Below are 60,948 nucleotides of genomic sequence, written 5' to 3'. Positions count from 1 at the left end.
CGATGGCTTTCCTTGGTACTGTTTGCTCTGCCTGGTTGCGGCAACGCTGCCCTTGCATCCTCTGCCAGCTATCCGCAGCAGGAAACACGTACACGGGAGCACAAACAAAGCCAGGGGCAGGCCCCCTGCACCCTGTGGTGGGGCGAGGTGGGGTGCCCCCGAGGTGGCCAGGAGCAAACGGGCACACCCTGCCGTTTTCAGCAGCTAGCTTTGAGAGCAGGCACACTGGTTTTTTGCTGCCCTCACAAGCTGCAGAGGGGATGAGCTGAGTCCTTTTTTTGGTGGCTTATAAGCACTAAGTGGTTGCTGTTGATGGAGAGAAGTGGTTTTCTGTGGCCACTGAGTGGTTTTGCCATGCTTGCATGTGCGCAACAGGCAGGGCTGAAGGCACACGTTGGCTGAATAGTTTCCAGCCCTGCTGGTAATCTACATACAGAGCCTTGCCAAAAATCAGGAGGAGAAGAGAAAAAGAGCAGGTGGGGAGCTGCAAAGAGCCTGATGGTTGTGGGTAACTGGAAGCCAGAGGTTGCATCCTAGCAGGATACTCCAGTCTCCTTGCATGGGCTGAGTGGTGCTGTTTCAGCACAGGTCAGGGTTTCAGGAAGCATCATAGATCCACAGAATGGATTGGGTTGGAAGGAACCTTAAAGCTCATCCAGTTCCAACCTCCTGTCACAGGCAGGGACTCCTTCCACTAGACAAGGTTCTCCAATACCTATCCAACCTGGCCTTGAACACTGCCAGGACAGATGCACTGGGGAGATGTCTCCGGCACTACAGCTCCACCTCTCTCTTACAAATTCTGCTGTCCCAGCACAGGATGGCCACTGAAATTCATACCCCTTATACTCCAGGGCCAGGAAAGCTTTGGGGTATCCAACCAATTTGAAGTGGATCATCCCAGTTCTAAGGACACCTGATGATGTTCCTGCACCCCTCAAGGCATCCTCCTGGGTACAGGCTGTGGGGACAAGCAGAAGCTCTGACGGATCAGCAAACCTCCCTGCCTGCCTGATCTCTAATGGGAAGCTGGTCAGGCAGCCAGTTCAGGATATGTCATGTTATTTGGAATGTATAAGAGACCCTGTCATTGCCTTTGGAAGTATTCAGAACATCAATGCCATTCAAACAAAGCTCTTTTTTGCTATAGGGCAAAGAGCAGTAAAGTAGCCTCCATAAGCATGGTTTCCATACAAAGAGAGAAGACTTAATACACTGCAAACCACCCTGAAAAGATGCAAAGGGAACCCACTTTGCTCAGTCCCACCCATCTCTCATGAGTGGTGGGGCTCACGTTTTGCTGCCCAAAGCACCTTGCACTGCCTGTTCCTCTGTTCCTTGCACCTTCGAAAGCACAACCCTAGCTCCTTGCTCAGCCTTATCTCAGTACACCAAGAATGCAAACACCAGAGCTGGTGGAGAACAAGCCATGAGGCTGCTCCAAGCCCCAGCAGGGCAGAAGATTGTGGAGAGGTAGTGCAGAAGATTGTGGAGAGGCAGTGCAGCTCCTCTGGCACAGGCAAAGGGCTTACCAGCGGCTGTGGACACCTTCCAGTGTGGTTCAGCTTGGCTTTACTTCCCAATATACTACACACTGCCAGCTTTTTGCAGCCAAGAGGTGAGTTTTGCTTTATCTCTAAGCATGTCAGGTTGTAGAATCAGAAAACAGGTGAGAAGCTGTGCAGTAAGAAGCCGCTTCATTTGCATGAGTTGCTGGAGGTTGGAACGGCTGTTTAATTACAGTCTGCAATGAATGCGATATATTCTTCGACAGGTTTTCCATTTGAAAGAGGTTTCCAAATGTGCCTGGTGTTAAATCTGTAAGGAAGTTGGCTTTGAAGTGCACAGACGTGCGCTAACTCGATTCTAGCTGTAATTTACTCAAGTAGATTCTATAGAGACATGGAAATAAGCCCAGGTAGATTCAAGGGATGCTGTGTGTGTTACAAACATGGACTGCCTTGGAGTTATTCCCTTCCAGAAGAAAGAAGGACAATCACCCAGCTGGATGGGTGCAGACCCAAACACAAAACCCGCTGGTTCTCAAAGGAAAGATGCAGTGTTTGGAATAAACAGGAGGATGAGAGTCTCTCTTTTGAATCTTGAGGGATGCTCAAGCTGCTGCTTCAGGGACCCCAGCGTTTGTAGGGTCAGGCTGTGATATGGACGGGGTGTGCAGGGCTGCCAGCACCCTGGCACATTGATTTACTCCCTTTGGTGGCATTTACTGAAAAACATCCAGTCCTATCTTCCTGCTGCACTTGTCTCATGAACACCTCAGACAAATCATCACATGGCAGTAACAGTACTATAGTGCACTGGCATTCGTAGTAATCTCTCTTGTAGTCTCCCACCCGTTTTCATCCTGCACTTGAAATACTGAAATTGCCCTGAGAAAAGAAATATCTTTACAAGATGGGCCATCAAGCCAGCATGCCGTCTGCTGCATCCAGAAAAGCAACCCACTCAGCAGGGTAATCTATTCAATGGCTGGGATTTATTTTTAACATTTGGTTCTGCAGTCCTTTTAACTTGAGCGGGGAAGTGAACATTTTGATAACAGCAGCCTCCAGGTCAAATGTGATGAGAATTCATAACCCGCCACATAGGGGTTTTGGAAAACCAACCAAGCAAAACAATTTCCCAGAATGAGACGATGAAGATTCGTGTTTCTCTTCACAATGTCATACACAGAGCTGGGATGTGTTGGAGTGTCAACTCATTCTCTCCCCACAATTTGCAAATAAAATGCCTCCTGGACTATTTTAAATTTGAATGACTATTGCTAGCACAGCTTTGCTAGGGTGCTCATAAAGACATCGGGTCTTTAGGCCATCAAAGGAGAAGTATTAATCCAGTAATAGGAATGTCCTGATGGTCTTATTTCTAATCAAAGCAAAGTCTGGGTTTTCTGCTTCAAGCAAACATTGCCAAGAGAGTGGCATCAAGATATTTAAAATTGCAAGGAAAAGAAGGAGGGAGCACCAGTCCCTGGAATACAATGGAGCAACAGCACAGAACAGCAGCAGGTTTAGGTCAGAGCTGAAAACAAGCAAGCTTGAAAATTGGCAAAGCTGAGATTGGCAAGAGAGCTATGAGGGGGCAACTTTTTCTTTCTGTTTTATCTTCAAATAGCTGGAGTAAGTGAGAAACATGTGTCTGGGAAAGAGGCAGGATGGGACTGTAGAAGGAAATGTTGTTCTAGCAATGTAGTTGTTTTTAATCTCACTCCTGCTGGATTCAGCAGCAACTATTCACACTGCACCTGAGCATCACTGGGGCTGGTTTATCTTCAGGCTTAGGAACAAGTCGTTCCCCAGCTGCTTGTATTTGCTCTCCATTCCCTGCCTTCCGTTAAAATTTGATATCTACAAAGAGGCCCTGGGCACAAGGTGCTGCCTCTCACAGCAGGGGCTCCTCTGCAGAGTGCTGGGGCTGACAGAAAGTGGGAAAACCATGTGAAAAGTAATAATAATTAAAAAGCAGCATTCCCTTCTCTGCATGCTGCTTTGACCGGCATGACGTACCCAAAGCCACATTGGTACCTGTGGCTACAGCACTATCACCCACTTCACCCAGGGTGTAATGAGAAACTTTGTGCAGTGGCAATGGAAAATAACAGAATCTGCTGTGCGGCATGGAAAGCTGTACTGATGGGAATAGTCATTGCTTTAATATTTAATTTGATGAGATCTAGCACTGAGAAATGGATCAGGAGCTGCCACAGCTTCAAGTGCATGCTTAGCGCTTGCAGGGGAATTTCCACAGGGTTTGCAGTGCTGTGGACTTATCTGTATTCTGCCTGGGTGACATGATAATGTATCTCATTAATTACCCGAGCACACAGAACTGTTTCCTTCCATTCCCTTTCATTAAGTAGGTTTTAAAGACTTCCAGGTGTTGCTTGGACATTGGGTTGTCATTCCAAGTATCTAGTCTCTGCTGGAGCCCAGCATATGATCTCTGCAAAACCAATGAGGGCTACTCAGATGCAAGCGGGTGGCATTTCAGAAGGGAATTTCCTTGCTTCATAAACCTGTCAGACAGTGCAATGCTTAAGTTCCAGCCTCTCACCAGCAGGAACTCCTCAGTGTTGTACAGGCTCACCAGGCATTCCTGGCAAGACGAGGAACGAAGAGCTAGGCCAGGCTGATGTAGGTATGAGACAGGTCTCACCTAAAACCTCTCCCTTCTTTGTCCTTTCAGGTGGGTCCCATTGGTACCAAACTGTGTCTGGGACTGAGACTTAGCTTGCAGCATAGCCAGTTTTCCCCTGTGCATCAGTCTTCTGCCTTCAGAAATCCATTTGCATGTTCAAGACAGTTTGGGTGTCTTCACCAAGGAGCTGGGCTTTAAGGCAGCCTGATTGCCAGTGTGCTGGCAAAGAAACAAGTTGGAAATGTGGATTTGTCAGAACCATAATCCAGGTAGGTCCTAGTTCCTCGCTTGTACAAAACCATCCACTTTCCATCCTGTCGTGGTTTAAACCCAGTCAGGTAACTCGTTCACTCACTCCCCCACTTCTTTCCCTCCCCCTACTACCAGAGGGACAAAGAGGAGAATCGAAAAGAATGCAACTCCCACGGGTTGAGATAAGAACAGTTTAGTAACTAAGGTATAACACAAATCACTACTGCTACCACCGATGATAATAATGATAAAGGAAATAACAAGGGAAGAGAATACAACACCTTACCACCAGCCAACCAATAACTCACCCCCCAAGCCCGACCAAGCACTGACCCATACCTCCTCCAACCCTGCAGTCCCCCAGCCCTTCCGGCTCACTCCCAGTTACATCCTGGGCATGACATGCTGTGGTATGGAATACCTCTTTGGCTAGTTTGGGTCAGGTGTCCTGTCTCTGCTTCCTCCCAGCTTCCCCTCCTCCCTGGCAGAGCATGAGCCTCACAAAGTCCTTGGCCAAACCAAAACATCATTGTTATCAGCTCTGTTCTCAGGCCGAAAGTCAAAACACTGCACTGCACCAGCTACCAGGAAGGAGAAACATGACTGCTACTGCTGAACCCAGGACACATCCTTATACCTACCTGTCTCTGGTCCTTCTCCATCACCCACCCCAGCAGGGCCCAAGTCCCTAGTGGCCTTTTGGGTTCAATTGTGAGCAGAAGGGCCAGACTAGGAAGGAGACTTGGTGCCTACATGCCAGTGTTTTAGCTTTGGCTGACAGATCCCGAACTGTAATCATGACTTTACCCTCACTGGCACTCACAGCCCCCTTGGCCACTTTATTCCACTGGCACATTTTGTTCCTCAGATACCCTGGACTTCTCCTGCTTGTGGACAAGCGCGGGCTGGCATGATGATGAAGTGCTTGGGAACAGTTTGCTATATCAGCCAGCCCCAGGGATGGGCCCAGGGATCCTTGCTTGGCATTGGGCAAGGTGATCCTTCTCACCTTGTTCTCCCTGCTCTCTCCCTTTGTTCTTCCCTCTCTGCCAATCTAACGAAAGCATATATGTGCCATGAGACATAGCTGCAAGTCCCTTCCCCAAGAGTTCCCCTGATTCCTTCTGTCTGGCTGGGGGTGAGGAGGTGGGACCCCAGCACTTTGCCCCAAGGGAAGAGCCCTCTCCACCATGAGACATCTCACCAGGCTTGTCCTGGGGAAAAGGCATGACTTTCACCGAACTGCCTTTGTGATATGCTGTCCAAAGACATGTCTTATATTTCCCAGCCCTGTTAGCTAATAACACTGGCATATATTTTTGCTGTTCCTTGTCTCTCCTTAGCATTCACATCCAATGCATGACCCTAAAGGCCCAGGGAAAGCAAGAATGTTGAAGAAAATACAGATATGCCTCTGCTTCTTCTTTGTCTCGGGCATTTTGTACGAGATCTCCCTGCTGTCCAGCTGCTTTTTCTCCTACATGCCTGTGCCCAAGCACTTCTTCACACCTGAGCAGGTCTTGAACCTTGGCAAAAGCATCATTTTCCTGGAGACGACAGAGCGCCTGGAGCCCCCCCCACTGGTGTCCTGCTCAGTGGAGTCTGCTGCCAGGACTTACCGGGACCGGCCCGTCATCCTCTTCATGAAGGGACTTACAAATGACACAGCATTGGACTTGAACTCCAGCTACGCAGCCTTCTCGCTTTTGTCTTCTATGAAGAATGTCTTCATTTTTCCTCTCCAGATGGAAACTGTCTTCCGGGAGACCCCTCTGCTCCAGTGGTACAATCAGGTGAGCTCTATAATGAAGGGGAAATAGAAAACATTTACAAATGGGGGAGAGGAAGGGGGAAGGTCTGAAGTAGGCTTCAAATGAATGATAAAAACCAGAACTGGCTTTGTGAAATTAGTCACTTTTATGTTTTGCTTTGGAATAGATACACTCTGGCTGTGTTTTGCAGTGTATTCATTGATTTGTTTATTGAACACATTATCATCATTTCCCCTCCGCCCTATCTGGAGAATCAGATATTTTGGCAAACGAAACACTGGTAAAAATAGACTGCATACGTGTTTTGATAAAACAGCGCTTAATAATCTGCTTCAACTGAAGCTGGTTAAACAAAATGAGCTGCCTGAGCACTTGTTAATGCTGCCAACACACTGACAGAGCCCACAGTAGGTAAGACAAGGAAGAGATTTCAGGTTTTGTACTCGCAATATGCAAAACCAAGGTAAGATCTTGCACCCTGGAAAGAAGTTCCTGGGAAACTGCTTGCAAGTAGCTTTTGTCAAGTTAGTTTGGCTCAATCTATGTGCAGGGCAGGCACATTTCCTCCAAACTCTTCCTTCTCCTGAAAAAAAAATAACTCCAAATACCAACAGTGCAAATGAAAACCCTCCAGCCTGTTTCAAAGAGCTGGGAGTGATGAGGGAGTGTGTTAAGTGGGTTGTGTCCCACTGAAATAGCAGGCAATGAATAATGGTATCATTGATTTAACCTTGTAGGTCCCACAAAACCCATGTGAAAAGTTCCTGCATTCATTTATATTAACAAAACATTGTTCTGCACTGCCCCCTTACCTTATACCAATACAATTCAATAGCTGGAGGAAGAGAAGGCAGCGAGTGACATTTGCAGGAGTGCAGGTGCAGTTTTATGGTGACATTTGCAGCCCAGTGGATGGATGTGGTCTGTTCTCGCCAGTGCCAACATTGTCTTACCTTTCTAACTCTGCAGGTAGTCCCAGAGCTGGAGAAGAACTGGGTCCATGTCAGCTCTGATGCCAGCCGGCTGGCACTCATTTGGAAGTATGGAGGCATCTACATGGACACAGATGTCATCTCTATCAGGCCCATCCCTGAGGAAAGCTTCCTAGCGGCACAGAAGTCACAGTTCTCCAGCAATGGGATCTTTGGCTTCCCTGCCCACCACAAATTTATTTGGGACTGCATGGAGAACTTTGTTCTCAAGTACAACGGGAACATCTGGGGTAACCAGGGGCCCTTTTTAATGACACGGATGCTCAAGGCCATTTGCAATCTCACGGATTTCAAAGGCACTGAGGACCACAGCTGCCAGAACATCTCCTTCCTCAATCCCCAGCGTTTCTACCCGATACCATACCCAGCTTGGGGCCGGTACTATGAGGTGTGGGACAAAAGCCCCAATTTCAGCCACTCCTACGCTCTGCACTTGTGGAACTTCATGAACCACAACCGGAAAGCTGTGATTGCAGGCAGCAACACTTTGGCTGAGAAACTGTATAAAGCCTATTGCCCCACCACATACGAGGACCTGATACAAAATGCAGAGCTGGAAAATTTCACATTCTATGAGGACACTGACATGGTGTAAGGAGGAAGGGGGACGATCCTTCAAAGTGCTCCCCACCCTGGTGCCAAAACACAGTCACCACTGGTGTCAGCAGCTGGCTTTGTAGGAGAAAGACATTTTCCTAACCACCATCAGTACTCCCTTGGGATACTAAGATGCATGGGCAGAATGGTGGTGGATATCCATCAGGCATAGCCTCCAGTGACACTAGTGACAATTTTGCCTCAATTCTTTCTCCTTACAGGTGCTCATGAACCAAACCTTCCTGAATCAAATGGATTTACAGGACTTAGTAGTGAGCTTTTCTAAGGGAAAAGTTCCTAAAGAGATGCACAGCCTCCTGGGAAGAATTCCATCTCTGCACCTCCCACCGATATTGGCTACCTTCCTATGTCAGAAAAGCTGCAAAGACAACAGGCTTTGGACTGGGCTGAAGCCTCTGAGGCAAGTGTAATGCAAATGTAATAGCAGAGGATGGATGACAGCAATTGCTAATGAAGAGAAGCCCAAATCCCTGTCTTTTCATTAACCTGTGTTTTTTCTCACACACTTTTCACCCTACGTTTTTGAGAGGGACCGTACTAGTGCAAGTGAAAATAAAATGCTTAATAGACCACCACTTCTCTGGGTTTACTTTCCCCTGCATGCCCCTGGAAAATGACTCCAATTCTAGCAATGTCTGTGCTCCTGCAGTTTTATTTGGGTTCCTTACAGTCGGGGGCTGCACTGCCCCATCCTCTGACATCAGTTCAAGCTGTAAAGAGTCACATGTCTCCCTGGAAGGGAGGTGCTGAGGCACCAAGGAAGGATAGGGATGGCTGTTCAGGGCTCCCAAACCCCTCTGAAATAAATGGAGTTCAACTACCCTGGAAATGAGGTGCAGCAGCTCTTGGACTCTTGTTCAGCTGTGCAACCCCCCCCCCCCCCCCCCCTTAACCCAACAGGCCACCTCCTGCTGGAGGGTAATGCATCCCGCTGCATTTACTTTTTTTCCCAGGGTAATTCCAGATCCACCCAGTCCCCTATAAAGAAGGCCAGCTTGCAAATCTCTCCTGAGCTTGCCTGAACAGCTGTTTTTAGCTCGGAAACAGAAAGGCGGAGGTGGATCGGTCGCCCGTCATGGAATGTTTGCCATCTGCACAATGCTATCTTCTGTAAACACTGCAGCTAATGAGCATGCTGCAATCAGCAGCCTATATTCTGCATCTAGAAATGGCAGCAGGATTAATTGGGAGAAGAAAGCCCTCTGCACACAAGGGCATATGCACTTTGCTGTTCCCTTTCCTAGGGTGAAGCTCTCACGGCTCAGCATGGGGACATCAATTTCACACCCTGGTGCCGTCCACACTGGTTTAGCGTGTCGCCCGCCCCCGCCTCATCCCATTAGAGGGGTGTTTGCCTGCTTGTGGCATCAGGAGCTGCTTTTCCTCTGACTTCCCTGGGCTGAGGGGATTCAGGGGAGGGGTTTAAGTTTTCAGCCCATAAAGTCATATAATAATAGAATTGTTTAGCTTGGGAAAGACCTGTAAGATCATTTGATACCAACCATTAACCCAGCACTGCCAGGTCCACCATAAAACCACGTCCTTAACTGCCACATCTACACGTTTCAGTGACTTCACGAAGTTCTTCCTGTTTCGGCTTCAGCCAGCCCCCAGCTGCTCCCAGCCCTTCTCACGGCACACAGCCATAGCTCCGGTCCGGTCCTCACCCCCCTTCTTCAGTTTAGCAGCAAGTGAGTATTGGCCTTTTTCTGCCCCGTGGCTCGACTCTCCATGCACCCCACTCTGGGCACTGGCTGTGTCAGTTGAAGGGAGGGACAGGGCTGGGGACTGGACAAAGACCTGACCCACTGGAGCTCCCTTTGCAGATGAGCTCAGGCGAGAAATATTTCAGAGGCTGCTGCGTTACATAGCGGCTCCTCTCAGATGAGGTCCGAGCCCTTCCCACTTCTCCCTCCTTCCTGCGTGCACAGCCAGGAATTCTAACAAAGCACAGCTTATGGCAGCAAGCACAGCCAACCTCCCCAAAGGTCTTGCATGGGAGGGTTTCTCCTGCACCCACCCTGTATGAGCCCCAGGAGCTTACCTTTTAGCAAGAAGAGAAGCTGAAAAAGAGAGAGGTGATGGCAGGTTTTGGGAAGGGTCTGGAGGAGGTGGGGAAGCTGCTGAAGCAGCTTGTGAGTCTCAGTCCCCTGAGAACTCTCTCCTTTGTGGTAAGGTGCCTCCCAAAGTCTTGCAGGCTCCCAGGTCAGCAGAGAGATGCCGGCACCTGGGGCCTTTAGACTTTGCAGATTAAAAAAGAAGCCCTTAAAGAGCTCAGGAAGGTGAGGAAAGCCCCAGGGTGGGAGTGGGGAAGGGCAGAAGAGAAGGGAATGAGAAGAAATTTCTTTGACAAAGGCTGAGGTTTGCAGAGAAGAGGACCGCCCAGCAGCTGTGAGCTGAGACAGAAAACTCACCATCTTCCAGCCTGGAATGAAATGAAAGCCCTCATGTTTTCTGAGACCCAGCTCTTCCAGCACTATGGCACAGCTGGCTTTTGCACATTGGAGTGGAAACAGTGCAGGTGACCACCTTCAGCTCTAAGCTCTGGTGGGTGGTACAAGCTGTTCCCTCTGTAATGGACCTGCACCCCTCAAGGCTGGTATCTTTATCACCCAGTGAGCAAAATCTCAGTCCTAGTGAAGGAACACTTTGAACATTTCCCTTGTGGGTGATTAAGACAGCTTTTGCCAGCCTCTCCATTGCACCAACGGACATTGCATTACATTACAGCATGGAAGTCAAAATACCTTTTACTACTTTACACCAGCAGAGTACTGTCCCAGGCAAAGATTGAAGAGGAAAAACAAAGTCTCCAGAGCTGGCTTCCCAGATTCCCTAATGCAGTGGCTTTACCCTCCAATCAACCTCCTGCTGAAGCCATAGCTATGCTGTCTGAGACCTCATATAGCATTTTGTAGGAAAAGGCACCTGAAGGAGGAGTTGGGGCAATCACAACAATACTATGATTGAAGGCATTGAGTAATTGTGATTGCTGTGATTGATTGGCATTGAGGGCTGGGTGAAACACAGCTGGCTTTGGTGCCTGGAGATCTAGTTAATATTAACAAAGTTGGTCAACACAGCCCTGGGGGATGCAGTATATCCTTAGGGGAGTTTTAATTAATGGTGCCTGCAAAACCCTCCTTTATAGGAGTAGTTAATTCATGTAACAAAACCTTCCGTGCAGGGAACATGCACCACGACCCAACAGGTCTATGTAACATGCAGCTATGAGTCAGGGCTGAATTTAAACCTGGATATACACACGCATATACCCATATATGAATGCATGTATATATAAGTACACTTCACTTTGCTGATACAATGGGTTGGGTTGCTTGACACTGTAGTGCTGCTACAGTACATATACATACATATATATATATATCACATCAGGGACAACGATGGTGTTTGCTGGCCATACAAACCTGGAAGAGAAGGGGCTTGCTAAGCTGGTGGTTTTGGGTAGGCACCAGAAAAGAAAAATAGCTGAGCAATCCCTAGAGGGAAACTGTGGTTAACTACAATGTCACACTGATCCACAACTGTTCCCAGAGGCTTTCATGCTCTGTCTGCACTGGTATGTGACCTCTTCCCGAGTTAGCTGCAGCCTCTAAGGCTTTCCTGTCTCCTACTATATTTTGGCAGTGCAATATGAGAGAGAAGGTTGAGAAAGAAGAGAGGGTCCCGTGAAACTGGTGTAGAGCCTAAAAAGTGTTTAAAAGAGCCACCCAAGTTGATCCAGACTGGCTCAGAGCGGTCACTGGCCCTTAGTATTTACATGCAGCAGGGAGAAGCCCTGATAGGAGATGGGGCTAGAGGCAAAAAGGTACCAGATGACCTGACAAAGTAGACTAGAGAGAGACAGAGATATGAACGAGCTTACCTAGGGCAGGAGAGGACCCTGTGTCCCTGACAGAGGACTTTACAGAGTTGCAATAGGTTTGAATGATGCTGAGCTGGACTGAGCAAAACAGCCCTGTAAGGACACAGGAAGCACCATGCAGATGAAGCAATCCCAGCAGTGAGTGTAGTGAAGATGCTCGTAGGGATGGAAAAACAGTCCTGTGGGATGGAAAATGCTCACTGGCTTGCAGACATCACTGGCTGCAGTATCAGCATTAAGCAGCTCCACCCTGTGCAACCCCAGATAACTCCTGGGAAATCCTGTGACTGTTCCAGCGTCAAAAGAACTTGGGAACAGGATCATTTTATCCCAGCACATATGCAGGCACCATGGAAAGTGTCTCTGCTGGGCTCTCAGTTGGTAAGCCAATGGAAGGCTGGCTCAGCCTAGCAGCCCCTTGCCCTTGCTCAGCTCTGCTTATGCCACCATCACCCGGTGTGCCTGGTGGGGCCAAGCCTTGGAGAAAAGCTGGCAAATGGAAGCCTTGGAGCCTCCCACTTGTGAACAACATTTTTAGGACTGAAATTAGGAAAAAAAGAAGCTGGTTTGGGGAACTCTTCCTGCTGCGAACGGGCAGTGACAACCATTGCCCATTCTTCCTCTGAGTCAGCAGAGCACAGCCTAGGAAAGCTTGGTTTTCTTGCACCATGCACGCAGTTATTCAGCACCTCCTTGGGTTGACTGACCCTGTTTGTTTGGAAGCACAGCAGTAGCTGCAGGCTGGGGAGGGCACGTGTTGCAGAGTGTTAGGCTGGCTGGGACTCCTGTTACCATTGTACACAGCACACCCAGCAACACACCAATACACCAACACTGCCCCTGGCTGCTTGACCAACATCCTGGGGCACTCAACCTGTGTAGGTGCCCCATCTGCACCCAAAAATATGGTAAGTGACCCTTCAGCAATAAAAAATGAACTATCTTAAAGGTGGTGGGGGGGGTGTAGCAGAGTGGAAATAGAAACAGCAGCAGCAAATCTCTATCTAGAGACTAAGAACAACATAGGTCTATTTCACAGATTTAAAACTAGGTATTTTAACTATATTTGTTTAATTATTGTTTAGGACACTACTAAGAAAATGAGCAAACACTGCTTCTTGCAGTGGTTTAGTTTTAGGTCAGAGCAGGGCACCACAGAAGGCAGCAGACTGTTGTGATACTAAAGCATGTCCAGTTTTCATCGTGTATTGTTTTCAAAACAGGCTAATTCCGTTTCCCTAAAACAGGTACCCTCAGGGGGGATTTACAGCTCCCTTCAGAATGGGTTATTATAGAGTTCCAATCTGGCAGTTTTAGAAGTCTCCCTTACCAAAAGCAGATGGTGAACAAACTGGCAGGATTTCTGTATTTCAGAATTTGGCAAGGCAGCAGGTAGTAAGGATGGGAATAGAAAATGAAAAGGATTTTTGTTTGTTGCTACATAAGGTAAGCTCCACCCTCTCCCCAGTTCCCCCACTGTGTGCAGGCTGGTGGGAGCTGCTGTGGACCCGGGGGGTCAGGCCTAACCTAACCAAACCTTCCCTTTTGCCTTCCAGCACTTTTCTACAGACTTTTACCACCCATTCCACCAACTCATGACTGGGGCTGCAGGGATGCTGGGGACATCCCCACGGCTCACCATCCCAGTGGACATCCCCCCCTTCCACTTCCAGCCCCGCCGGATCAGTGTGGACTGGCGTCGCTTCAGTGCCATTGATGTGGAGCGGGTGGCCAGGGAGGTGGACGTAGCTGTGCTGCAGGAGCACATTGCCAGCATCACCTTCTGTAACCTGGATGGGGAGCGGTGCCCCCACTGCGGGCAGCCGGCAGACCCCGTCCTGCTCAAGGTGCTCAGGATGGCCCAGCTGAGCATCGAGTACCTCCTGCACTGCCAGGAGCGCCTGCGGACCAGCCTGGCCATGCACACCCAGCGCCTGGAAGCTGCCCGTGCAGAGCTGGCTTCCACCCAGCAGCAGGCAGCAGAGCAGGTGGTGCAGCTCCAAGTGTCAAAAGAGGAGAGCAGAAGATGGAAGAAGTTGCTTGCCATACAGCAGCCCCTTTTGCAAGCTGGCCCCAACATCTATTGCAAGGTGTGTGATGGAAAGGTGTAAGGGGTGTAGAGCACGTCCCCATACAGGATGCTCTTTGTTGTATGCTGTATTTGTACCTTTCTGTGGTTAAACCTTGGCCCCAGAGAAGGTGCTCTCCCTGGCCCTGCTACTTTCCCTGGTGCAATTGCAAAGTCACTGCCAGCTGAGAGGGAAACTCTTCTTTCATGAGGGGACAGCTACAGGTAGTCAGAGATGCACAAAATGCAGGACAAGAGGTCTGTATAGGGAGATCTCGGGAGATCCCTGTGTCCTGGAGGAACACCTCGTGCCAGGGAGACTTTAGGCATTCTCCAGTGAAAGATTTCTGGATGCTCCTGCATTTGGTGGTGATTTTGCTCTTAACCCCCACCCGGCTTTTCCACCCTTTCAGCAGGGAGCCTGCTGGATGTGCCTTTTGTGCCTGCTGCTTCGCCTTCACCAAATCAACCCACTCACTCCTGGAGAGTTAAAGCACCCAAACCACATGATTTAGGTTCATACAGCCCAATAATCCCTGCAAGCAAATGACCCCATTATAACCAGAGCCTTGGTGACTGCAATTATTGCACTATTCCGTTGGGGAAAACAGCAGTTTTTCCTGGACCATCTTGGCTTCTGCCTTCTCCTTTGGTTTCAGACAGAAGAAACTCCTAATACCCTCCTTCTATGTGCTTCCAACACAACAGCCATGTCTCTTGAGGTCGTCCCTTTTGCTCTAAAGCAGCAAAGCTTTGCCTGCCTTGCAAGGGACATGGGGAGTGCCCTTTTCTGCAGATTACAGTCCCTCTACTGACTTTTCCCCTTCTTCAGTGCCACCTCTGTGATAAAGCCTTCATGAACAGCTCCTTCCTGCAAGCCCATGTGCAGCGCCGGCACGCAGAGACCACCGAGAAGGGTGAGCACTGGGACAAAGTCTTCCCTCTCTTTCCCAGGCAGGTTTTCCCACCAGAGTGACCATAGGAGGTTAAGGATAACTTCTTATAACTCCTTTCTTCTGCATTTCTGTGAACATTGACTGAATGCTCTCTGCTTACTGCATTTCCCTCAAGCACAGGTAGGACATAGAGTGAAATACAAAACTGTGGTGCATTTACATCTCCATGCCCTGGTTTCCCTAAGGATCTTCTACACCCAATTATTCCATGGGATAGAGCTCCTCTGGGGAGCTTGGGAGAGTGTTTTGCTGGAATGGGAGAGGGGTTCACCTTTCCCATGCCTGTTTTTTGGCAAGAAATTGATATTCCTTTGCAAAACCCATTGAAAACTGCAAGTGCAAGACGATGTTTGGGAGGCAAGGGGCCTTGTTACAGCTTCACCTGCATCCAGCACTTAAACTTGGCAGACAAAAAAGCTGCTTTTGCTATTTGCTGGCCACACAGCCACATTTGTCATGGTCACTCCTGCAGCTCAGTTACCTGCTTCTTCACTTTGAAACCCTATACCGCTTCAGTAGGATTCTCCACCTTACTCAAACCAAAACCCCAGTAGGAGCTGACAGATCACACCCTTGCTCACAGCATCTCTGTTTCCCTGAGCTTTGCAGAGAGGAGGAAGATGAGACAGGTGGAGCAAATGGAGGATGAAGTGGAGGAGCTGAAGGCAAAATTGAGGGAGATGCAGCAGCAGCTGCAAGCAGAGAGGGAAGTGGAGAAGCTGCACAGGGAGCAGGTATGGGGCAAGGGCACTGTTGCCTGTCTGGAAAAGATGGGGTGGGAAGAGAAGTGATGAAATGCAGGGCATTTTTAAATCACAGGTGAAAAAACTGCTGCAAAATATTTTATGGTGGGTCTTGTGTTTATTTCTTTGGAAAACTTGCTCCCTTCCCCCCAGTTCCTAGGGGAAATGTTACATGGAAATAAGGACAGTGTAAGCATGCCTGCCCAGGAGGCTGTACTGCCTCAAACTTCCCTTGGTGTGCAGGCAGGCTCGAGCAGTGATGGGAGTAATGAGAGCATTGGTGCTCATACCACTGGCACCAGGGCAAAAGCTCCAGCCTTTGGTACTTCTGCTCTGTAGCCAAGCCATGTCATGCCCTGATTTTTCCGTTCCCTTTAGGAAACAGAGAGAGCTCGACAGCGAGAAGAGGAAAGCAGGAAATATTTGGAAAGGTGGAAAGAGGAGGAGAGGACAAAGCTGCATGAAGAGATAGATGGCCTGAAGCAGCTCTTCCTCACAGCATTCAAAGACATGGCCAGCAGGAGCAGTGCCATGGAGGGGGTAAGCAAGCACAAGCAGGCGAGGGGACATCCAAGCCTTCTGCTTCATCTGGTCTAGGTGGCATCACAGGTTCACAACCCAAAGAGGCCTCATTTCTTAGTTCCTGGAGTACATAAGCATTTTGGGGTCAGAAGCAGTGGCTGGCCAAGTTTGGGTTCCCCAGGAGGAAAGCGAAGCCTCCTGTGCAACACACAGCTCCTTCCTTTCCCCACTCCAGAAGCTGCAGGAGCTTCATGCCAGAGAGGTGTTGGAGTCCAACCTGGGAACCCTGCGGGATGATGACACTGAGGAGGCATGGTGGCAGGCATCAGGCAGGGCAGAGAGGGAGAGGATGGCGGTGCAGGTGAGTAGTGCTGTACCTGTGTCCTTACTGTGAATCCCAGGAGATGCATTTGGATGGAGAGGGACCCACATCCATGCACCTCTGTGCGTCTGCTTTGTCCGGTCTTAGCTCAGGTTCAGGTAGCCACGGCCTCACACAGGTGTAGAGCATGGACAATCTGAGTCCAGAAATGGGTCCTGAAGGGTGCAGATGTCATGTCACAGTCGTAGGTCAGCCTGCTTATTGCAAGGAAGCCCATCCTCACCAGAGCACTGCAGAAGTTCACCATATAGAAAAGCACTTAAATAAACAAAATACATTTATTTACTTAAATAGGAGCAATCTGCCTCCTTCTCAATGTCCACAAGCCAAGGAGAGAAAAGCCCATGTATTTAATTTGGCAGAGGGCAGAGCAGAGGTAGGAACTGAAGGACTTGCACAGGAAGAACAGTACATAGGAAGAACAGCACACAGGAAGTCCAGATAGGTGCCAGATGTCCTTGCTAGCTCCCAAGCACCTCACTCAGAAAAGGCTTCATTTCCTTTATGGTTCAAATCCAGAGATTTTAGGTCTTTTCAGAAGAACTGGAGATGCTCTCTCTGCAGATCACCCCAGTAAGTGGTAGGAAGAAAAAGCAGGGCTACACACTTCCAATGAGCCTTGGCTGGACTTCAAAGCCGTGTTATGAAGGGGAAAGAATAAAAGAAATGCAGTGACCAAAGCCACATCCTATCACGGCTGATGAGAAGACACAGGCTTGCCACCAGCAGACTTTGAAGGTGGCCATACCTCTTCTGCAAAGCCAGATCTGTCTTTTGGAAGGCATCTTAATAATGAATAAAAAATCCAGAGAGCTGCCCTTGCTGGAGAAGGGAAGAGGTGGCTCCAGACCTATTTTTACTATGTTCAAGTCTTCTTGTTAATTTCTTGCCCCTTTTAATTGAAGAAAAAGAACAAGACACCCCGTGACACCCCATCACAGGACCAGTGGGCAGTTATGGACTGTGTCCATCAGCAAATGGATGCCCTCAGCACCCATCTCAGGGAGCAGCCCAGACTCACCAAGTCCCAGGAGAAGAAGGAAAGTAAAAATAAAAAAGAACAAGGTCTCAGTTCATCAGGAAGTTTTAAGCAGGTATTTAAGCAACCTTAAAACATTTACTAAATCAAGACTAAGCCTAATTTCAACCCCATTCTGTAATGCTTTGCTACATTTGGCTATTTTTGCACTCACTGAATATGAAGCATACCATGAGTATCATTGGCACAAATCATGCCCACCAGGGTGTAGGTCACCAGAGCAACACTTTGCATTGCAATTGCATCAGATCTGCAGATAACACATATATGTAACAGAATGGCATCTGATGTGCTAGCGACCATATTATGGAAGGGAAAGTCCCTAAGCTGACCTCTTAGGTGGTCTCCTTAACGGGAATAGCTCTTGGGGAGCTTATGTGCCCACTTTAGGCTCTTGCTATTTTCTGCTGCTTTTTTGAATACATTTAATACTTTCCAGAGAGAGAGGAAAAATTACCCCAAATTATAGACAAAGAAATTATCTTTGAATGATGCCCAGTCTATTTCTTTACAGATCAAGCTGCTCTCTGCAGGAAAACCTGAAGGTAATGACTGCATTTTTAAAGTGAATCAATTTGTGTCTAGCTAAGTCTTTCATAGCTAACAGCCCTTCAGACCACAATTTCTTCTCTGTCTCTCTTTACAAAAGCATGCCATGAAGTCTTCTTCAGGGAGCTGGCTGTCTGCCCCTCTCATGGAGTGGACATCTTTCAGTCCCTTGATGATCGGCTGCAACAGCATACACCACAGATCTGATTGCTTGTGCAAAACTAACTTGTCTCTTAGGTGGGTTTTGCATTATAGCTATACCCCAAAGGAATGAGATTTCAATCAAGTACTCACAGCAGATGACCTTGCCTCCTCCAAAATTAAGCCAGTGGCTATTTGCATAAAAACAAGGAGCTGAGGCATGTTGTGGTTTCTTCCTTACAGTCTGGGTTTCCTATAATCAAGTGCCAGGGAAAGAAAGCGGGGACTTCTCAGCTTCCTCATGCCTGCAACACAGCTGCAGACCCGGCCAGGTGCTGCTGCTCAGAAAACATAAACCAGGAATGGTTGTTAGCAAATACTCAAGGGGTACATCACTGACCCCAACCCTGAAGATGGCTGTTTGCCCATTGACATAATCCAGTCAGCAGTCTTGGTGGGAAAGCCCCTTGGTGCCAGACCTGAGCCAAAGGAACACTTGTGTCCATACTTTCTGTATAGTAAAAGCAGGTGGCAATCAACACTTGCTTCTGTGCTGGGGCCTCAGCTCATCTTTGACTCTCAGTCTCCTTTCCTCCCTGCAGTGACCCAGGAGGTGACCAAAGCGGAAGCTGATGAAAAGTCAGCAGGTGGGTACCAGAGTTTGAACCATCGTTATTCTGAGAGCACCAGGATGAAACTGGTGTTTGGCTTCAGGTGTTGCGCAGGGAGGATAAGCAGTGCTGTGCAAAGCTGACTGTGATGAGGTGGTGGGCTGGGGGCAGAGGGGGTCAGCTTACTGTTCCCCTCTCAGTTATACAGACTACAACAGCGCCGTGACCAGCCCTGCTGCCAATGGGGAAACTGTTCCAGGCAGCTACTTGGACATAGGTGGGATTTTAGAGAAGTTGTGGACAGGGATTAATCAAATTAGAGGAGAAAATTGCCCCTTTTCAGAGGGATGTAGTTTGCTGAGAGCAATCAGTTTCTTCCTCTGGGACTGGTGGGACCTGTATCTGCAAAGAGGAAAACGATTCCACCAGCCCCATTCCCAGGGCACAGCCAGTGCATCACTGCACTGGTACCAGCACCACCTACCTCTACTCCAGGCAGTGAGGAGGCCATCCAGGGTGGGAAGCAGAGGCTGCTGGAAGCCCTGCGGAGAAACCCAAACCTCCTGAAGCAGTTTCGCCACATCCTGGAAGAAGTGCTGGAGGAAAAGCTGGAGAGCATGGGCGTCAAGAGGGTAAGTCTGCCCTTTCTGTGCCAGCATTTGCAGTGCCAGCCCAGTGCAGGAACACAAAAACTGCTCTGAACTGATTAATTTTATTTTTTTTTTTTTGGGGGGGGGGGGGGGGGGGGAAGCAACTGAAATATTAACAGTCAGTAAAAGAAAAAAAAAGTAATCCCCATCTGGAGCAATGACTCTCCGAGAGGCAAATGGGAAGGTGGAGGCAGAATCACACAGTAGCACAGGGAATAAACCACCGTGCTCCCATCTCTGAGGCTGGTTATTAGTATCTTTCCAGCAAATCTTTCTCACAAGCAGCCTTTCATATGCTAAATTACCCAGGCCTCCCTCTCTTCTAGGGAAGGAGGGTGTTTGAGGGCACAGCAGCCCCTGTCATGGGGATTTCAAGGGGACTTTCACTGTCCAAGTACTTTTCATGCCAAGCATATTAAATAGTACCTCCTTCCCGAGCTCCTGGCAATGCAACACCACCACCTAGCACCTTGCAGAGACGGTGCAAGGGCAGAGAGCACGCAGGCAGCAGGGATCCACATTAGTCCATCGACCCATGTTTCTGAGCAAGGCAGCATTTCTGGGTTTAGGTCCTGAAGGCACAAAGACAAAGCGGTGATTGAATGACTTTCTGTGTGATTGTTTTCTGGAGGTGCTTTTAAGGAGCACTCCTGGGTTCATTTCACGTAGGCTGAAGCCCTGGCATGTCCCCCATTTCCCCAGCATGTGGGGAACTGATGCAGTGGCATCTAAAGCAGCAGAGGTGCCCAAAGCCAGACTCACAAACTAACACCCCCATTCACCCTTCTCATCATTTTACACCTCTAGAAGCCCAGGACATTCATGGTCACAAAACCTCTTTGAGCTATAAATACATGCTAAGGGAAAATGCTGCACGCGGTTACCCTGTAGCCTAGAAATTGCCCCAAATAACTGAGATTTACTCTTCAGCAGTCTTTCACCAAAACAGGTGAGGGCTTTGCAAATGTGGGCTGTTTGCACAGGATACATTGTGCCAGCAAAATGATAGGTGTCAGGGCTGGTGAGAGGGTCCTTGGGTTTTAGACAGGGCCTGGAGCTTGTAGGATGCTCTTGAGATATGGATAATTCTGCCAAAGGCTTGTTTCCACATGCACCCCACCACCCCACCACCCCACCACCACCCCCGGTGCTGTGGGAGGACAATGCCAGGCTCCTCAGCTGTCCTCTGCTTTAGGTTGCAAAGGGAATCTCCACTCGGACCTACAAAAGACTCCAGGCTCTGGTCAGGCTTCAGCAGCAACAGAAGGCTGTGAAATTTCCTGCTCTCCTCCACCTGAGGGATGAGTTGGTCCAAGCACTGATGGGGAAAGTCAGGCGATGCAAGAAGTCCAGCAGTGCTTTGCCTCAGCAGCTCTCTGCCATCCCAGGTACAGTGACCTCCTGTCCCTTCCAGGGACCAACCATGGGGATCTGTGGCCACCCACTGATGGCCATGGGATGCTGTCTTCTTGCAACATGACAGAGAAGGGCAGCAAAAGGCATTTTGGGCGATGCAAGTCTCTGCAATTTCTCTCTGTATATTGACCTATGTGGGTTGTTCTGACATATTCAGGAAAAAACATCAGCTGTCCCCAAAAGCCCCAGCAGAGTGAAACACAGGTCTGGGAGTGCTTGCAAATCCCTTTTGCCCTCTTTTTCTATACAGCCCCATGTTGGGTAGGCTGCATGGCTCCTCCAAGGGCAGCCTACAGGACTATCAAGAAATGGGTGGTGATTCTCCGTGCTCTCAATATTGCTTTCCAGCTCAAAGCCTGAAGACTCCCAGGTCCTTTCATGGGTTGAAGCCCATGAGTATACCAGCTGCAGTAGAGCCTGAAGCCACAGTGATCCCTCACCCTGTGTCTTGGAGCAGAGCCCTCTCCACGTACATCCCCTCAAGGACTCCTTGGGGCACTGTGGGGACCAGCAGAACCCACCGAGTTGTCCCACGAAGGAGGTGAGTCCCACCATCTCCTTTTGATGCCCAGGCAGGCAGTGCCCAAGGACCCTAAATCTGGCCCTAAGTATGCTGCATGCTTCCCAAACAGCAGCACCTTTGGAAAGTGCTGAGTGGTGGGTGATGTGGCACCACAGAGGGTTTTGTTTGGAAACAAACTGGAGTCTCCCTGCTTGTTTGAGCTGACTCAAACAACTCAGCAAAGTCAGACCTGAGGGCTTGTACCCACCATATGGTGCTGGACACAAACAAGGGACATTTCCCTCTGGTGTTTGGCTCCTTCTTCCCTTCCCAGAACCTGTGCAAGGGGATGAACAAACTCTCTTGGGGGTTTGGAGCAAAAATAGTGAAGTTGTAAAATAAAAGCTTGCAGACGATGCACAGAAGAAACACTGTAAGAGGATATGAGTTGGCAGCAGAGAAGAGGAGCTCACCTGTGACCAAGAGCAGGTGAGGAAAAGAAGTTACTTATTTCCTCCAAGAGCAAGAGAAAGCCAGATTGAGGTTTTAAACTCAAGCAAAGCAATAGCAAACACATGCAAGGTATGGGTGTATTTGTTGAGATGCTAGCAGCAATATGTTTGCAGTCAGTGGGTGTGATGGACCTATCCAAGTCCATGGGGACCATGAGGTTTCTCCATGGGGTGCTCTCCTCAGGGCTGGATCATAGTTCAGAACATCACAGAGCTTCCTTGCCTCTGCTTCAGGAGTGGGGAAGAGGGATGCCAAAGCAACCCTGCATCTGACCCATCTCTGCATTCCAGCTCAGAAGTGATGCTGAGAGGGAAGCAGCTCAGCCTGTCCTCCGTGAAGCCAGCGCTCTCTGCAGTGATGCTGGGTGATGAGACTGACTCTGATGGGTCAGACCTGGACTCGCTGGAGGAAACTGCTGGTTCAGGTACCGCCTGTTCTTGTAGCAACTGCTGTGGGTTAGTGAAGGGGTGGGAACAACCCAGGTTAGTACCACCAGTGCCACCGTGTCACCTTCTTCCTGGGGTTGAAGTGGAACACATTGTACCCCACCCATACCCAGCCAGGCAACAGGGCACTGATGGCTTTATCTATCAGCAACTTTTGTACCTGACCCTGCCAGGGTATTTTATAGGATCTTATAATAGTTTGGGTTGGAAGGGACCTTAAAGCTCATCAGTTCCAACCCCCTGCCATGGGCAGGGACACCTTCCACTAGACCAGGCTGCTCCAAGCTCCGTCCAGCCTGGCCTTGAGCACTGCCAGGGATGGGGCAGCCACAGCTTCTCTGGGGACCTGTGCCAGCACCTCAGCACCCTCACAGGGAAGAACTTCTTCCTAATATCTAATCTAAATCTCCCCTCTTTCAGCTTAAAGCTCTAACCTCTTTTCCTGTCACTATATGCCCTTGTAGTGACAAAAACCCCCTTCAGGCATTGGTATTAGCCCCTTTTTCCTAGGGCACAGTAGATCTTCAGCTCTTCCTTTGCACAGGGGAAACTGGACTATCTAGAGGATTCAGGGAACCCCAAAGGGCTGACAAACATAAGAAGGAAAGCTTGTTTTAACAGTTGGCTGTATGCTGTAAAACCTGTTGGGAACCACGTGCAGGAGATGATGTGGGGACTCTCCTGTGGCCCCTCATGGAATTTAGGAGCAGTGGCAGGTGCCTCTCACCTATGCATTAACCACAGACATCAGCAAGTATTCCTTGCACATGGCTGTGGTGTGTCCTAGGCCAAAAAAGAGATGTTGGTGCTGCGTCATACACCACCGACCTGGGCTGCGTGTGCGGAGATTTCCTCCAGCATCCCCTCTCACACAGGGGTGTTATTCACCCAGTACTTGCTCAGGGAGGGAAACCCCCCATGCTTCATCCTATGCACAAAACATTTGCTTCCTGAAACAGCTACATTGGGATGGGTCCAGGCAGTGCTAGTGACTTTAAGCTATTTAGAAAGCAGCTCACCCTGGGGTGCCTGGTGGCCCCCTCCCTTCTCATCCACGTGTGCCATTACCTTGCCTTGGTGCTCCCTGTTTAACCGGCTCTGCCCTGCATAGGGACAGCCATGTCCAGGATGGTGAGGCTTTTGGAGAGATGCCTGGATGCAGTGGCACCGGGACCGCCCAGCAGGGTAAAACTTTTCCCAGGTGGGAGCTCGGCATCCCCCAGCACTGGCCAGCCCACCAAGAAACTCCAGGTATCTTGTGCAAATGGCTATGGGGACAATTTCTTATCATCTTCAACAGCTCCATGTCCTCCTTACGTTGAGGACACCAGAACTGCACACAGTACTCCAAGTGAGGTCTCACAAGAGCAGAGTAGAGGGGCAGGATCATCTCCTTTGACCTGCTGGTCACGCTCCTTTTGATGCAGCCCAGGATACGGTTGGCTTTCTGGGCTGCAAGCGCACACTGAAGGCAGCTCATGTTAATTTTCTCATAGACCAGCACCCCCAAGTCCTTCTCCGCAGGGCTGCTCTGAATCTCTTCTCTGCCCAACCTGTAGCTGTGCCTGGCATTGCTCCTACCCAGGTGTAGGACCTTGCACTTGGCTTGGTTGAGGCTCCCTTGGTGGCTCTTGCTGCTCTGAATTGAGGCTCCTGGACACTGTGTTTCCTCTTGCTCTGATATTGAAGGCATCCTTTCTGGTGCTACTCACCCTGGCAAATGTTTGTTCACTCACCCTCTTTGTAGAGGGAGAAATCAGGATTCATGTAATTGGGAGCAAAACAGTAAGAGCCAGAGAATCAAATTGAGAGAAGGTCTCTGGAACAAATCTAGTGATAATTGGAGTGATGCAATGGCAATTAAATTGATGCAATTAAATTACTAAAATGGGACTTAAACATAACCTCAATTTATGAGGCAGAGCTGATGTAATTAAATTGATGGCAGTGTCAGAATCACATTGCTTTTTTTAGGAAGAAAAAAAAGGCCTTCCTTCCTGGAGGGCCCAGCCAAGCCATCACTGATATTTTGGGAACCACCTCGGTCCCAAAGGCCCCTCAGAGCCAGGCTGCAAGGGGGACAACACGTGGTGACAGGAAAGTGACAATGCTTTGCCAGCGGCCACTGGATGGTGCCACAAGATCAGAAACGGGCAGGAGCTGCTTTGCAGCCTTCCCAGGGCTGCCCCTCTTTTTGGCAATATCCCAATACTGAGGCTTTCCTAGACAGCACAGGGAGTCGTGTCATCCCCGGAGAGCCGCTGTGGGTCGTAGCAAGAAGGACAAATGCTGCGTGGTCTGAAAAGCAGTGATTTCTGCTCTCCCTTCATCATGCACGTTAAGCAGTAACACAATGTCTGACAGTGCCATGAGGATTTTTGAGCCCCAAAAGCCATGAGCTTCGCATCCCATAGGCTGGATCCAACTCTCCGCGCCAGACACAGCCTTGCACTTGTGTGTGGCTTTTTTATTCTTTGAAGCACTCCAGAAAACAGAGTCAGGAAGGGGAGAAAGCAGCTTTCCTTCTTGCTGCATCTCTCTTTGCTGGTTCTCTTTGAGGTTGATGAAAAGGGTCTTGTTTTCTGCTCTGGGAGGAACCTGACCTGAATGCACTTGGACAGACAGAGTAGCAAGCCACAAGTTGCTGATTCCTTCTTCCTTTCCTTCTTGAATAGATGGAAACTCCAACCCAAAGGATAATTTTTTGCATTCTAAAACTGACCACATACACTAAACTCTGCTGATAGTGTTCATCTATGTAGATTTAGTTCATTTTCATAATCCTCTCTGTATTTTGTGCTTTTGGAGCAGTGCATTTATGATCCTGATCCCTTAAAAGTATGGCATTTTGGAAAACGCAATGGGAAAAACTGTCACTTCTCAATTTATCTTCTCTTTTCTAACCCATTCCAGGGCTGGTTCAGACTTATACTATTCCCTATTTCTAACATTTGCATGTGGGTTTTAATGCTAGGGAGCAGAAAGCCCAGACAGATCTAAGCAGAACACTGTATATAAACATGATTTCAGCAAACTGTTCATAAACATCCAGACCCCATTTCCTCCCCATATTTTGCAAACCCCCATGTCTCCTGGTATGTTCTCTCACCTGTGTGCTTATATGCATGGTTCTGTAGCTCCGTACCTTGAAAATAATTATTTTCCATTTTAATAATTCAAGTTTTAAGAGCTATACCCGGCTTGTGTTTTTTGTTGCTTACAGTGTTATTGCCAGATGTGTTACTTTATGCTAAATTTAACAGCTGCTCTTTTTGGTGAGTGTTGATCACAATAAACACAGCTTTGAATGAATTAAATAAAGGACGGATGTTTTCCCAAACCAATGGGGAAAGAAGTTTCTGCCCAAACCAGCAAACGGGTAGTGAAATGGCAAAGCAGAAGTTCTTTTGCCTTGACTACGTGGCAAACTTGGTGCCAAGGCAGGTGCCCTGCCCAGCACTAAAATCTAAATCACACCCATCCTGCCAGCTGCTGATCAAACCCTGCCAGCCCCAGGTCTGGCTGCTTTTACTGCTCCTGCACATATTCTCCTGCTGACCAGCACATGAATTGCTCTTACTTTCTTAACAATTTTGAAGCCTGAGGTGCTTTTAAGTCATTGCAGTGAGCTTCATGCACTCAATGCCAAGCCCAGATGGTGACAGAAAGGTGGAGAAAAGTGTCCCCTGAGTTTGGGAAACTCCAAAAATAGGTGAGAGCCTTGTGCTAAAAGAAAGGTGACACTCATACTCTTGCAAACAAATAAATATAGACACAGACAAAGCCAAATGGCAGAGAATGCTCAGTGGACAAAGAAGAGCCTGAAGATTCACTTGGGTTATCACAGGTGATGGGCTCTGAGAAGAGAAAATGAAAGGGAGAAGCAACTCTGAGATGAGCTCCATCATCAGTGTGCCTTGTCCAGAAAAGAATTTGTTTTCTTTTCAGTATTTTTTCAATTTTTTCAATTTTTTTCCCCTGTTGCTTCATGGACTCCTTCTGAGATAAGCAACTGCTCGTGTACCCCTTTTCAGGATATTTTTTTGATGCCATCAAATTGGACCACATTGTTATCCCTGCTGGGCTGCACGATACTGAACCAGCGGAGAGCAGTAGAGATACTCCCCAATCAGGTGTGTTGCTGCATCCTGAATGCAAAACAAAGCAGAATAAAACAAAACCAACAGAAAGCACACAGTGGAAAACAAAGTCAGAAGTGCAAGTGGGGACCCTTGCTTGCAGCCGAGGGTAAATAGGCAGATGGGTGTCCTGGTATTCCCTTTGCACAAAGATTTCTTTGTGACTGAATTAAGGAAACGAACTTGGCTTCTCCTGCAGGAAGAATGGAACAAGAGCCTCCTCCAAAATTCATTTCCCTCAACCTGTGAGGATGCTACAATGCTATAAGACAGCAAGACTTTGTTAACAGTGGAAGCAGGCAAACCACAGGCACCCTGCCCTCACGCTGCCAGTGCTTCTCAGAGCCTGATAACATATCCCCTTAACTCTCAAGTCTTCACACTTGTTCCTCGGGTCAAATCCAGCCCACCAGCCTGCTGCTTGTTCATGGGCAGTAAAGAAGGTGGTGATGCAGGCTTGGTCCATGGGCTGGAGCACACATGCCCGTCCATGCTGCAAGGTCAGGCCCTTGCCAAGAATTTAATGCCATTAGAGTGTCATGGTCTTTAAAATACCGTACTTTGTGTTTTGTCTTTATCAGTGACATTTGTCTTTGTGGGGCTCTAATTATTGGTAATAGTTCTATAAAGGATGGATATATATGGGACAATTAGTAGATATTCAAACCACAGCATTAACGATCTCTGAATGCAGTGCAACTCTCCCAAATAATACCAAGCTGGAAAAAAAAAAAGAAAGAAAAGTCATGTCAAATTTATTCAGCTAGAATATCTCACCCAGAGAGCTATTCTCCCATCATATTTGGGGCAAGCACAGTGTCATAAATCTTAGTGCTATTAATCAGTAGGCTCATTCATCTCTGTTCAGCTATATAAAAGCAATAACCTTGTCACTATAGGAAGGAAGATTGGGCTTTTAATTGCATATAGATTTCAGGAGAGTTCTTATCCATAGTCCAATTTGTAGCTTCAGATACGTGTCTTCGCTTCCCTTGGTCAAAGTCCACACAAATCTACAGTGCTCTTACATACTTATAAAGGTTGCAGAAGCTCAGAAAGAAACTATATAGAGCTCTTCTGGCAGATAATACACACAGCCTTTTCAGAACTTGCTCTAGTAGACAAGCCTATATTTAATCAGTTCCTCTGAAACAGGATATACATTTTTCAGAAGGCAATCAAATTTACGGAAACAAACCCATTTCTGAGTGCAGGCACACATACACCCACATGCTTCACCAGTCACAGTTTTCCTGACTCATCTCCCTTGGCTCTGTAAGAGCTATCAAATGCATCCTTTGCCCCGCAGTTTATTATCAATAAAGGCAAAATAATTGAAGGGAGAGGGAGGGTCTTTACTTCCTCACCATCAGCAAGAGCAGGAGGAAATACTGGATTTATTCATGGGGTCAAGAGATCTGCATATCTGGGTTCCAATAATTATTTCCAGGTTTTAGTCAGATGAAGACTTCTAGAGGCACAGACCTCCTGTTGCTGTGTGATGGGTCAAGCCACCAAACCCAGTCCAGCACAGCAAATATTTAATTTCTCCACCAAAACTCCAACCAGGCAGCAAAGCAGGATAGCATTCCTCTGCATGCCTTGGAATGGCACTGTACCCTCTAGGAGTTTCTGCCTGCAGGGTGACCTGGTGAGAACAGCATGCTGCTCCTTTCAGCAGCATAGTTAAGCATTTGGTGCTGAGTTTCTGAGCCCAATTTCATCCCTAAACGTCTCCCTGCAGTGCACAGCATAGGGTGTAGAGGCTGTGTTTTGGGTGGGTGACCCCAGGGTACCCCCCAAACCAGCATATAGGCTGGGCATCCCCCCTCCCTATGCAGCTGGCCCTTAGCACTGTGGGCTGTGGCATGGGGTTTTGTGTCCTTTGCATGCTGGCATTGGGACATAACAGCACTGGGACACAATGAGCTGTCTCCAAGAAAATGCTGAGTCATTCTGGAGTGCTTTTGGAGCTTCTTTTTTCTAAAGTCCAGTAAATTATTAGGGTATCCACATATTTTTTTGGCCTGCAGAAGAAAGCCTGGAAAAGGGAACTTGGTTCTCAGTAAAGACCCAGAGCTTTCCCTAAGCTGGTGGTTTCAGCTTCAGGGCTTTCAGATCACAGATCAGTGCAGTTGAAAGGGAGATATTTGGGCCCATGTCCCAAGAGAGGGAAACACCACATGCTGACTGCAGCAGGAACCATAGCTCAGTGGCTGCAGATGCTGGTTCTCCCCACACTGTCATTCCCCTGGAGCATGATGCTCACCACTCGTGGTACTCATCACACGAGAAGGTCTATTATGGCCACAAACAGAGAGGTGCAGCTGTAACATTAGGTGTTTTTACACTGCAAACAGGCTCATAAATTATTCTCTGCTTTGGAATCTGATTTATTGTTTTTTTCAGTAAAGTTCACTACATTTTATTTTTTATACTGCAGGATTTCAGCAGAGGTAAGGAAATGAAAACTGATGCTGGAAGATCAGAAATCAACTGAGGGCAAGAATTCCTGCTACACCTCTGTTTCAGCTCTCTGCTACCCTCCATAATGCTCCTGCCTGCAATCTTGTCATCTACACACTTGCACACATCAAAGTGAAACCGAGAGATAGCTGACTCGGTGAGTTTGTCAGAGTATTTGTGTTGCATATAAAATAAATGTAACTTTCAAAGGTGCTTACTTGTGATTTTATGCGTGCACCTTTTTTTGTTCTAATGCAGTTGGAAACCTGATTTCTATTTTTTCTGGGTGTTTTTCTGTATTTTTCATTGCCCTGTGTACCTTTACCTAATCACCACTTACATGTTTCCTATCTAAATTAAACATTCCTGTGCTTTTCAGCCTCTTTTCAGTGGAAGCTGTCAGGAGTGAGAGCATGCCAGCAATTTTTCTGCCCTCCTAAGAACAATGAAGTATTTACAAGTGTTTAATTGCTACCTTGAAAGTTGGGTGGATGCTGGCCTGGCCAAAGTGGCCTCAAACCCAAAAAGAACCATGCACTTGCTGAACTGTATTCCTCAGCAAGCCCAGGGTCTCAGCAAGGACTTCTGATTTCATTGCGTGAGTGGGTTGGGGTCCCCTGATGCTTATTCATCTGCTTTTCTGATATCTTGTCTCAGCATAAAACTAACTATGTCTCACAAAGAAGAAAAAATAATTGTTGTCTATTTTTTAACTCAACCACACGCACTTGCCTATACTGCTCCAAAGAACCTGCAGAACCCAAAGCTGGGGTGAGTTCAGCTGAGTGGGAAGGTCTATAGCTGCTGCTTGTGACAAGGAAAGAACAAGAGAAAACAGTGATTTTGGTCTTAATGACTTTTTCAGTTTTAATATTAATGTAAAAAAGAAAAAAAACAACAAAAAAAACCCAAACAAACAAAACAAAACAAAACATAAATCCAGCATGCAAAAAACCCAAAAGACAGAAAAGCTATGTCTATACTGAGAGATGGGGACAAAACCATTCTACAGAATATCAGTGTTTTTAGAATAGGACAGGATTTACCTCTGCAAAAATAAACTGTTCTCCTTTAAAAACATATCCTTAAGACAAGTCTTTTGCTAATATGAAAGGGAGAGTCAGCACTGACATCCAGCAGAGATTTCCACGTGTTAGTAGCAGGAGCCAACATCCAGGCTGAGATGGGACCAAGAGTTTCTGTTGAATGGAAACTCTTCCCACCATGGTAGCCATCTCCTCCAGCTATCAGCCCCTAGTGCTGCACCTTACTAGGCATTGCCTTCTCCTCTCACTGACCTGCCTGAAGTGCAGTAAATCCACATCTCCTGGACCTGCACTGGAGATGTGCATCTTAGTGGATCTGGAGAGCTTACGGTTATGGAGAGGTGATGGTTATGGACAGCTGGTATGGTTTGTGTTCACCCTCACCGAGAGCACTGATGTTCACTGAGACAGCCTGGTCCCCTTATTCATACAAGCCACCAGAGATGCCAGGTAGACCTACCAAAGGTTCAGCTTTGAATAAATGTTCATCTCTACCTCTGATTCCTTCAGAACATGAAACTACTCAAGGGATTATCAGCATTTCACCAAAACAATTTTGCCAATGAACTCCTACAGAGAACGTATAATTATTATAATTGGGACTAAAACCTATTGCAGATAGCTATCAAAAAGGCTGCTTTGGAGGTTTTGGACCTCTTCTTTCTCTCCATCTTATCCCTCAGTACCCTTTGATCTGCTCATAGGCGCTTTTCAGAACTTCACTAAGAACTACGTGGGAGCTACATGGGAGGACATGCTAAAGGCACACAGTTCTCCTTCCCACATAAGCTCTTGTGTTTCTCCCTCTGACCCCTTCAAATAAACTTCCTCTCTGATGGATTGGCTAGAAGAGGCAATTTCCCACTAAGGAGTTAATCTTCACGTCACTGGGAGAAGAATTAACACAAGAAAGTTGTGATGTCAGTGTGGAGTTACACATCTAATGTTCCCTGGGATTTCTGCTCCAAATGTAACTCTAATTAATTCTAAATAAGAAATTCTTCTGGCTTCATTAAAGATGACATCTGCAGGAACACTGGTCGCACACAGAGGTTTTCAGCTATTACAGCAAATATCTAGCATAAGAATAACAATGGATTATACATATTTCCTAGAAAGATCAGAAGAAATAAATACACTTTGGTATCACAGGTTATAGCAAATGTCTAAGTAACATAAATCAGATTAAGTATCACAGCAGATCAGCATTGTAGTACAATCAGCAAAGCAAAGGTGTGCCTGAGTAGAAAGAGTCACCGGGGTGGAAAATGCCGTGACTATGGGGTCTGTATGCATTTGCCACAGCCAGAGGGATACAACTGAATATAAATACACAGCAGAATAATGTAGGAGACTACTAGATTATAGTTTTTACTTTTCAACCTGCTAAAAAATACCCTCATACAAAAGCTAAAACCTCAAGTGTCAAAACCAGATTACTCTATCATTTCAACAAAACACTTTTTTTCTGATGATTGGAGAACAGTATCACAGGATACTGTTCATATCTCCAGACTCTGAGAAAGTACAGGATGACACTGCAAAATTGTATGAAAGCCTGATCAAAGGAGTAGCATCACTTTTACATCTGGGCTATTATTAAATCGGAATTTTAACCTATTAGAAGAATCAGAAAAGATCACAAGGCATAATCCTGGTACCAGATATCAGAGTTTATACATAAAATACGAGCAAACTGTTCTACTCTGACAACATTAAAAGGCATTACTTTTTTTATAGACCTCCTTGTGGTAGGCAAACTAGCAGACAGTCAAATAAAACAGATAGTCATAACAAGCTAGGATAAAACCCCAGAGTAGTGAAAATGTGATAGAAAACACAATCCTATTTACAAACTGTTTTGTTTGCATGTACTTTTTGCTTCTGAAGTTAAAAATATTTTATAAAATATAGCGCAAATCAAGCCCAGAAAGTCTACTAGACATAGTCATATTTTGAAGGGTATGAGCGTCTTCCATCCTCACTTCGAGCAGCTTCTTCATATCCTGCACCTTTTTTAGTCTTTGTTTCAGGCTCATACCCTGAAGCAACCTTATACGGACCCGTTCTGTAGGAGATATTCCGTCCCGAAGCATTGTAGGATACCGCTTTGTAACTAAAAGAGACACAAAGGATGGGATCAGCCATCTGGAAGGTCTGTATCTACCCAGTGTTTCATCCTCTGTTCCTGTTTGCCATTGGATTTTAGGCAACTTTGTACTGTGTCATAACTTGGAGACACTCAATGAACTCAGAGCAAACCATCCATGGCAGTCTGCAAGTGTCTTTTAAGTTTATTAAAAAACTCATGTTTTCTTTCCCATGAGTAAATCCTTGATTGAAGTACCCACCCACAATAACCAGCTACATGGGTGTACAATGCCCTGCCTGATGTAAATCATAGCTCAGCTGATGCAACCTACACATGCTGGTGACATGCGATGCAATTTACAATCAAAGCTGCAATTAATGGGCCTGAATAAGCCAGCACACTGCACATATTGATTTTAAGGTTGATCACTCCTGCCCTCTCTATTTGTTTACAAGTCACGTAGTCAGGGAAAGGAAATGGTTACTTTTGACCCATGATGCATGGCTATCATCATGGTGACTCTTACAGCAGGGGTATTATGCATAGCTATATCCTGTGGCGTGATGGCTGTATGCAATCTGGACACCCAAGGTTTCCTGCAATGCCTTCCCATGTCTACCACAAATAAGCTTACCGGGATTCTTCTGGAATCAGCCCTCTGCAAGCCAGGCACATCATGATGCCTCCTACGAGGGCCAGACCACCTGCCACCCAGCCAACAAAGAGGGCTGAGCCAAAGGTATACCTGCAAAACACAAAGACATTGCTGGTGAGGACTGTGACAGTGGGCTAGTCTGCTTCTTCTGAAATGCACTGAACATTATCATTCTCCCTTTGGCCCTGCAGAAGCTCCTGTGAGCACCATCCCACTTGCCAGCTCATCCTCAATGGACTCTTTACCTCCTTCTTGAGCTGTGTGAACAAAGAAATCCCAGCCAATTTGCTGGGACAAATTATCTCCGGTGCAGATAATAAAGAGACTCAATAAATCTTCCGAGTCCTGGGACCAGACTAATACACAACCAGAATTTGCTTTTCCTTAAGGTGCAGCCCACCCTGCCCCTGAGGGAAATCTGCACTGTGGAGCACCCTGAGCTAGTTGACCACCTACCTGTTCTGGACATTCTGATACATTCCTTGGTACATGTTGGCTGTGGACATCCAGAAGTTTGTGACCAGCATATTGGCAAACACGGACACTCCAGTGATGGCACAAAGACCTGATACCAGACAAAGAGACAGACTGAGACCCACGTAGTTCACCTTTGGCCTTGAGGAAACAGCTTAAAGTTCTGGAAGAGTGGTTGAGATGCTGCTTTGTGTCCCAGCATGTTCAGTGTAAGTGCGGACCCACAATGTGTTTTCTCACAGAAATGAGTTAAACAGATCATTTTAGCTGCTGAAAGTACCCATTAGTTCAGTTCTAGAGAATTGTTTTACAGTGAAAAACATGGCCAAAAGATTTCATAACAGAAATTAGATTTTGCATGGGAAAACACCCTCTCTTTCTCACATGGAAGAGGAGATATATTTGTTTCACCACTAGGCAGTGATGCCTACAGGCAGCAGGCAGCCTGGAAGACCAGAATGAAGAGGCAGGAACTTCTTTCACTCATCTGCAAAGGTTATCATCGTGATGCCCAGCCCAGCAGCAATGGCATTATTATTTGCTATTTCACTATTCTTTTTTTATTCTTTTCATTTTTTATTATTCTAGTTTCCTCTTTCAAACTTCTGTTTATTGCACATCTTAAAGTTGTATTGTCTCATATCCCAACCAAAGTTAAGAGCCATTCAACTATAAGGATTTTAAATAGGGACATTCTCCTTCCCTTAACTAGGATATGGATTTGATTACTCATCTGCAAAAAATTGTGAGAAAACCTGTAAGTGATGTATTAAGCATTTTACAATTTCAAGGTAGCTGGGCAACACTGGACATTCCTACAGCCCTCCAGATAACCCATGGTATTTAAAAATTGCAAGTTAAGCTACTGCAACTCTGAGTCTTCATAAAATTGCTATGTATAAAGCCTGCAACTCTTCAAAAAAACATTATGTACAAATAAAAGATATATTAGTACATGACAACAGTACACATACAACAAAAAAATGAGAGAGATTTTCTTTTTTATCTGTCGGCTGCTTTTTCAACCTTCTACGTTGTGTCACATACAAACTTTTGGTTTTCTTTTACTAAACAGAGGTAGAAACCACTTGACCCCAGGAGGCCAGGCTGGAAGACAAATGCCAATAACTTCATGCAAGCATCAGTGCTCTGGGTTGCTCCGGAGCATCTGCTACCTATGACCAGAAGTGTGTAAAGACTTGGCCAGTCCTCAATTCCAGGCAACTGCAATGCCTCATACATGAGGGACACAACACCATCCACTTACCAGCAACAATAAACATAATGCCAGAGGTCAGAGTCATGCTGGCTTTTGCAGAATCCTCCATGTTGCCAATACGAATGCATTTCAGAGCAAAAATGCACACAAGGAGGCCAAGGATGCCCAGGACAATACCCACGATCATGAGGGCCCTCACAGCCTGGAACATTGCTGCAAAACAAATCAACAAGGGTCACACTGAGTGTCTGAAATGACATTTGTCAGAGCCTAGGAGGTTTTTGAACATTGTTTCTGTCTAAAAATAAAAATATTATAGAAGAAAACCTTGGGAAATGGGCACTGGGTCTACTCTTTGGATCGTCTGGGGCACCTCTGGAAATGTGGCTGTTTGTCAAGAGTTTGATGGCTTAGACATAAATTTTTGTAAATGCTCATTAACAACAGTTGTAAATTATTCAGCTAAAATTCATGGAGAGGAGTTTGTGTACATTTGGGATAAGAATGGCTTCATAAACAAATTAATTGAGAAAGCTTTCTTTTTTTATTCTCCCCAAGCAGTGATGAAAGCAGGCAGCTCCACCCAGCTATCCATATTTCCAACTAATGTGCTACTCAAAATGGAGTTCTGTAAGTTCCTGCTTTACAGTAAAGTTCCTCTGTGCTTTACACGGCACAGAGGAAGAGGAATATCACCTTGACAAACATTACACATACACCAAGAAATAGCAACAAAGCTTTGGCAATGACCTGCCCCAGCATATCATTTCCATGTAATTTGTAATATCAGTCCTGTATGAATCTGTCTACATTCATTAATACAACATGTAAATACTCGAGACCCAAATTTGTTTAGTAGCCTGCCATCAAGGTGGGAATGCTTTGTTGGAGGCAGGCTGTGATGTTGGTGGGTCATGCCCATGGGAGCTGAGAGCTGCTGTCTGTCAGCAGAAGATGGCAAAAACCCTCCAGACTCCCCTTGGATAGAGAAAAGAAGAGGGAAAACCAAGGGGAATCTTATACCTTTTGAAAAGCAGAAGAGAAGGGAGAAGGCCATGCACTTGAATACCAAGGTGATTTTCTAATAAGATGGCACACGGCCCATCTTGCCTGAAATTCCATGCTGGCCCCAGACATTTCTCCTCCCTGCCTGTGCAAGTGTACCTGGCAGAGACAGAAGGCACCAGTGCTGGCAGAACATTAGGAGAGGGTGGTCAAAGGTATTTCGAGGGCTGTTGCGATTTGGCTGGGATACTTTGCAGCCTCTTCTTGCTGTTCGATGACCACTAGCAACCCTGAGTTTGGCTTTGATGCTCCCCACATGACTGACCATCTTCAGGGAAGATAATGTGGGCTAGTGTCCAACTGAGAAGGGCAGGCAACATATTTTACAGCCCCAGGGACTTCATTCAACCTGCCTGTCACCTGTTTTTATGGGATGGCCAGGATCACCATAGTGCCCAAGGGTCCCATATGGCCCAACTGCAGCAGGAGGCATTGGAGCTGTAGAGCAGGGAACAGACCCCTCTGGCCTTGCACAGATTGGGAGAATGGTCTATAAACCCTTCCAGGAGGGCAAGGGTGGGTGCTGGGGTGCCCATGTGGGTCTCCTTGCCTGTGGGGTACTACAAACTTGAGCAGAACCATGCTGGCACCATGATGCATGAGGAAGCAGGGGGTCTGCCATCCCACAGGCTGGGAATATACCACCTTCTCCCATCTGGCAGTCCCACTGGGGCTGCTGTTCTTATGACTCAATTTGTCCTTATCAGCTGATAACAAGTGCTAACGAGCCTGGGGTTTTCAATCTCCCATTCATCAGCCCCCAGGTGCAAGCTCATTAGTTATTCATCAGAGAACAAGAAGCTGGTGGATATGTCTTATCAGCCCTCAAAGGTTGCTCACAGAGCACCTGATGCAAAGCAGAAAGCTGCAAAGAAAAGAAAATCACAACATTCATTTGTCTTTACAGTCATTTAAGTTTTCTTTGCAACTGCTTTTGTTTCAGGCAGGCAGGCAGGCAGGCAGGCAGGAGAGGCTGATACTCCAAGGCAGCATAAGACACTACAGATCACGATGGAAGGTCCTTGTCCCCAAGACAGTCCTTCATTCCTGAGATACTTCCTACAGACATCACTGTGGTGGTCTCAACCAATCAAGAAGTGATCCTAAGCTAAGACCTCACAGAGATATTGTGGGTTCCCAGGAGAGATGTTACCAGTGCCTTAAGTGCCTGTGGAAGGACGCAACAGGCAGGCCAAGCCAAACAGCTCCTGGGACATTGCTCTTCTCCTGGAGCACTGAAGTCCCAGTGTGGTGAATCTCCATTGAAAAAGAGCAATGCTGTTGCGAAGGGGAGAGGGAGGAACTCAGCAGGACACAACAGAAAAAATGCAAAATAGCCATCATCAGTAATTCCTCTCTCCATGAAGTTGACTTAAGCACCATGTCCACAAAGGAGCAGAAAGGAGAAGAAACTGCTCCCAGGTCTGCTGTGACATAAAGGCCTCTCCACTTGGCTCATGGGAATGAAAGCGAGAGCTGTTTAGAAAGAGAGCACTGCAGTTTCAAGTGAATTTTGGTATCCATCAAGAGGCCTCTGAATAGAGTGGCTTTCCAAAGGTAAATGACCTCCCCTAGAAGGAAGGAGTGGAAGGGCCTAGACAAACAAAATAGGAGACTAAAGGGAAAAAAACGTGTCAGGAATCAGGAGCAGTAGGTAACAAACAACCCTATAGTTAAAAGCAAGCACAGAAACTACTTGCTATTGTTGCATACACGCTTTGCATGCTGTAGGATAGCTTTGCTTCTACCTGCACACATGCGGTTGCTCTTTTGAACTGATTTCCATACAAAGGGATGATGTGCACAGAAATTCATAAAAATGCAAGCTTATTCACCAAAATAGATGTCAGTGATCTGAAACCACAGTTTGCATCACTATGTTTGTCTGATCTAAGTGAAACTGAAAAGCTGTATTTTTCCTCACTGTTGATGTGAGTAGTGAGAAGTGGCCGAAGTAAAACAATTTAAAGTCATCACGTGCATTTCTGTTACTAATACAAAATACAAAAGTGGAAATCAAACTTTATGACTAGTTATGATTTATGGAATATAAAAAAGTTTAGGGGGAAAATGAGGATTTAAAATTAACCAGATTCAAGCAGAGGCATTCCATCTTTATGTTTTAAGGTACTTATCAACTAAACAGACACATAAAGAGAACAAAACTGAAAGACGATCTCTCAGACACAACAGAAAATGTCTGTGACTGCTTTACACATTTCCCTATTGCTATATTATCTAAAAATAACATTAAAAGTAAAATCTTAATTATGATAAATTGGCATCAAAATATGGTTACCATTGCCTCATTGCTCTTTTAAAACACAATCACTTTCGTATGGCATTATAAAGACATGTATATATATACTGATCAACATTTGCATATATAGCTTAATAAATATATTTTCTAGTCTTCAAAACAAGTGGTCCCGTCGAAGAAGTGACCTCAATCATCAGTTTTGCCCTTCCAAATGAAACAGGACTCACCTAGCAATCTTGAAGCTGGCTACATGGAAACACATTTATTCCATCACACCCCTCAGGACGGTCAAAAAGCAACCAATGCAGACAACACAGTGGTCTTCAACAAAACTCTCCCTCCTGCCTCACAGTTGGGAAGCAAGGTTGGCATCACTAAGGATACAGGTCTGTAAGCCCCCATCATGCTCTTATCGTGCAAGGGGGCTGAAACCATGATGCTCATCCAGAGCACACCCACACACACTCCCAAGTGGTAAACTCCACTAAATAAAGTTATTATTTTGGTAAAACCTATGCACATATCTTTACGCTTGTACACTGGGAAGCTAGAAAACTTTATTCCTAGCAAAGTGCTTTAAGATATCTGCTCCTAGTTTTGGACAAAAACTGTACAGATTTACAGGATAGCTGGGTTAAACCTGGTGCATCTTTTGCCCCTACCTGGCAGCCCAAGAATGGTGAAATATGGCCGGCACTCTGTAAAGCCGGAGCTCTGCCGCACGCAGCTCCTCCACAGTCCCTGATATTGGAAGACAGCCGTGACCGGGTTGTCATACAAGTCCTGTGTGCTCCACATATCCATGGCAGTGGCCACCATGCACCCCGCAACACCCAGTGACGAAATGATGAACCCCATCACCTGGCAGATGGTCGTGGACATGGTGGGTCCCTCGGGGAGAGGAGGTGAGACGGCCCTGATGGAGCTGCAGACCTAATGGGAGCACCAAGTCCTCCTGACTGAGCCACCAGAAACGCAGCAGGTCTTATCAGATGCTTTCCATTGAGCGGTGTGTTTACTCAAAGTGTTTTTGCAAGATAGTCCAGTTTCACTCTCGCCAGGTAGGTTTGTACTGGCAGGGCCCGATGTATTAGCTTTTGTCCTTTAGAAGTGCTTGTCCTTCCCCCGCTAAGCAGCCATGCTCCGTTGAGAGTTGGGCAACCCACTTGGAACATGCGCTGTCCCTCCACCGAAACCTTTTGCTGTCTATTGGGCTTCTCCTACGTGCTTGGCACAGTGCAAACCTGCTAAGAGGGGTAAAGCGAAGGACCATGTTTCCCAGGTGAACTCAGCACCTATCCCACGTCACCACCTCCATGGCCCTCTGCTTATGCAAAGTAGAGTAGATCTACCATCAGACCAAGACAGTGATACCTCTGCATCTGGCCATCCTTGCAGTTATCCTCACAAGAGGCACGGAGATAGATAAGGATGGCAAGTGGTGAACTATACGGGGCCACCAGCTTCACCCAGGGAACAAACAGGGATGTGGGACATGGCCACTCCTTGCAGTCACTTCAAGCATCACTGAGGTTGCCTCAGATGTTGACCATGGCACAACCCAAGACACCAAGCCAAGAGCCCCACACTGATCCAGCAAAACTCCTGCAACCTTGCTCTTCTCTTGCCCACATCCCAATCACCTGTCATGTGGCCCCACTGAAACCTGTGTGGGGACAAGGAGAAAGAGGGCTCAGGGACCATTTGGAAAGTGTCTTTTCACAGGTGTTTGCTTGTATTTGTTTGTTGGGGGAATGATCCTAGAAAAGGGGGTGGGGAATATAAAAATGAGGAAATTAATTATCTCTTTGCACAGTGGAGAAGTGCTGGACTCAGGGGAGCAATATAAATTCACCGTGCCACTCTGCCGATGGAGTGCAGCGAGTTACAAGGACCTTCCAGACTTAATGCTCATCTAATACCCTGCTCCGACTGGTTTACTTCAGCCCTGACCCAGAAACAAAATTCCCGATTTAACCAGTCCCCATACATTCTGTGCCACAGGCACTATCAAATCATTGCTTGGTTGTGAACAGTGTGAAAGCCACCAGGAAGAGAAGAGAGGCTGATTTCTGTGGCTGGATGAGTTACAGTGGGGTTCTGCCTTCTGGAGAATGACCATTTTAAGTTATCCCTTCTGCTTTTGTTGCTATGCCAGCAAGCTGGTGGGCAGCAGACAGATTCACTAGACTCTTCTGTAGCAGCCAGAGCACAATCCTACATCTAGTAGCCAAAAAACACAGCCATCAAAGCCCTCTTGAGGGAGGCACAAGATGTCTTTGCTTCCAGAAATTTTGTTCTAATTTAGTAATTTTCACTGACTTTGACAAGTTTGTATCAAAAAACAACATATCTCCAACACATCTAAGGGTCACAGGTTTCTGACAAAAATAATAGCATGAATAAAAACCACAGAATTAAGCCTTCTGGAACCAGAGGTGGTAAGAGCTGCGCATCCTCAGTGAAGGAGGGGGCATGCTGACTAACATTCTTCATCTTAGAAAATTCTTTGTGATAAATCAAGGCTGGAGAAGACCCAGAAGCGGAGAGGACCCAGAAGCTGAGAGGACAATAAGTGCTAAAACAAGTAATGAGGCCAGCTCTCCATCCTAACCTTCACTGCCCCACAGCCAGAACTGTGTCCCAGTCCTGAAAAGCTGATTGCACTTAAGACCTGCTGCTCCTCTGCAGCCCTCCAGAGCTCCGGTTCTTCCTCATGCCCAGGACTTGCTAACTTCTTGCCATCTAGTGGTAGGAGACCAGATCACTTTTTCTAGGCTAGACCACTTCAAACCGTTTCCCAGAGATACATATTCCTCTGGGACACAACCCCTATGCCAAAGGGTTGTGTGACCCTTCATCATTAGTGTATAACACTATATGTATAACTTGCAGGGCTAAAAATAAGCCCTGGGGAGGAAAAAGAAAAGGAAGGTGGAGAATACAGAGGGGAAATTTTTTTTTTCCTATGTTTTATTTTTCCCCAAAAAACTGTATCACTATTTTTTTTTTTCCTGCTAATTGGGTCGCTGCATGAATACCAGCGGAGGTGGCTCTCCCATGCACCATGCTCATGTGTTTGCTTTACCAGGAGGGGAGCCACCACTCCTTCCTCTAACCCTTTCTGCTGGTTTCAGCTACCAAGCAGCAAAAGCAGCTCTTTAAGCCAATAGGGACCTTCTCTTCTCCTCCTCTACCATTTCACATCCCAAAGTCCCATTGCTCCTCCTCACACATCTATTGGAAAGAAGGCTAACCCCTGGAATGCTCTTAGTTGTACCCTGAGCCGGAGTCTACCAGCCGGGTAGTGCTGTCTCACTAACCTTTCCTTGGAGATACAGTTTTCTCCTGCTGATGGGGGATGTCAGTTCTCATTATCAGCCCTCTTACTCACAGGCATCAAAACCTCAGAGCAATGATAGAGCACTCAAAAAACATCATCGACAGCCTCCAGGTATGCAAGAAAGCCCAGGTGAATCAGTCTGTCTTTGATTTTGGGGGCTACATTGAATCATATCTCTGAAAGGGATAAATCAGCACAGGGTTGCATATTACCCCCTGAAACTTTATGCACGATCTCCCCCCCCCCAAAATGGAGCTGAGAAAGCAATTTCAGTGATGAGGGTCATGCTGCAGTCTTAGATAAGAGGCAAACAAACACCCAACCATGCTCTACACTCCAGATGTCGTCTTTGAAGGATTATTGTGTTTTGGAGGATTGCATTTGCTCAGCCCTAAGAATATTGCCTGAGGTGCTATCCGGGCACCCCAGCACTAGCTGCTTGCCATTTCTCATGCTCTGATTAGTATCACACTACTAAACACTTGGAACTCAAAGCTTCCACAGATACCTTCCTTTGTAGTTTGTCAAAGCAAAGTTCTGGAGAAAAAACAAACTTGCTTCCATCCCAACCCTTCCCCCAGCCCATTTTCTCTGCCTTTCTGAAATGCTCTTATTTTATTTTTAATGGTTGTTTCTGAGCCACTCATAATAGGGCAAAACATGTTTCCCTTTGCAAAAAACCTCATCACCTCATTTTCCCAGCACAAGATCACCTGGGAGTTTTTATTTGAACTGTTGGCTTGGAACACAACCTGAAAAGTGTTTGGGTGATAAGATAGCTGTAGAACACATCTAAGCATCTTTGCCACAACCTGATGCTCATCTCCAGCCACCCCTGGGAGATGCCTACAGACAGGATTGGTTGAAGGATGGCAATCTCTCTCCAAGCACATTCCTCTTGCTCAGTCTCCAGCAAGGTGGCTGAATGCTGTGGCCAGAGGGCTAAGCAGTATCTAAGGAAGGGATATAGTGGGGAGACAGCTCTTGAAAAGGCCAAGCTTCCTCACCAAGAAGCAGAGAACAGGTATCCTATTCTCGGTATTGGGACGTTTCCAGTGGTTCACTCCACTGGGAAAAGGAAGGGTACTTTGTGACTGCTCCCCTCTGCAACCTGTATTTCAGCTCATACTTGCTTTATCTACGCAGGTGTTGACTCTATATTATCTCAAACAGTTCACTGGGCCCACTGCAATTCCTGAATGTTATCACCACCTCTCCCAGAAAAAAATCACCTACAGCTCATGTTTGCTTTAAAATTTGCAAATATAGCTCACACCCTGCCAGCCAATTCCAGCTTGTTTAGACTGAAATAAAGCAAACCCACCCTTCTCTTTCTGTCCCTCCATTGCTGTGATGACCACAGCCTCCAGGAGTGTGGCCCACTAGTCCATAGCATGAGAACCACAGAATCAGCTCAGACCCACTCTACTCCATTGGTCTTCAGATGGTCCAGAGGGACCTTCAAGGTCCCTCAGCAAAGCTGGGGTGCATGAAGCTGCATCCTTCCCTGTGTGCATATGAGCTGTAGCCCAGCCCCAAATCTCCACAGTCTCTTGCCATTTCCCTTGGCTTGCTTCTCCTATGGCCCCCAAGCCCAGATCCTTTAGGAATATTTCCTTGTTGCTCACCCTTTTATGTTGTAAAGGCACAAGACAGCAGCAGGGATACAATTCCTAACATCTGCTTGGCTCTCTGCCACCTCTCTTCACCTTGAGTGTCACTGTGAGTGGGGTGCCCAAGACCTCTTTAAGAGTCTCACATTAGCTCTATCCCCACCTCACATATGATCTTGGTAGGTTGTATCAAGTCTCCAGCCACATGGGCCACCTAAATCCTTCTATGCACAAAAGTTTTAAGCAGGTTACAGCAGTTGCCTGCAGACATTTCAAAATGTGGAGCTGAACTGACTGGCTTGAAGGATTTCAAGCAGCAAGCAGAACTTGGAAGAGAGAGGCTTGGCCATGTCCATCACCAGTAGGGGATCATGACATGGCAATTAGCAGTCCCCTTACAAGCTTCAGGCATGAAACAGTTCCAGGGAACAGAAATGCTGCTTCCTCAGCCGGTGGGCTGCCCTGTCTCCACAATCCCCAAAGCAAGGCTTTTACTAGGGTTACGCCACAAAATACATGTTGATCACATGAAATAAAAGAAAACCTTGGTCAGAATTGATACAGAAGAGAAAAAATCCAGATATGCCAACATTAAAACTTCCCTCAGGGAAAATGTATGCATCTGTGCTACCCTGCACCAGCAAAACTGAAAGCAGTTGTTTTTATGCAAAAGTCTGGACAGTCATGATTACATTCCCATGGACTATATTTACTCTGACCCCTCTAGCAACATACAACCTTTTAATAGTTGTAGAAGGTTAACAGCATGCTCTCAGACTTTCAAAGTTTGCTGTTGGAAAAGCAACAATATTCCTATATTTCTAGCTACCAGCCTTTTGTTCCAGAGCAGAGAGATGCCTCAGCCTTTCCAAAAGGGTCAAAAAAAGGGTTTGACTTGAGAACAAAATGTCCTTTCAAAAATGGCTGAAAAGGGCCTGAAATAAAGAGACCAATACAGACAACAGGAAAATTACTGCCCGTGTTATTGTAGTTTAGCAAAGTTATAAGCAACAGAAAAATACTTCTTTTAGCATAAAGTGCCTTGTGACTTCTGCACTAGGTGAAACTACCAGCCTTGCCAGACCTCAGCTATTGCTGTTTGTCTATTATTTGTGTGTTCAAAGTCAGATTGCGTCCTCCAGACAATCACGGTAAAGTGTGCCAAGACACCAAAGCAAGTAGCAAAAAATAATGAGAAAGCAAAATCAGAACAAACAGACTTAGTTCTCAAGTGGCATATTTCACTGGAGACTGGCTGTTTATAGCTGAACAGCGAGGGCAAGAGCCATCAGCTACCTGTATTATTTCTCATTTTCATTTATTATCTTGATTTTTCCTCAATCTATTTGAAATTAAAATTCACAACTAAATTGAAGATCGATGATGGGCAAGACAAGTTTAATCTTTGCTATGGGAGCAAGGGATTGAGAAAAAAAGTCCTCAGAAACCAGAACTCCACTGATGCACTCAGGTCACCTCGCTGTTTTGCTAGTCTTATTATTTTATTCATTCTGGCACTATTGTTCCCAATATAAATTGCCATTGTCAGAATAATAAATAGGGGCTTATAATGGAAATGCTGACAAACCATTAACTATAGTGTGGTTAGCAAGGTGGGGTTTAATGGAGATCAAGGCGCAGCACCCTTGAAATAAAGACTGGGATGATCCACTTTAATAATATCTTTAGCAAATTAATAATTTGATATTTTTTTAGCATTGTTCCTCCCCCCGATAGGGATACAGTTGCCTTTTGCTAGTGGTGAGTGGGAAGAAATGCCCATAGGAGCAGATGAATTCAGGTGACAGAGCCAATCTATAAAGCACAGCAGCAGGGCACTTGGCTTTGCACCAGCTTCTCCAGAGAGTGAAAGTGTCAGACAATATATAACAGGAGTGAAAAGCAGGAGGAATAACAAAGGGGTGACTTCAGAAGAGCAAGCCCTGTTCATTAAAAAGGAAAGAAAATCCAGCTTACTTTGTAGAGCAATCGCAAAGAGCATCTCACTAGGACAAAAGTATGTAAATATTCATATACCTACACATCATCAGGGAAGGCACCGACTTTCCAACACCACTGAGGATAAGGGCAGCAACTTTGAGCAGTCAGCATCCCACCCGCTTTTATTTCTAAAAGTTGTGCTTTATTCTCTTGGCTTTTTTTTTTAATCCTTTTTTTTTTAATCCTTTTTTTTTTTTTATTTTTATAGGAGACAGCAATACACCCAGCAAACAGTCATGGTAATTCCACTCCAAGGTGACAGGTCCATTAGAAATCCTACCGTTTAGGATAGGATGCTTTTCTCTATCTGCAACCGGGAGGGAGACACAGAGTTTGCTGGGTGTAACTGAAGAGGGTAAACCCATCTCCCACAGCCCACCTGCTAAATGAAGGAAATTAATCCCTGCAAAATTGCTGTCTATTTCCATTTTAGGAGATAAATGCCTACTTGATAGACACCAATCTGGAGGCTTGGGAACTGCAATTGCTTGCTTTTTTTTTTTTTCCCTGTGATGCTGAAGTTAGTGGTGGAGGTGTTTTGAGAGAACAAAATAACTCCAAGATCTCAAGTATTCTGGTTTCTTCAAATATTAAAGTAGTTCCCAGAGCTGAAGCCTTGACAAGTTTAATAACTTCTTCTACAGAGTTACATATTCTGTAATTTTAAGCTTTTAGAGCTGAAGAATTGAGGGAGTCCTGCACTGTGTTATGGGTGTATGTGTCCGTGGAGAGGGTTTGCTTTTTAACCCCTATTTATTCCTGAAATGGCAACATTAATCTCTTTCCCTGTAAGCAATTAGCCTGCTGGAATCAAGTTTTACCAACCTTGCTGCATGCATTTCCCCTTGCTGAAACTACTCAGCTTTCCTGACTGTGTGTAATGTGTGAATACAAGCCCTGCACAAACATCCTTCCTTGGATGTCATCCTTCTTTCACTCATACAGCACACAGCTTGTGTCAGGGGCTGCACAACTGGATGCCCAGGCAGAATCAGGCTCCTTCTAGAAAAGGATGTATGCCTGCAGCCAGGAGTCTGTGTGAACAAACGAGGCCGCTCAAAGCCCTGTGAGTATCTCCAACAAGGAGATGCTCACAGGCATCCCTGGCACCTGCGTGACGATGCTGCAGCACAGCTAATGCCCGACACCAGTTGGGAACAAGGATCCAGAGATGAGTGACATGGAAATAAGCTCAGGAGATTAATCACTTTTCCTGATGGTGTCTCAGGCCAGGTTATACCGTTTTGATTTGTGCAGAGATAGGCTACTGGTGAAAGAAGCAGTTTTTGCATACAATGCTTATTTCTGTGTACTTTGGAAATGCCATTTTGCAGGCTTTCTGCAATGATTTGCTGATATAATTGGCTTCTTTCCTCCGTTCTTGCTTTGCCAAGCTCAGAGGCTGGATGGATATAATAGTCTAAGTGCCTTTTTTCTCTCACTGTATTAAGGCAAGAAGAGAACCCAGATAATCCCGTTGTAACCTAACTGTTTGCACCCCTAGATAGTCTGTGCACAGCCAGGACAGCAATGATACTCATGGAAGTAAAAAGTGGAACCAAAGGAGAATTAGGGAGAAATCCAGCCTGATGGTTTTATCCTACACAAGAAATACAGTGAGCTGAACTGTGACATATCCTCTTAGAAAAGGATCTTCTCTGATGCCAAGAATATTAGTGGTTTCTGGTGGGAAGCCACGCACAGCCATACAGCTGAGGTAGGAGTATGTATCCAAGTCATTCAGAGCATGGGGGAAGATCACCCCGCAGAGCAGCCACTGCCCAATGTATTACCTGGGCAACACCTCAGGAACATGATGCATAATCAGATGTAATGAGTTTTGCTGAACCTTGGCAAAAGGGCGGTCTTCAGGTTGAGATACCTCCAAGGGACCTGTCATCCAAACAGGGTGATGTCCCTTTTGGCTAAAATTTGAGTTCCCACCCTGCACCGAAAACCACCCATCACCACCACTCATGCACGGCTACTGGCACATGCCAGTGGCTCTGTCCTCCAACCTCTCTGCCCTCGGGGCCAGCAAGCCCTACCTGGTAGCCCCAGGATGGTGAAGTAGCCACGGCATTCGGTGAAGCCAGAGCTCTCCCGGACGCACGTGCGCCAAAGGCCCTGGTAGTTGAACACTGCAGTCACCGGGTTATTGTAGAGGTCTTGGGTGCTCCACTGGTCCATGCACGTTGATGCAATGATACCTCCTATTCCTAAAGCAGACACCACAAAGCCCATGGACTGGCATATTGTCACCGACATGGCACCAAGCAATTGGTAAGCAGATCCTCAGTGTGCACAAGCCTCTACAAGCCAGGTCTGGGGTAAGGCAGTCAGGGTAGAAGGGCCTTTTAGCTGGAGGCACAGCCTACGTCATGGGCAGGAGTCAGGAGAGGTCTGGTCCGCGCCATTCAAACCTACCCTTTCTCTTTATCCGTTTCAGTGAGATAATTTGCCTCTCTCGGTACCAAGAGCCGTTTGTTACGCACAGTGTGAACGCCTCTCTCTCTGTTTACCTTCTCCCTCCAGGCAGAGGTGCAGCTGGCACAAGTCAGATGGGGACCAGCAGGTCCCTCTGAAACACTGTGGGGAGAGCACCTGCAGAAGTGACTGCACGGTCTGGGAGACCAAGCAGAGACATGCTTAAATTGGATGAAACAGAAATTATGGCGACCCTAATCCTTTCCTAGCAGGGATGGTGCTTTTGAGCCAAATGGAGAGACATTTATTAGCATACCTCTATCTGAGGTTTGCTCAACCAAAACATTTAAGGAAAGGATAAGTGTATAAAAGAGGATGTTGTATAGCAAAGGACAGTGCACCAATGTTCAGATAAACCTTGCTGCTTGGTGAGGTCAGGCTGGCAGCCCATAAGAAAGCCAACAGCTGCTGAAGAGTGAAAGGTGTGAACCTGCAGTTTGCTGCGGGAGGACCAAGTCTGGCAGGCAGATCAGGGGAAAAAAAAATATTAATAGAAGCAAAGGTATATCCTCATTTGATATTGTTTTATCCCCCCTCATCCAAATAAGAATTTGGACTTGTTTAGACAAACAGTGACAGCAAAGCAGACATGTTGTTACGTACTACTGTAAGGCAAGAGCACCTAAGAGACCTGACCTTTTCACAGAAAATCACTTTGTTGGGTAATGTCTTTTTTGCTCATTCTGCTACATCCCTCACCACTTCCTTCCTAGCCATTTTCCACTGGTGCTGACCTGTTTGCAGTGGGAAAGTAAACAGGGATGTTGCTGGAGAGCAGACCTCCAAGGAGATGATGAGCCCTGCTTCAGCAGTGCCACATTCACACAGGGCACCTGGAGGGTCCAGGAAGGAATCCTCAGAAGAAGCCCGGTGAGGTGACATTGAGGTGGTGGAAATAGAAGGACATCAGGGAGCATGAAGAAATGGACCATACTCATCTGGCTACATTCACCCTTCCTGAAGGACCTTTGGGTCTCTCCCAGATGCTTGGTCTCATGTGTAGACAGACTTGCCTGTGAAGCTGCTTCTTAAGAAAGTCCAACCTGCTGTGAAAACACAGCATTTGTCTCCTAGAGATTATTTGGTTTCCCAAAGAATCAAGCAAGCTGGAAGGGACCTTGGAAAGTCATCCAGTCCATTCCCACACCTAAAGCAGAGCAACTCTATTTCTCTTAAAGCTCTGACCTTCCATAAGAGAGCATCCATGAAGGAGATGTTGCTCTCACCCAAGATAAATTAATCCCAGAGCTTCAAAAATCCATTCTAAAAATTTTATGCTTGATACTGAAGTTTGTTACGTATCATTTGGAAAGTAGTGCCTAGAAGTAAACACCAAACAGGGAAAAGATAACTCCACGTGCCTCACCAACAGTCTTCTGGTTTAAACATATCTTTCCCCCATTTTCTCCAAAAGAACAGTTATTGGCGACTCATGTACACTTCCATAACTCACTCTTTCTCCCAGACCCTTTTCTGGACACAGCGATACCCAGTCCCAGTGACACACCTCACTTGCTGCATGTCATGGCTGTAATTACTTTCAGTATCGGTCAACATCGCTTAATCACAAAAAGCTTTCCCGGTATCGCATAGCTAAAAATAGAGCCTAAGACTAGAACACAAATACACTCCCTGTGTTTGTCACAACCAGGATCACCTGGGAACACCAAAGACTCATGACAAGCAGGGACTGTTTTCACTGAATTAACTGAAAGGGTAAATTCACCTTGCATTCTACCAACCTGAGAGGCCTGGAAAAGGCATCTCCATTTGGTACACCTGGATCCCTGGGTAGGAAGTGCTCTATTTGTGCAAAGGGACAGATCTTCCCTGTGTGGATGATGAGGCCCTGGGACAGGCAGCCCAGAGAAGCTGTGGATGCTCCATCCCTGTCAGGTTGAACAGGGCTTGGAGCAACCTGGTCTAATGGAAGATGTCCCTGCCCATGGCAGCAGGGTTGGGACCAGGGGATTTTTAAGGTCCTTTACAAACCAGTTTGGGATTCATGATCTCAGCCACATCATCACTGTGTTTATTTCAGTGGTTGTGCCAATGTAACAGCAGCCAGAAGAGTAAGGTCCTGGTGTACAAGTAGTATCATTCACAAAGAGAAATGTCTTAGCTGTAACCAAAAGGACAGTTTTATCTGCTGACAACATTTCACAGTGAAAATAATCAAGGACTGAACTCCTTCAACCATCATAACTTACCAACTGGATATGAGAGTACCACTTACTTCCCTTGTTCAAAACTCACCTTTAACAGCCATTTCTCTTGTTAATGCTCAATCTGCGACTCTCACCCAGGTCATCTGGGAGGATTAGCCACTGTCCTGGGCTCTTGCCATTGCTGTTTCCCCTTGTCTGCCTGCCTTTTACAGTGCCTCTCATCTGAGCAATTCCTCCTTGATTTCCCAGAATTGAAATAAAACTCACCCTGCCCCACTTAGGTTTTCTGTAAAAGCTTATTCCTACACTGGGGTTTTCCTCAGAGCAAGGACTTGTTCAGTCTCCAGTGAAGTGTCAGAATAAGGTTTGTTAGGAAATGCAGGTGTTTTAATCAGCAGGATTTGTTCATTGTAAGGGAGTAGATTTAAACAACCAAAAGGAAAAAAAAAAGGGGGTAAAAAAAGCAGGTGAAGGGTGGCTTTCATTCATCTTCTGTTACTTAGTTTAATATCTTAAGCAGAAAAATTAAACTCTCCCTAGTGTTATCCTTAGGTCTGTTAATTTTCTGTTTTTAATTTCTAAAGCCCTGAAAGAAATCCCTTCTGAACAGCTACCACCTCTGGTATGAAGAAAAAAAACCAACAAAACCAAAACAGTAGGACATGAAAGTATCTCCATAGGGTCAAAGATCTCACAGTTTCTCCTCACAGGATAAGAACTGCACCACAGCTGAACTCTACAGAAGCATAATTGTAAATGTGTTTTTGTTGCTACAAATAAGATTAAAGCATGAAGATGTTCCTGTGAATATTCATGTGCCTAGAATGCATCACTAAACCTCAGCAAATAGTTGATGCTTTTCCCCAGGCTCCCCCTCAAATAGATCAGGTGGCCCTGCAGAGAGAAGTGGTGCAACTGGAAGACAACACTCATCCCAGTACACCCCATTTTCATACTTTTTCTAACCCATGTGAATTTTTCAAACTTACAGCTTAGGAGGAAGGAAAAGTGATGCTGAAGGTGAGGGAGATGTTACAATGGGCATGATGACCTGGACCTTTGTCTGTCTACAGGGGTTAATAGCTTTTATACTATGTGAGGTGTCACGTGAACTGATGTTTAGAGAGAGAACTTCTTACCTCTTTTCAGGGCAATACCCATAGACAGACTTTGGGAGAGACATCCTAATGCTTGATGGATGATGCTTGCCCATGCTGGCCAGGCCACTTCCTGGCCCTGCTTCTTCCTCCTGTTTTCTTCCAGATTGAAATGGAACCAGGAAAAACTTCCTCATGCTGATAAAACAGCCCTGGAGGAAAACAACCTGCAAACACTGTTCACACCATAGTGATTTTAAGCTAGTGCTGGTGGCGGGTTTAGCTGTTTAGCTTTTTCTGTGAAATAGCCTCAGAATAGCTATGGAAAAAAGAGAGATAAACTGGTAAAGATAATAAATAATGGAGTAGATAAATACTGTAGGTTTGTATTAGGGTAATGCAATATAATAACATATAACAAAAACCAATGAAATGTATGTAACTTAAAAATAAAAACTTCTGTGAGAATACCAATTTTGAAATAGAACAGAAAAGAAGGATGGAGCAAGGAAGCTGGACCTGCAGTTTCACTTGTGCTCTGCCTAAAATGGCAGTTACTTCTAGTAAAGACTAAGTCTCTTCTCAGTTCTCTCCAACAGATTAGGCACAGCAAGGGCAAAGTCTTCCCTGGGTGTTAAGGGCCTCATCAGGGAGGATGCCACCAGCTGTTCCTTCCAGCTGAAATCCCACCAGATGTGCCTAATCCCCACCATCAATGCCATCACTGCTTAAGTGAAATTAAAAAAAACAATGACAAACTACCTGTCAGAGACTAGAGTTTGTGGTGTTCTTTGTGATTTTGATTTAGACAAGCTTTAGTCATAGCTGCTGCCCTTAGGAGCGGGACCCTCATGGCACCCTGACAGCAGCCATCAGCCCCTTCTCACCAGCAATATTTGCTTTCCATCTAACACATCTCCTCACCAACTTTATAACCCCATTGAACTTCCTTCTTCCAGCACAGTGGAGAAGATTTCTCCTGAATACAGGATTTGACCCTCCCAGTGAGGATGCCTTGACTGTCTAATTATTTTATTCATAAGCCAGCCATAATTTCAAAGACATCTAGGTGACCTATCTAAAGCTAAGTGAATCCCTTACCCCAGAGGAGACCCACTCTTTTTGATCCCTCCAGGGAGCCAGGGTTGGGTGGCAGAGGAGCTGCCAGAGGAGTTATGTGCAGCTGGACAATGAGAAACACATTGACAAAGTGTTCACATTATTGGCTGATAGGTCTGCATCAGTCACTCATTCACAAGCACAAGGTCTAAATTGCAGAACCAATTAACGGCACTAATAGCCCTTGCCTGAATTAATCTTTGAGACAAAAGAGGAGAGAAGTGGAAGAGCTATTAGCAAATCAAGCTGTACCATCCCTGCTTTATTGCAGGAATCTAAGTGTCTGTATTTGGCTATTATGAACTGACTGCAATTACAGCCCTCATTTAAAATGATTAAGTGGTTATAATTATTTTTCAATTAAAACTTAGATCTTCCATTTATACAACATTGCAGGCTTCAATTAAAGTCCTTCCCCCCCCCCCCTTTTTTTTGAGGAAAAAAAAGTACCACTGTGCCAAAAGAATCTTGCATCTTTTCTATCCATTAAGAGCCAAATAACAGGCTAATAACATTTTTGTTTGCATCCGTCCTTCCTGGCCTCACTGAACTCCTACATGGTGAAGGAGATAAACTGCCAGGCACAGCGCCTGCAGTACCTGCCAGAGGTCAATGAAAACAAACTTGGAAAGTGGTACGAGCCTCAGCTGCTTCTCTGAAACAAGGTGTGTCCAAGTGAAGTAGTGAGCTAGCCATTTTCAAGGCTAGACATTGCAGTGCTATAATTGTTATTTACAAAGAGGTGGGAGAGCCTGGGGGGACTCAGTTTGTCAGGGATTTTTGCAGAGTGAACTCACAGAACTGGAGTGTGGCAACAGATAAGCTCAGGTCAGGTTTTAAAATCTAACCTGGGGAGAAAAAGCTGAGGTCTTCCTATGCAAATTGAGCAAAGTGAAAAGTTTTCATTTCAAAATGGCATTCCTGTTTCTAACTTTACTTACAAGAACATAAAGAGATCCAAACAAAGAAAAGATGCAAAATGGAGAAACATGGTGGTCCAGCCAAAATACATTTTCCTTTGATTTTGTTGTGTTTTTTTTAACCACATTCCACCCAAAAATATTTATGCTTTTCATTACCTATATGAAGTTAGAGGCCCCTCATGGTGTTACTTGCCCACGAGTTCTATTGCCACATTTGGCTCAGGAGTGTTAGTCATCAGGTAAGAAAGACAGCTACCACCAAAATTGCCAAGCCACACCATGAAGTCACTCCTTCCATCAGAGAGTGGCCTCTATCACAGGATGGCATAGTAAGCTTTGTCCCAGAAATGTTGGGCACAGCAGGAAACTTTCTATAGAGTACATTTTGCAATTAGCCAGAGAGGGCTGGGTGGAGAGGGTGACTCAGAGGAGCTCGATAAGAAAGGGTTTGTAGCCCAACCTCAATTTACCTCAACAGACTTCCTTTTTCATACCATTAACCTCTTGGTCTTAAAACTTAAAATGCTCCACCAAAGCATCCTCAGACAAGCTTATTGTCAAAAGAAGCAGAAAGACCAGAAGAGCACACAGGAGCTGGGACTTTCAAGTGGGTCTAGAGTACAAGTGAATGACATTACCCCCTATTACAGGTGCTGCAGTACCCTTTATTGGCACCTAGACACCTCTATGAACCCAGTTGGCAGGGGTTTTGCAAATACATCTTCTTTAGATTTATTAGTGTTTGGGAGCAGGTTGTTTAAATCAAGTCTCTGGAGGGACATGACCCAGTAAGCTAAACCTGGGACCCCAGGCAGAGACTTCTGCAAGCAAGAAAGAACAAGCAATAGGCTTCTGGTACAGGATCTTGTCTCACTGATGCTAATACAAGCTCAGCACATGGACAACTAACTGTGCAATTAAAGACATTCCTGAACAGTGGATATTTTCCTGGAGTAGAACTTTGCAAAGAAGAATCTGAATACTGCTCAGACTAATGAATGCATTTAGCTTTGACTTGGTGGCTTTGAGTGACAACAAAAACTTATACTGTGAAGGAGTGTGAACCAAAAGGCGCAGGTTTTCTCAATGAGGCAGGTAGGAGTGGTCCCCAAGGACAAGCTCCTATGAGCATACAGTGTCTTTTCATAATGCACTTGTCCATAAATCAATGCTCTTGCTGACAAGCCAGCCTAGTTTTCCTTTCTTTTCTGAGTTTGGATCAATAGGCCTTCTTTTTGCACCTTAAATAAGTTCTTGATCACTTTGTGCTGTTTCCACACATGCATTTGTATACAAATATCATGTGTGCCACTTTGGTTGTCTTCTTTCTAGGTGGCATGGGAGTTATCCCTTCATCTCACTACATGAATCATATTCTCTAATCTTGTTTTGTATTTCCTGCACAACTTTAGCCCCCTCCAGTGTCTCAATGGGTTTTTATTTTTTTTACAACTAGCTACAAACCCTTTTGTGCTTATACAACACTGAGGTTGCATATTTAACTACTTTAAAGCCTAGTAAAGCAGAAACTGAGGTTAAAAGTACAATAAAACTGCACTATCTTGTATGCATGTTGTGGCACACTCAGCCCCTACCATCTTCGATTAAGGAGTGCTTGCCTGAAAGGTCAGGGTGTTTGACAAGCATAAGGACTTCAGAGGTGATGACATGCTGCTGCTCAAACATTTCAAAGCACTGTGCTCTACTGAATCCTGCTGTTTTCATTTATTTCTATCCTGGAAGCAATCCATGAAAAAGTTTCCTGCTTGTGAGAGGTGGACAGGAAATATTTATATACTATATAAAGTATAGAAATTACATGTGCAATGGTAAGCTTCATTCACTTCACCAATCAGATTTCTCAGTAACTGGCTCTGGAAGTCAATGTTGCACTTAACCGAATGGGCATCAGGTTGCACACAGGCTGCAGGGAAACCAGAGCAGGCATATTCTAGTTGCTGTATCCAAGACATGAATATAGCTAACACTGAATGTTATCACAAGGATGATATTCTGATTCAGTGGTTTCATGGTGCAAAATCCACTGCTCACAGAAGGCACAACTTAGTGTTTTGTGGTATCAGTTCTCATCAGTACGCTCTGGTGCTGTGCTTCTCTGTGGTTTGCCAAAAGCATGGTGTTTTTTCAACCTCTTGATCACCAGAAAAGCTCTACTTCACCCTTACAAGCCATCTGTGTATCCCAGGCTCGAATCCCAATCTTAAGCCTTCTTGGCAAACCCTCTCTATTCCCAGATCTCCCCTTGCAGCATGGATGCCCACCAAAACAAGAAGTCTGGAGGGGTGGCAAGGTTACCTGGGAGGTGACCCAAGCTAACTGGAGGAAAACCAGTGAACACAACTACACCCCAGCACCTGTCACGTATCTGTAAGAACCCCAGCAGGGATAAACGTTCCCTCTGAGCCAAGAGCATTGCCTTTCTGTGCTCCCACATTGTATCATAGGAGAAGAAGCATGACACCATGAAGCTCCATCCCACCTACTGGAATGATGCTGTCACAACAACTGGGTCCCCCAGGCACAAGCAGGTGACTTACTGAAATATCATCAGTACATGTGCCAACCACATCATTCTCGTACATAGGAAAACTATATTAAACCCCCACCAGCAGCAATTAATTTTGGGGGAAGGGGGGGAGGGTGATTTTTAACATCTAAAGCCCAAACAGATGGCAAATTCCTATTTCAGGTTTTGTGGCCAGAATCTAAAGACTCACATGCATCTGTCACAACACCATTTCAAGTCTTTCTTCTCCAAGCCTTTGTTTCCTTCTTACGGCTTTGACATCAACAGATTCCCTCTGGAAATTTTGGAATTGTGCTTGCAAATAATACAGCCCCAGCTTTCTCAAGACCTAAAGCCTGGCATTAAAGAGAACAATTGTGTCTGCCTTCAGTTTCTTTGGAAAGACAAAATTTACTTTGGCTGTGCTCTTTTGCATTGGTGGGCATTAAGAGCCTAAGACACTTGTCTAAATCATCTTCTGTTTCATTTTTTTTCTTGTACTTAAGGCTTACTTCCAGGAAAGCCTGTGTGGACCAGACTAGAAGACCTCTCAAGATGCCTTTCAGCCTGTTTTACAGTGCTCTAAGTAGAGCAAAGGAAACAAGGAGGGTTTTTCACAAGTCTCTGATTTTAGGATAAATGCCAGAGGGAAGACGCAGCATGTAAGGAATGAGGACAGATGTCCCTGCAAAGCTCCAGCAGAGCCCACTGGGACAAGGGTGAGGAATAAACTCTTTCATTGTCCTCGGTATAGCTATTTAGAGTCAGGGTTTATTTTCCCTCTCTAAGGCAGCTTTTCAAATTGTCCAGAAGGTGTGCTTGCCAGTGGCACAACCACCAGTGCTGCAAGGGAGCATCCTTACAAGGAAAGAAGTCACCAGCCCATTAAGGGATGTGCTTGCAGATCCTTCACACTGTGTATTTATACTTGAAATTCATCACTAATGATTTAACTCAAAAGCATTCAGATTTACCCATTGACATTACATGAGGCTACACAAGAATGTAACAAAGTGCAGTTTCACTCTAGAAAAATACATTTTTTCTCTACTTACTTTTGTCATGTCTGTATCCTTTGCTATCTCTTGTTCTTTCAGGGAACAACAGAGCAGATACTCTCTTTTTTATAATAAAAAGCTCAATTTCCTATTTTAAAACTGCAACTAATTTTTTTAGATAAACTTTGTTAGAAAAGCAGCCAAAGCGGAGCTTGCACATAATTCTAGTATTCAGAGGGTAGATGTTTCTGTGCAATGCCATTAATGTAAGGCTGCATGAATCACGTTTCAGACTCATAGGGTGTCTAATGCATATCATAAGTTGATTTTTCAGAAAAAAAATGAATTGTATATATATATATATGAGTGCCAAATTTTTGCATTTGTATTGGCCAGACTTCACCTCTTGGGTGGGAATTTCAAGTTTTGTGCAGAGCATTAGTCTGCTCTCTTCCATATTACCTTTCTCCTCTTCAGTGGGCAAACCAGGGTAAAATATCATTGGTCTGAATAAAAGAAATCTCTGAGGTGTGACTTGAATGTACAAAGATTCATAATTATTTTGTCTTGCTGGAGGTTATACAATCTCCGGAGGTTTTGTGATTCTGCAGGAGTGATGGGAACACACCTACGCAACTTATAAAGAATGGACCTATTACGGTGGAAAAGAATGCACAGATTAACCCTGCAGATCTAAGCCTGGAGGGAAACGTTCACAACAAAATATCTTTGCAAAAATGGCAGGCTGGCAGGGGAAAAGCATCGACTGTTGAATGCACATGGCAAGGAGATGCCAGCAGCACTGTGGAAATGAGCAGCCCTAGCACATGCTGCTGTAAGTGCAGTCAGCTGCCTGTGGGACATGAGGGTATGATACCTGCTTCCACCTTCCTCAAGCTAAGAATCTCCCAAAAAGAGATATCGGGCCCTGGCAAAGTAACACGGACCGTGGCCACAGGATGGCAGCAGAAACTCGTCGATCCAGTGCTGGCCTGAATTCTCACGCTACTACGACGGACTTTCTCTATTATTGGCAGTAAATTCAATCACGTTATTGTCTGGAGGAATTTTCTGCAGTTTTCCATCCAGAGATCGAGGTGGTTCAAGGAGATGGTACAAAGATAAAGGACCACGGTGTCCAACGCATGTGTCCTATGCCCCGCAGTATACAGGTTTACTCCAGTGAGATGCAGGCACCTCTCAAGGGCATAGCACAAAGGGCTGGTGGGTTAATTGATGGGAGAACTCTACTTCTGTATCTGAGACACTGCAGAATCACTGAATATAGAACACACACACACATATATATATATATATATATAAAGGCAGTTCATCCACCTTCATCCTCCACTGTTCCCTCCCTCCAGGATGCTAGTTAGCCAACCTTTACATACTTAGGCTTCTCAGTCTTTCCAGCCCATTTCAGGTGCGTTGTTGCTATTGTTAGTCTTCCCTCCTTTTTATTGACACATCAGGCTGTGCTGTCCATAGCATCCTGTTGTCTCTACAGCCCTGAACGCACAGCCAGGCACCTGCTCAGGGCACTGGAAAAGAAAAACACCCTTCCACTCCTCTGCCTGTCCATCCATCTGTCATCCTCCAACTTTCCTCTTAAAGGTAGGAATCAGTTTTCAGCCACAGCATTCTATTCATGCCTGATCTGCATTTCCTCCTTTACATGAGCTTCACCACACAGGAACAGCTAGGTCTGAGCAGTGAATGAAGGGACTTCATAAACTTCAAACCAGTGCTACCACCTCTGCCCTGATCTTTCTACCTGTTCTCTCTATAATAACATGGGTATGTTTCTTCCTTTAAAAGGCAAATATTAGACGTTTATGCAGGCAATTAAGGTTGGCAACCCTAGGACAACTTTTCCATGTTTTGATGAGCCTGTCAGTGTTCAGCCAGTGAACTGAAACAGAAGTTATGAATACAGGTCTCCCCTGATCAGCCACTAGACTAATAACCAGACAGAGAACTGGTTTGTTTGTTCTAGTTCAGCTGCATTGGCAGTTGTTCAGCTGTATTGGCAAAGGCAAGCCAGGTGTTTTTTCTGAAGCCAGATTTGGACTTTGTGGTTCAAGGCCTTCACCAGCTCTACTGGGGCTCCTGACACTACCTCAAGGCACAAGGAGACAACGCTCTGTATCCAACCCTGCTCTTCTCCAAGACATCTGCTCTTAAATCCAACCACCTCCCCTCCAGCTCTGAGCATTCAACTCTCCAGGTCAACTCCCAAGGCTTTGCAGAACCACACAGAAAACAGCATGGGAAGAGGCAGGTGCAAAGATGTAATTCACATTTCCCCCAGAGAGGCTCCAAATTCACCTGCAAAATCCTGGCCATTTAGATTTTGCATCCAGAGCTGACAATACTACCGCAGCCCAACTTTCATTGTGCTATTCCAATGCCTGCAGGTGCAGAGGCAGAAAGGAGATACATTCAGTATTTAATAAGTTATTTGAGCTTCCCCCCCCCCCCCCAAGTGGGAGAGTGCTGCTTTGCTCTTCCCAGATGAGTTTCTCCCATCTCCTTTTCCTGTTCAAGTCCTCGACTTACATAGAGCCTTTCATTCTAATAGCTTACTACAGGTTTTGTAAAGAAACCAAAGAAACTCTTGGACAGAGAGGACAAAGGAAGTCTGAAGCAGACCACAGTTTTCTGTAGGCCATATAAACAGTGGCACCAGAGACACTATGCCTGTATGACACCATTACCATAGACCTCAGGGCTGAAGGCCACAAATGAGGCTGGAAAGGGGGTATATAGGAGAAAAAGCTGGTGGTTGGCCAGGTAAGGTGACCAGATAAAGGTCTATTTCCCCACATGACCATGTTAAACTATCTTACCCTGTGATGTTGAGTATCCATTGAACTGAAGAAGTGATGGGGAAAGTACCTGGGATGCAGTAGTAACACCTTTCACCCTGAGAGAGAAGAAATGCCTCAATATTTGACATATGGGGGAAAGAATGAGTTTACAGCAACCATTCCACTCTACCACTAAAGCTCCCACCAGAGAATCCATGACAGCCCCTTGCCAATGGCATGCCAGGCAGCCAATGGATCTGAACCTGCCCAGACTCATTGTTGATGCAAATCAACACCTATCATTTGTCAAAGAGGTTTCTGCACCACTGTGAGCGGATGCTTTTTTCAACTCCCCTTTAAGAAAGTCTGTTTCTATTGAACAGCAGTCCATATCCCTCTTTAAACAACATTATAACCAAGAGAAAGACCTAAGACTGAAAGGACGTAGAGATTCAGCTAACCATATCACTGAAAAAGGTGGCCCTATTGTGATCCCTTTGATTTGGTCTTAAGAAATCCCATCAAAAGATGCACTAAATTGCTGGCTCATAAAAAAAAAAAAATAGAGGTCATTTTACCCAGGCTTTGGGGGAGATGTATTTCCCCTTTTGATACAGTATCTAGCGAGTCTGTAACTTAATTGTTCTGTTTTGTAGATGAATATGATATCTTACCAATATTTTTGCCAGTGGTGGGTACTTTGAGCTTCTTTCATTTGCCGGATACAAAACCAAGCAACATCATATCACTACACAGTTACCAAGGTAACTGGAGAGAAAGATACAACTGGCTGGGGTTGCACACTTTGTGATCTCACTTCATTAGCTCACTTCTTTACATCAGCCTGCTTTTCTAGTTCCATTTCTTCCTTTGCCTTGAAACCACACAAGAACAGCGAATCCATTAAGTCTCTTATGGGAAAGGTGATATTGCCCAGCAGCTATTTTTCAAGAGGCAGAAAAAACTGTTTGTGCCTCTATAGCTCCATTCTGGAGGAAGTTTGCTTACCTAGAAAGGGGAATGATGGGAGGGGGGGTGGAAGAGGAGGAAGTATGTCATGAAGAAGGAACTAGCAAGGCAGCTGTCCCTTTACCTTGGTGGCCCAAAATGTTGTCTCTCCCACTCAGAAGACCTCCATGTCCAGATTCCAAGCCATGATGTCCGTGCTTCTTCCATACCTGGTATTAGTGCATTCTTGGGTTTGTGCTGTGGGAAAAAGCAAGAGCAATGGGGAAATGGTCCAGAAGGTGTTAGCTAGGATTAACTCCTCAAGAATCACAGTGGGAGCATCTCCCAGAGAGACCTGTCACAGCATTACAAAGGGGGGTTGCTGATACCAATGCCAAAGAATAAAAAAAAACAAACTAACTGGAAATAGACCAAGTATCCAGAGCACTGCATTAAAAGTGCAATGAATGCAGCTGCTTCTGAAATGCAATATTCAATAAACAAGCATCCAGGTGATTGCAGTGCAGCATTAACCAGATGCAGTCAGGAGCACAGAACTAGAGGCTCGAGTGTTTCTAACTATTTTGAAACAAGGATCTTCACTAGATTTTTTTTAAATGCATTTCATAGCAAAGTGTCAAGACATGTTAATTAGTGCTAAAACCAGTTCTGCATATAATAGTTCAGTATAAATCCAAAACTCAAGCTGGGCATTACTTTCAAAACTTACAACACTAGGAGGGATAGTTATGCAAATATAGACCAAAGAGCAATATGCTGCTGCTGAGACACAGATAAAAGACATCCAGAGATACAGACTCTGTTTTAGTCCCTCCCCCCTGTAAGAGACAGAGAAGGGTGAGAGAAAACAGGAGATGGTGTAATGTGTTATAACATGGGTGGCACTGAAGGCATCTCCCATGTGCAATTTTGAAGTTTGCCTTCCACTTGCAGTGCTATAACTGCTCACTTACATACCTAGAGGCTGCTGTGGCAATGTCTTTACCCTGGCATTCCAAGTGTTATTATCCTCAGGGCCTTGCAATGGTGGATAGGGAAACGCCTGTGTAATAATTTGGGGATCTTGTGTGTCATTAATTTGTGAATCACCCTTTTCTCCTATCTCACTGCCCTTTCCTTTGTTGTCTTTAGTTTATAACTTCAGAGCCTAGTATAGAGTAGATAATTCGCATTCAGATAGATGCTATCCAATACTGTACATGTACAAATTTAATCAGTGCTGAAAGCAGAAGTGAAAACAGCCCATAGATTTTGAGCA

The 60,948-nt window shown here is 45.8% G+C and overlaps 3 protein-coding genes and 1 long non-coding RNA gene across 7 annotated transcripts; 2 read left to right on the top strand and 2 right to left on the bottom strand.

The window, feature by feature from the left end:
- Window positions 1-1,543: 1,543 nt before the first annotated feature.
- A4GNT (alpha-1,4-N-acetylglucosaminyltransferase) lies at window positions 1,544-8,330 on the top strand. The gene is made up of 4 exons (XM_061465373.1): window positions 1,544-1,618; window positions 4,207-4,427; window positions 5,754-6,203; window positions 7,152-8,330. The coding sequence occupies exons 2-4, from the start codon at window positions 4,311-4,313 to the stop codon at window positions 7,767-7,769; spliced, it is 1,185 nt and encodes a 394-aa protein (XP_061321357.1). The 5' UTR covers window positions 1,544-1,618; window positions 4,207-4,310; the 3' UTR covers window positions 7,770-8,330.
- LOC133275336 (uncharacterized) lies at window positions 1,561-10,006 on the bottom strand. Of its 2 annotated transcripts, none has more exons than XR_009745470.1 (3): window positions 9,837-10,006; window positions 6,030-6,210; window positions 1,561-4,116 (listed from the first exon to the last, which is right to left on the bottom strand). It is a non-coding gene; the product is annotated as an uncharacterized LOC133275336 (long non-coding RNA). The 2 variants fall into 2 exon arrangements; XR_009745471.1 differs by lacking the exon at window positions 1,561-4,116 and adding an exon at window positions 4,261-4,377.
- A 2,259-nt stretch (window positions 10,007-12,265) lies between these two features.
- DZIP1L (DAZ interacting zinc finger protein 1 like) lies at window positions 12,266-29,033 on the top strand. Of its 2 annotated transcripts, XM_061465231.1 has the most exons (13): window positions 12,266-13,768; window positions 14,579-14,663; window positions 15,312-15,436; window positions 15,824-15,985; window positions 16,203-16,328; window positions 17,255-17,389; window positions 17,903-17,933; window positions 18,681-18,725; window positions 19,185-19,321; window positions 20,535-20,727; window positions 21,104-21,296; window positions 22,061-22,194; window positions 28,799-29,033. In XM_061465231.1, the coding sequence occupies exons 1-13, from the start codon at window positions 13,274-13,276 to the stop codon at window positions 28,813-28,815; spliced, it is 1,878 nt and encodes a 625-aa protein (XP_061321215.1). In that variant the 5' UTR covers window positions 12,266-13,273; the 3' UTR covers window positions 28,816-29,033. The 2 variants fall into 2 exon arrangements, with proteins under 2 accessions (XP_061321215.1, XP_061321214.1); XM_061465230.1 differs by lacking the exon at window positions 28,799-29,033 and having other exon boundaries at window positions 22,061-22,755.
- Window positions 29,034-31,440: 2,407 nt separating this feature from the next.
- Window positions 31,441-46,914, bottom strand: CLDN18 (claudin 18). Of its 2 annotated transcripts, none has more exons than XM_061465234.1 (5): window positions 46,638-46,914; window positions 34,356-34,520; window positions 33,071-33,179; window positions 32,594-32,704; window positions 31,441-31,983 (listed from the first exon to the last, which is right to left on the bottom strand). In XM_061465234.1, the coding sequence occupies exons 1-5, from the start codon at window positions 46,855-46,857 to the stop codon at window positions 31,806-31,808; spliced, it is 783 nt and encodes a 260-aa protein (XP_061321218.1). In that variant the 5' UTR covers window positions 46,858-46,914; the 3' UTR covers window positions 31,441-31,805. The 2 variants fall into 2 exon arrangements, with proteins under 2 accessions (XP_061321218.1, XP_061321216.1); XM_061465232.1 differs by lacking the exon at window positions 46,638-46,914 and adding an exon at window positions 38,295-38,662.
- Between the last annotated feature and the right edge of the window lie 14,034 nt (window positions 46,915-60,948).

The sequence above is a fragment of the Pezoporus flaviventris genome, unplaced genomic scaffold (genome assembly GCF_033815535.1).
Source record: "Pezoporus flaviventris isolate CSIRO_AGI_PZ_B2104156 unplaced genomic scaffold, CSIRO_AGI_Pfla_v1 ptg000040l, whole genome shotgun sequence".
Lineage (NCBI taxonomy): Eukaryota > Metazoa > Chordata > Aves > Psittaciformes > Psittacidae > Pezoporus > Pezoporus flaviventris.
This window is presented reverse-complemented; position numbering and strand designations above follow the sequence as displayed.

What these genes read in the sequence shown, in the direction of transcription:
- A4GNT (XM_061465373.1), top strand. Translation starts at nt 4,311, where the DNA reads ATGTTCAAGACAGTTTGGGTGTCTTCACCAAGGAGCTGGGCTTTAAGG. An exon ending in TTGTCAGAACCATAATCCAG is followed by an intron (nt 4,428 to 5,753) that starts GTAGGTCCTAGT and finishes GTCTCTCCTTAG; the next exon opens with CATTCACATCCAATGCATGA. An exon ending in TGCTCCAGTGGTACAATCAG is followed by an intron (nt 6,204 to 7,151) that starts GTGAGCTCTATA and finishes CTAACTCTGCAG; the next exon opens with GTAGTCCCAGAGCTGGAGAA.
- DZIP1L (XM_061465230.1), top strand. Translation starts at nt 13,274, where the DNA reads ATGACTGGGGCTGCAGGGATGCTGGGGACATCCCCACGGCTCACCATC. An exon ending in GCCCCAACATCTATTGCAAG is followed by an intron (nt 13,769 to 14,578) that starts GTGTGTGATGGA and finishes CCCCTTCTTCAG; the next exon opens with TGCCACCTCTGTGATAAAGC. An exon ending in AGAGCATGGGCGTCAAGAGG is followed by an intron (nt 19,322 to 20,534) that starts GTAAGTCTGCCC and finishes CCTCTGCTTTAG; the next exon opens with GTTGCAAAGGGAATCTCCAC.
- CLDN18 (XM_061465234.1), bottom strand. Translation starts at nt 46,857, where the DNA reads ATGTCGGTGACAATATGCCAGTCCATGGGCTTTGTGGTGTCTGCTTTA. An exon ending in TATCAGAATGTCCAGAACAG is followed by an intron (nt 32,705 to 33,070) that starts GTAGGTGGTCAA and finishes TGTGTTTTGCAG; the next exon opens with GTATACCTTTGGCTCAGCCC. An exon ending in CTGATTCCAGAAGAATCCCG is followed by an intron (nt 31,984 to 32,593) that starts GTAAGCTTATTT and finishes TGTCTCTTTTAG; the next exon opens with TTACAAAGCGGTATCCTACA.